Below are 72,089 nucleotides of genomic sequence, written 5' to 3' on the forward strand. Positions count from 1 at the left end.
GAGCATCTTTCCATATGTCTATTGGCTATCTGGATGCCTTCTTTGGAAATATCTCTATATTCATGTCTTCTGCCCATTTTTTTATTGGATTTTGGGGGGTGTTGAGTTTTATAAATTCTTTATATATTTTGTATACTAACCCTTTATCTGATATGTCATTTGCAAATATCTTCTCCGATTCCATAGGTTGTCTTTTAGTTCTGTTGATTATTTCCTTTGCTGTCCAGAAGGTTGCTTTTTTTTATTTTGATGAAGTCCCAATAGTTTATTTTTGTGTTTTTCCCCCTTGCCTTAGGAGACATATGTAGTCAATCATTGGTGGTGGGGGACAGGGGGTGGGTTTTGACAGGCAAACCAAGAAAAAGACTCAACTACAGAGAACAAATTAATGGTTAGTAGAGGGAAGTGGGGTGGGGGAATGGGTTAAGTAGGGGATGAGGATTAAGGAGTGTTACTTGCTGTGATGAGGACCGGGTGTTATACATCTGAAATTAACCTGTATCTAACTGATTGGATTTTAAATTAAAACGAAGAAAAAAAAAGTAATCTGTGTGTCTCCTAGAACAGGGTCAGCAAACTCTGACCAGGGGACCCAATCTGGCCTTCCACCTGTTTCTATAAAGTTTCATTGGAACACAGCCACACCCATTCATTTATGTGTCCTCTATGGTAGTTTTCATATGACTACAACAGAGTTGCTTAATAAAATACTTACTGTCTGGCATTTTACAGGAAATGTTTGCCAATCCCTGGTCTCGAAGATGAAACTTGCAAGGTGCTAAGTGACATTATGCATTGACTTAATTCTGTGTGTGCTACAGGTTTACACAAGGCAAGCACAAGAAAGGTGTGTGTTTTCAAGAAGTTTACGAGCAAATTTGAAAAGGCAATTATAGAGGAATACATCAGAGTCATCGATCCATCTAACAATGGCTTTAATTGAAAAACCTCTCCAATCTGCAAATATGGTATGAAGCATCTCATTAGCTTCACACACTACCTTACCCCCAAGTGCTGCAGCGTTGAAAAAGTCAGGTACTATTAGTGTTTCAATATAGCTTTCATCCAGGGGAAAAGAGGAAAACAAACACAAATAATTTACTTTTACATGGAGATAGGTCCATTGTAGGAAATATAAATGGAATAATCTGGGGGCCCTGCATGACTCGGTTGAGCACCAACTCCTGATTTTGGCTCAGGTCATGATTTCACATTCGTGAGATGGAACCCTGCATCAGGCTCTGTGCTGACAGCACGGAGCCTTCTTGGGATTCTGTCTCCCTCTCTCTCTGCCCCTCCTCTACTTTTGCTCTCTCTCTCTCTCTCTCCTAAGTAAATATATGAATAAACATTTTAAAAATAAATGTAATGATCTGAGGAGGGCTTTCCATTGGGTATATTGAACCCAACCCACCACTTGGGACTATGCCCACGAGCCCAGGTGAACCCTGACTGATCTTCAGATGTAGAATTGAAACATACACGCAATTTTTTTTCACAGCCCTGGTTTCATGGCTGGATTCATTACCCACAATCATTGCGGTAATACCTGAGTGATACACATCACATTTTTGCATGCCCTACAAAGCCTGATCTTATCTATTGTTAGTTATCTTTCCACCATCATCAAATATGACTCCACTTTTTGTTCACTATGCTCCAGTCACAGTGGTATGTTTGCTTCCCCTTGAACATGGGCCCCTTGTACTTTTCTGACACAAAGCCCTAATGAAGTCTGTGCGGGATAATTTTTCTCCATGTGGATTTCTGGCTCTTCCTCATTTCATTCATATATGAGAATACATCTCACTGCCTCAGAGAGAAGTATCCTTACCAAACCATCTAAAATAGGATACTACTTACTCTGTTTTTTTGTTTTAAATGTTGATCTTCATAGTTCTTTTCAAAAGCTATCTGATGTTATATTATGCATTTTATTAAGTGTTTATTCATTGTCTCTTCCATCAAAATTTTAACGCCATTAACGCAAGGGCTTTGTTTGTTTTATTCTTTTCTCTCCTTGTGGGCCATAGAATTGCTTAGAAATATCATGGTGGTTTGATAGCATTTGTTGAATGAAAAAATAACGAAATAAATTGTATTCAGTAGAATCACTGGTCGTCTTTGGGTACTGTCACTGCTGTCATTCTGTGTGTGTGTGTGTATGTGTGTGTATAAATAGATGATAGATGATAGAGAGATAGAGAGATAGAAAGATATATCACCTGCAAATATATTTCCTGTATGCATAAGTATATACATGCATACATACATACATATAATTTCTATATAAATTCATTCATTCTCTTCATAACTTGTAAAGTTTGATGTATGGTGAATTTATTTTCACTGTCTTGGATTTACAGGCAACAATTTATGGCTCTGCTTGAGATTGAAGGAAAGCAAAAAAATAATCCATGTAAATTATATTCAGAAATGTTTAGGGGAGGGGTGAGACCTTGAATCTCTGCAATTTTGCAAGGTGAGTTTATTTGTTATTAAAGAATGACTTTGAAACACTAGTAAGCACAAATATGCGTGTATATATAAAAGTCACCTGCAGTGAAAAATGTAAGAAATAATTTTGTTAGGAAACAATAGCATATGGTCTGAAAGAGGGTGGTCTTGTCAAACTCTTCCAGTCTCCATTCTGATATGCCAGAAAGGTATAACATGTTCGTGAATCCGATAGATGTTTTAAGAAGAGAGATACAGTAGAACACCTAAAGAAGCAATGGGCAAAAGTTATTTTAAAAGAAACGTAGAGACTTTGGAAATAGTCTAGGAAAAGAGTAGGAGTTATATTTTTTAAACCCCTAAGTGTCCCAGAGGAAGATTTTTTAAAGTAAATAATATAATTGAATTAAATGTACGAGTTTTACAGATCTCCAAACATGCTTTATTTATCAAGGAGATATATCACAGCATTTTAGGGGACTGTAATTAGACACACTGTTTTTTCCAATATTGGACCTGCCCGCTATTTTTGGGTAGTATAGTGTTTCACTCATAAATCATTAGCATTTAGTGTAGTTAAGATTTTAAGACAAATATTACAAGTTTGGAAAGAAAGGGTATGGATAGTAGAAAATGATGGTTAATAAGTCATTAAAACAATCAAGAAAATAAATCAATAAAAGCTCTTTCAAGATCAACTCCACTTTATACTTTCATACCTGTTCCAGCATTATGGCTTAATTCCTGCCTCAATGACTATTCCACAGGACCTGGATTTGAATGCTATCGGCATTCTAAATTAGGCAGCCTAGACCAATGAAACATATTGACCTTTCTGCCGTTTGTTCATCCATTTACTTCAGACATATAAACATAGTTCATGCCTGTATGACCCAAACACTGGATTGTAGCAGGATCGATTCACTGTTTTTGCTCATTGTAATGACTGATTTGGACTGTCACAAAGTCAATCTAATTGATTATGTAAGAGTTGGCCAACAAAACTCAAAGTTGCCTTTCCATAGCTTCTTTCATCATGGCATAAAAACATAATTGTTTTTTTCCTTAGAGCCACATTTGAAGGGGGTTTTGGATATCACTCTGTTCATTCAAATCCAGACATAATTACCAGATATTGCCCCTCAATCTACCTTCGTCACCTCCTGTCTGAGCCACCAGCCGGCACTACGGTGGTTTAGGACATTAAAATACGTGCAGCTGCTATAAATCTTTTTACATTAGTTTATGCCCAAGATTCACACAACTGACCACTCTCTCCAAGAAATGCTCTCTGGACTTTCGCCAACTTTTGGCTGTCTACTTGTCATGTTCCCACAATATGGTATGACCACGTTTGCAGATCAACATTAATTCGATAGTTTGCTATTATTGATTATTTATTTTCTCCATTAGTCGCAGTCTTCAAATTCTAGTTCAAGGCTCAAGAATATCTATTTTAAATACACAAAGAAAAAAATTCTTAATTATATCAAAGAATTATTAACCACAAGTGTCATTATAGGCAATGATTAATAGTGACTTAGCAAAGACTTTTAAAGAAAATATTCTCAGATTTTAAGATAGAAGGTCTCCTAGTTCTTTTATGACCAGGTCACTTTTGTTGGGAATTTGTAGATTCTATGGGATATTGCCAAAGAATTCTATTTTCTTTTTTGTTTTGTTTTATTTTATATTGATATAAGTATAAAGAATTCTATTTTGATCAGACTTGCTAGATCCCTTCTGATTGAAATGTGAAGCAGATTAAAACAGATTTGTACAAAAAGAAAGGATTATACACTCTTATTTTAATGATACAGCCTCAAGAAATTTTTGTCACTTTCATAAGGCAAAGATGAATAATGTAGGCCTCTGGGAGCAATCTATACACTTAAATAATTGTTAAAATTTCCTGTTTGTAATTTTTTTGACTTTACTTTTTTCAGAGCAGTTTTATATTTAGAATAAAACTGAAGAAGAGGCACAGAGACTTCTCATATATTCCTGCCCTTACACATGGATAGGCTTTCCCATTATCAACATGACTCACTATTTATTTTTGACCAAGGATGAATCTACAGTGACACATCATAATCACCCTAAGTTTATTATTTATCTCAGGATTCACTCTTGGGGTTGTACAGCCCATGGGTTTGGGCACTATATAATGATAGATATTCTGCATTGCAATATCATACAGAGTATTTTCACTGCCCTAAAAATACTCCATGCTTTGCCCATTCATCTCCTCTACCCTCCACACCTCCAACCCCTTTACATTTTATTATTCCCACCATTTTGCTTTTTCCAGAATGTCATATAATTAGAGTCATACAGTTTGTGGCCCTTCCAAATTGGCTTCTTTCGTTTAGTAATGTACATTTAAAGTTTATCAATGTCTTTTCATGCCTTGGTAGCTCATTAATTTCTTGCATTAAATAATATGCCATTCTCTGTATTTCCCACAGTTTATTTATCTGTTTACATTCTGAAGGACATCGTGGTTGCTACCAAGTGTTGGCAGTTATGAATAAAGCTGCTACAAACATATGTGTACAGATTTTTGTATGTACATAAGATTACAACTTTTTTGATTAAATAAGAAGTACAATCACTGGATCATACGATAAGGGTATATTAATTTTGTAAGAAAGTACCAAACTGTCTTCCAAAGAGACTGTACCGTTTTGTATTATGACCAGTGATGCATGAGAGCTCAGGCCGCTCTACTTCCTAGTTAACATTTAATGTTGTCAGTTTCTGAATTTTAGTCTCCATAATACGTGTGTGGTGGTATCTCATTCTTTTTTATTTGCATTTTTCTTATGTCATATAATGTGGCGTCTATTTTCATATTCTTATTTTCCATTTGTATATTTTTGGTAAGGTGTCTCTTAAGACGTTTGCACCATTTTCAATTGGGTTATTTGTTGTTGATTTTAAGAGTTCTTTGTATATTGTGGATGATAAGCTTTTATACAATGACGTTTCAGAAATACTTTCTCCCAGTCATTGACTTGTCTTCTCATTCTCTTGACATTGTCTTTCATAGAGAATATTTTTTAAAATTGTGTTGAAGTCTAATCAGTTATTTTTTTAATAGATCATGGCTTTGGTGTTATATTTAAAAAGACATTGCCAACTAGGTTTTTTATTATGTTATCTTGCAGGAGTTTTGTAGTTTTGTCTGTTACGTTTAGGTTGATATTCCATTTTGAGTTAAGTCTTGTGACAGGTGTCAAGACACCTGCCACAGATTTTTTTTTTCAGGTGCTTGTCCAGTTGTTCCATTACCATTTATTGAAAAGACTACCTTTGCTGCATTATGTTCCCTTTGTTTCTTTGTCAAAAACCAGTGGGTTACATTAATTAAGTAAATTTCTGAACTGCGTGTTCTGTTCCATTGGTCTGTTTGTAAATTCTTTCACCAATACTATACTGTTTGATTATATATATTGTCTAAGTTTATAACAAATTGTGAAGTCAGGTAGCATTAGTGTTCTAATTTTGTTCTTCTCTTTCAGTATTATGCTACCCATTGTGGGTCTTTTTCCTCTCCATACAAAGTTTTACTGTCACTTTGTCAATATTAATTAAAAAAAAAACTTGCTAGGATTTAACTGATAATGCCTTGAATCCATAATTCAAGTTAAGAAGAACTGGCATTTGACAATAGTAAGTTTTCCTGTCCAAGAACATGAATTATCTTTCCACTTTCTTACATCTTCTTTGATTTTGTTCTTAAGAATGTTGTAGCTTTGTGGAGTCCCTGGATGGCTCAGTTGGTTGAGTGTCCAAGTTTGGTTTAGGTCACGATCTCACAGTTCGTGGGTTCTAACCTCGCGTCTGGCTCTGTGCTGACAGCTCAGAGCCTGGAGCCTGTTTCAGATTCTGTCTCCCTCTCTCTCTGCCCCTCCTCTGTTCACATTCTGTCTCTCTCTCTCTCTCTCAAAAATAAATAAAAACTTAAAAAAAATAATTTTGTAGTTTTCCTTATATAGATCTTGTACATATTTTGTTACATTTTTTACTGCAAGTATTTAATTTAATTTTGAGGATGCCAATGTAAATAAGTATTGTGTGTTTAATTTCAAATTCCATGTATTCATAGTTGGAGTGTAGAAAAACAGTTGGCTTTTCTACATTAATCCTGTATCATGCAACCTCACTATAATCAGTTGTTAGTTTCAGAAGTGTTTTTGTCGGGGCGCCTGGGTGGCTCAGTCGGTTGAGCGTCGGACTTCGGTTCAGGTCATGATCTCGAGGTCCGTGAGTTCAAGCCCCGCGTCGGGCTCTGTGCTGACAGCTCAGAGCCTGGAGCCTGTTTCAGATTCTGTGTCTCCCTCTCTCTGACCCTCCCCCGTTCATGCTCTGTCTCTCTCTGTCTCAAAAATAAATAAACGTTAAAAAAAAAAAAAGAAGTGTTTTTGTCAATTTCTTTTTAGGTTTTCTGCATAGACATTCCGGTTATCTTTGAACAAAGACAATTTTATAACTTTCTTCCCAATGCATGCACTCTTTGTTGCCTTTTCTTGCTTTATTGTATTAGCAAATACTTCCAACATTGGCGGTAACAAGAAATTCAGTTTTTCCAAGATATTTACAAACACCTTAAGCAATTGTACCTTTAGCCAAGCTCATCAGTGTCCTTGAACTTTATTTCTAGCATTAGGATTACAAATAGAAAATATTTGGTCTACAAATAACTTAGCAATTTTTATGTAAAATTTTATGGAAGAAAAAATATAGCAATATTCAAACACATCTCTTTCTATTAAATGAATATATGTCTAGAAATACTGGCTATGCTGTTTACCTCTCCTCTGCTTAGCTCTTCTCTCAGTTCTGAGGTAAATCCTGCTGTTTTAGATACCTAAATTCCATAGCTAAAAGTGTATAAAATATGTTGAGAACTATTGTTTGATTAGTTATTTAGGATGTCCATTTCTGTTGAATTTCCGGATCATAATTTAATGTAAACAAATATGTGCCAAGAAAAAAATATGTTAGCTTGCCTCTTGGTTCAGCTGTCACATAGTAGCCTTGTGGGTTTTCATAATGACCAACTGAGGTTGGAAGACCATTATGTTCTCCGTATTGTTTTTATTATTTCAAACCTGGCAAAATTATTCAATGCAAATTCCACTTTTTCCCTACAGTATTAGCAATAGAATCTGCTCTGACTTTGTAACTGTGCATTTGGGATGGGTCAAAAATACTATTTGTTAAAATAGAACCTTCATTTATTTTGTAAAATTCTGAAATGTTTCTCACTTTGAGATTTTTCATGTTTATAGCTGTCTCTATTGACCTTGTTTAAAAAAAAAATTCTACCAAGTAAATTCGAAGATCCATGAGTTAAGTGATCCATGATTGGGGCGGCATCCTGTCTAGCAAATAGAGAGGCGCTCCTAAGAGTTGAACAAAATGGAAGGCTTTCATAGGAAGGAAGGTAAGGTAAGGGAGTTATTAGCAGAAGAAAATAATTTCTCCAAGGTCACCTTCACTTAGAGGGGATACTAGGGAGTCTCATCATGGAAATGACCTCATCTTCCTTTGGGGACTAGAGAGGGACAACATGACAGATTGCCTCATTGGCACTGTTGAGAAAATTTCTGGCTTGACAGGTTAAGACTTAGATTTCTGGGGGAAATTGAAACTGCAATTACATTAGGTATTAAGGGGCGGGTGCTTGGTGGCTCAGTGGGTTAAGCTTCCAACTTCGGCTCAGGTTATGATCTCATGGTTCGTGGGTTTGTGCCCCACATCAGGCTCTGTGCTGACAGCTCAGAGCCTGGAGCCTGCTTCAGATTCTGCGTCTCCCTCTCTCTTTGCCCTTCCCCTGCTCGTGTTCTGTCTCTCTCAGTCTCTCAAAAATAAATAAAGGTTAAAAAAAAAGATGAGTTATTAAGCCCTGATTTTGTAACTTGGCTTAAGTGATTTCCTTTTGGTCCTGTAGTTTTCTTTTAAACACCTTATAACAAGCAGACCTCAGTTTTTACTCTAAGCAAAATTGGGTGAAGTTGTAACTTTGGTGTGGTGTCATGGGTTAATTGAAAATTTAGGTAACATAAATTGTAAATTAAACTTTGACAATGATTTTAAAAGGTCTTCATTAACGTCTATTTAAGGATTCAATTTCCAAAAGGGTGAAAGGTCAATTAAAATAAAATAGACATTTTTGAGTGATAGCTGTTCACCTCGTGTGTGTGCTGAGATGAAACAAGAATAAATTATTTCCTTTCTACTATTCAGCAGTAAGAAAACCTTCCAGGTCATGATATACAGTAACTAATAAAAGATGATTATCACTTGAAAGAAATCGACAGTTGGTAAGAGAGAGGGAGTTGTTTAAATGGTCCTATATATAGACTATGATTAGATATTTATTTTGACATGTACGTATATTGTCTCCACAAATATTGTAGAATCTTTGAGGCCAGTTATATCTTTAAGCTCTTAATAGTCGACATGATTCTTTTAACATGGTATGATCAAAATAAGTAATTGTTGGCAACTGGTTAAATATTGAGATATATTTCAAGATACAACAGAAGGGTTTTTTTGTAACCAAGCTCCCCCCACCCTCTTTTTTTAGTGAGATAAGCAACTTTTTTGTTTTCCTCTTTTATAAAGACGTAGACCCGTTCACATTTCCTGAAACTAAATTTTTTTCCTAAGCAAAATTAGTAGTTCCAACCCTCATAGTTTTCACCTCTGAAGGACTCAATGATGTTCACCCTGAAAATCGTTCTACACAAGTCTTTAAAAATGGCTATTTCCTCAAATGCCTGTGTCTATGTTTGAGTTGGGGTTATAGACTAAAAAATAATATCTTTAATTTATACAGAATATTTCTTTCAAGAAAACTAAAAGAAAACACATATATAGGTATGCAACATGCAAACATCAGAACAATTATCAAAGCATAGCCAGGATATGTAAATTATTTACAACAATGTTTTAAACGTGAGAAATAAGCAATCCTTGCCATATATTTAGATTTGTCCACTCTTTCAAGAGAAAATTTTTTAAAAATCTTAAAGTAATAAGTTAGGGTTTAACCATTATTCTCAAACCAATAAGAAAAAAGTGAATACAAGGGGTGCCTGAGTGGCTCAGTTGGTTGAGAGTCTGACATGGGCTCAGGTCGTGCTCTCACAGTTTGTGAGTTCGAGTCCCGCATTAGGCTTGCTGCTGTCAGCACAGAGCCTGCTTCAGATCTTCTGCTCCCCTCTGTCTCTGTCCCTCCCCACCTTCCACTCGCCCTCTCTTTATTAAAAATATATAAAACATTTAAAAAAAATTTTAAAAAGGTAAAAGTGAATATATATCTCAATATATTTATATATATTTATTTATTCTGAGAGAGCACAAGTGGAGGAAGGACAGAGAAAGAGGGAGAGAGAGAGAGAATCCCAAGTCGGCTCCTCAAGGACAGTGCAAAGCCCTATGTGGGGATCAAACTCAGGAACCCATGAAATCATGACCTGAGCCGAGATCAAGAGTCAGATGCTTTCAGGTGCTCCACTGATTATTTTAAATAAACCAAAATGTAACCTAACCCAAAAGGTAAAAGGACCCTGGATTATATCCAGTACCGAAAACATTTTTTTTAATAAATCAGCACCACATATAGACAAAGAACACCCCATGCTAAAAAGAAAACATAAAGACTGTTAATAGGTCAGCAGCATATTGAAAAATTGTACTGCAGAGGGTTTTGTGGAGTCCCAAAAATATTATCAAGGTACAAATCATGCAATGAGGAGAGTAGAATATGGATGTATATATGCACCTAAACAAATATAAAACAAACAGAGGACAAAGCACACCATTGAAAACAAAGAAAAAAAGACAAGAGACAAATAACTGAGACAGCAACCACGTCCTCACCTCCACGTTACTATTTTAACACTAAATAGTAGTGGCTAATATTTTCAGTGCGCACTTTCACAATCAAGAAATGTTCTAGGTGCTTCCTTGAATTAATTCATTTAAACTACAAAACAAGTGTATGAAAGTTATATACCATGTGATACTATTATACTCAGTTTAAGGAAAGAAAGAAAGAAGAAAGAAAGAAAGAAAGAAAGAAAGAAAGAAAGAAAGAAAGAAAGAAAACTAAAGTCTAGAAAGGTTGAGTAATTTGCCCAAGGTTGTGGTTTGTAAATCTTACTTTCAGTAAAGAGAAATCCATTCATGTGATTAAAAAAAAAAAAAATAGGAATAATTCTAGCTCGTTGACTAGTTTTGCCAAAGGGGCTGTGGTAAAAAGAAAAAAAAAATGTATATACTGTAAGGATTCATGAGAAAGCCTCTGGAATCAGAAGTTTGTCCCCATTTTGCTAAAATCTACTCCCAACGCTTTTAGCTTCTATACCCCTATCAACTTTGAGGACAAGAGGACTTTTTCCAATGCACCTTTGAACTTTTTGTTTGTCAGGCAGAGCAAGAAGCCCTAATATGTCAGATCCACCAAGGGTTGTTGAATAATTTATCACTTAGGTTCAGTACATCTCATTTTTGCCCTACACAGTTGGAGGATGTCTCCCACCCCTTCCTATACAGTAGCTGCTCCCTTATTACTTGTTGAATAAATTCGAGAATAACAGGTTGAATAAATGAATGAGAAAGATGTATGATACAACTGTAAATTATGCATAAATTTAGGAACTTTTAATGTATGAAAACATAAAATATTCCTCTGATTCACATTCATGTTAAAAACGAAGTCAGGGGGTGCCTGGGTGGCTGAGTCGGTTGAATGTCCGACTTCAGCTCGGGTCATGATCTCATGGTTCGTGGATTTGAGCCCGGCGTTGGGCTCTGTGCTGACAGCTCAGAGCCTGGAGCCTGCCTCGGATTCTGTGTCTCCCTCTCTTTCTGCCCTCCCCCACTCATGCTCTGTCTCTCTCTGCCTCTCAAAAATTAAAAAAAAAAAGTAAAAAAAAAAAAAAAGTAATAAAAAATTTTAATAAAAAAAATAAACTGAGTCAGATATAAGTCAATGCATTAAACACTAATGATAATAATAATAGTAATAATATAAATAACAACAATTACAAAATGCCATTTCCACGTTATAGATTATTAAGGTATAGAGACAAAAAAAAGTGATCGAAGACCGAAGACCAAGTAAAGTATTCTGAGACAGAGTCTGAAGCAAACTCTCAAGTAAAAGTAATTGAAAACGTAATACTTACTAATTAATTTAACTGCTTCGAAGACAATGAATTCAAGTAACAATTATTTAAAATTTTTATTACCACTACTCTTATTATTGTTCACCATATGCAGCACTCTGACAGTGCTTTCAGAAAAAAGTCATGCAAAAATAACTCAAGATGAAATTAGTGTTGTTATTAAAACCTTCCTTAACCACATTTCATGCCTAAATTCCCTAATGAAAAACTGGGGCCCAAAGTAGAGTAAAAATTCACTGTAAGTCATTACATTACTTCACAACCACTGGCTGTGTGAGAAGTAACCATCAGTTGGCTTCATGTAACAGACTTCAGAGTCAAGTGCTGATTGCAAATTCTAGCCTTACTATGGAAAAAATTACAACTTGACAAGGTTTCATGATTATTGAATCCGATGATATAGATATAAGAATCTGCCAAATAATGAATATTCTTTTAATGCTGTCTCACTAAATTTATCCCAAAAAAGATTTCCTCCATTCAGATCATCTGGTTTTACTCTTCATAGCATCCTCTGGGATGGCAATTTCTCTCCCTGATGAGGGTGGTGATAATAATGGAAATCTGTGATTAGACCTTTCCAGCGATCATGACAAATGTGGGTAATGAAGTTTAAATTTGTTCTATCAACAATGGATTTTATTCCTCAGAGATTTTAAATAACCATTTTATTTTTTAATAATGGGTGGGTGAGAAATGAAAAACAAAATGGAACCTTCATACATAATAATTATCTTGAAAAATAATAGGGATGATGCTAAAATTAGTAAAGGCATTGTGGTATGTTAATATTTTTTTATGTTCTGCGGCATTAATTTGTCCTTAACTTTTATTCAGTGAGCCATTATACCTGTAATTACATATTAAAATTAATTTACAGTATTTGTACTCTATTATATAGTTGAGGTTTTATGATCGAAGATGAAGTGTTGAATTATAATCTGGTTATACAATGAAAATCATGGTCGACTATACAATACTGCTTTTTTACATTGAACACTAGAATGCTTTTCTGTGAAAAATACATTGCCTTTGGAAGCAATAACTAAGTTGAAAAGCAAAAGGAAAGAGATTGTTGACGAAGATGTTCTTAAAGAAAGGGAAATTACATTCATTATATTTCTATATTTGGATCAGTGATTTTGTTTTGATGTAACATTATCCTATTCACTCCTTGTTCCCTCAAATGAGGCTGCACATAATTTTAGCTTTAAAATTTTAGTTTGTCTATTTCTTTTTAGCTATGACTTTTAAAATAATATATTTCTAATAGGGAGGTGGGACCAGGAGTTTCCAATCTAACCAAGGGCTGCGTTTGTAGATTAGATACACAGTTTTCTAAATATAGCTAATGGTATGTGAGCGTAGTTAAGTTTTCTCTAACAAAAGAAGACTTTATGCATTACTGCAATACACAAATGATACACTGACATCCAAGAAATGATGATTGATTTTATATATTTATCTTCTCCTTTGCATAACAACCTTAATACATTTACATGCAACCCAAAAAATGATAAGTAGTTTATAAGAGTTTATAAGTTGCTCCTTTGCACACATGATAATACATAGATACTTTAACTTCAAATAAAATATCCTTTTAAAATTGCAGGTGTGGCTGAATAGCACATTTATTAAACTAAAAAAATTCTCAATTCACACACAAATTCATTGTACCTACTTATTATATTACGTTTCCAATTTTGTGAGACACTTGGTTCAAGGAAATATGCACCCAAAAGGATTATATGGAATACTATCCTGGCTTCCCACATGTAGTACGGTGCCTGTTCCCACCAATCAAAGTAGAAAACATCATGATCTACGAGGCTTTAGATAAAATAGTCAGGGAAGTCTTCCTTAAGTAGCAAGGATTAATTAGCCCTAGACCGAGCAATGCCAAAGTCTTGAATACAATATGTACGTATTATACATAGATACAAAATTTATATGTGTATATAAAGGATAAAATTTTGCTTCCTGGTAACTTTACTTATTACATAAGAAAGCTCAAGAATTTTCACTGGAATACAAAAGTATCTAACACTGAAAAATCTATAATGTCTGGCATCAGATTAAAATTACCAGTCAGTGGGGGTGCCTGGTTGGCTCAGTCGGTTAAGTGTCCGACTTCAGCTCAGGTCATGATCTCACAGTCCCTGAGTTCGGGCCTGCCGGGGGCCCCGCGTGGGGCTCTGGGCTCTGTGCTCTCAGTTCAGAGCCTGGAGCCGGCTTTGGATTCTGTGTCTCCCTCTCTCTCTGCCCCTCCCCTGCTCGTGCTCTGTCACTCTTTGTCTCAAAAATAAATAAAAAACATTTAAAAAATAATAAGAAAATTACCAGTCAGTGGGGGGCACCTAGGTGGCTCAGTCAGTTAAGCCTGTGACTCTTGATTTCGACTCAGGTCATAATCTCACAGTTCGTGGGTTCAAGACCCCCATCGGTCTAAGTGCTGACAGTGCAGAGCCTGCTTGGGATATTCTCTCCCTCTCTGTCTGCCCTCCGCCTGCTTGCGTTCTGTCTCTGCCTCTCAAAATAAATAAATAAATATAGAATTTTTTTTTAAATTACCAGTCACTCAAGCAGGCAAATAAAATCAACCATGATAATGTAAGTAAATTAAACCAGCTCCAAAATGACTCATGTTAGAATTAGGAGGTACATGCATAAAAACAGTTGTTATAACGAAATTCTAGGTACTTAAAACATTTAGAGTAATGAAAGCATAAAAAAATAAATAAATTTTAATAGAAGCAATTGTAATGTATAAGGTGAAAAATACAAATAAGGGATTTAGTGTAGGTTAGATATCGCAGGGTAAAAAATATTAGTGAAATTGAAAACAGTAATAGATGCTATAAAAATGAGACACAGAGCAAAAAGAATGGAAAAAAAAAATTAAGCAGCATTGAAATGTGGGATAATGTTAAACATCCTAGTGAATAGATAATTGGAATACCCAAAGAAGAAAATGGAGGGCAAAATTTTTTCACAAAATAATGTCTGAAAATTTTCCAAATTTACTGAAAACTATGTGCTTATAAACGAACCAAAAACATAACAAAATCTAAGCACATGAAACATAAAGAAAATTATACCAACACATCTCATAGTAATATTTCTCAAAACCAGTGATAAAGAAAAAAATCTTAAAAGGAGCCAAAAGTTAAAAAAAAGAAAAAAAAAACACACATTATGTACCTAAAAACAAAGATAAGAATGATAGATTTACACATAATTCAATCAACACAAGAAGTCAGTAGAACAATATCTTTAAAGTACAGAAAACAAAGAAAAGAGATGAAAGAAACTATCAAGCTAGAAGTGTATACTAAGAGAAAAATAACTTTCAAAAATTAAGGACGAAGGTTTTGAGAAATATAAAAGCTGAAGGGTTTCATCACAAGTATATTTTTATTTCAAGACATGTCAAAGTCCTTCAGAAGGTGGAATGACAGGTAGAAATATAAACAGAGCAACAGAAAGAAAATGTAACTATATGGACTTTTAATTTTCCCATCTCTTAAAAGATAATTGGCTCTTTGAACATAATAATAAAAATATAACATAATAATTAAAATAAAATAATGTATTATTTTCTAGTAGATCAATATGATAGAAATTCAGTTTGAGCTATTTAACTTATGTAAAAATGTTTGATGACAATAGAAGAAAAAACATAGGATAGAAAGAGAAGTATATTGCATATTTTTATACTATAAATGAAGTGATATGATATCACATGAAGGTAAATTATAATAAAGATAAGTACTATAAACTCCCAAGTTTAACCACTAAAATAAGGAAACTGAGAGTTATAACTAACAATCCAATGAAGGAAATAAAACAGATTTTTTAATGGAATAAAAATGACAATACAACATATTAAATTTTGTGGGACTCTATTAAAGCAGTACTTGTGGGGAAATTGCTCTAATAAAATTCTATATAAGAAAAGAAGCATGGACTCAATCAATTATCTCAGCTCTCAACTGCTTCCATCTGAAGAAACTAACAGTAAATTAAACCCAAACTAAGTTTAAAAGCAAAACAAAACAAACAAGCAAAAATGAAGAGTGGAAATCACAAAAACAGAAACAAAAAGAATATCAATAAAACTAAAAGAATCTCTATAAATTACATAGATAGTAATAAAATAATAAGAGAATGTTGCAAATGACTTCAGGCTAACAAATTTAGCAGTTTCAAAAAGATGGCCAAATTCCTCAAAAGACACATACTATAAAAACTCATGAAAGAAGAAATAGATATTCTAAGGGCACCTAGCTAACTGAGTCAGTTAAGCACCCCACTCGGTTTCCCTCACGGGTTATGATTTCACAGTTCATGGGTTTGGACTCCCCACTGACAATGCGGGGCCTGCTTGGGATTCTCTCTCTCCCTTGTTCTCTGCCCTAACTCTCAAAATAAATAAATTAACTTTAAAAAGTAAGAGTGGATATCCTAAAAAGACATATTAAAATGTAAATACTGAATTTGTACTTAAAACCTCCCTGCATAAACACGCTCACACACACACCTCAAAGTCTAGATGGCTTCCTTGATAGATTATGCAAAAAAGTTTTACAAAGAAAGGATACAAATATAACATACATCTTCCAGAAAAAGAAAAAAATATGATGCTATTTCCCAGCACCTTCAAAAAGACCAACACTATCCTTATATCAAAATTTCACAAACTATTATAGGATAATAATATCATAGATCAATATAGCTTATAAAGATAGGTAAAAAAAATTCTTTAAAAAGAAAAAAAAGATTAACAAATAGGATAACAATAATATGTAAAAATAATAAAGTTTCATTACAAAGTGAATTTTATCCCAGAAACTAAAGACTGATTTAACATTCAAAACACTAATCAATGCAATTCACCATATTAAACTAAAATAGAGAATCATACATAAAATCATCTCAATAGATGCAGAAAAACCATTGAGCAAAATTTAATAGCTGTTCCATGTGAAAATTGTCAGCAATGTAGACATGGAGAGAAACTTCCTACACCTAATAAAGGGTACCTATGAAAAAAAGTATATAGCTAATGTTCTAATTAATGGTTAATGACTGAAGGCTTTCTCTCCTATGACTAGGAAAAAGACATGTATGTCTTCTCTCATCACTTCTATTAAATGTCATCCTGAAAGAGGTAGACAGCACAATAAGGCAAGAAAAAGAAAAAAAACAAATTGTAAAGGAAGAAGTAAGACTGTCTTTAATTGCAGACAACATGGTCTATGTGAAACGTACAATTGTATCTTTTAAAATATTAGAAGTGGGGCGCCTGGGTGGCTCAGTCAGTTGAGCGCCGACTTCGGCTCAGGTCACAATCTCACGGTCCGTGAGTTCGAGCCCCGCATCGGGCCCCTGTGCTGACAGCTCAGAGCCCGGAGCCTGTTTCAGATACTGTGTCTCCCTCTCTCTGACCCTCCCCCATTCATGCTCTGTCTCTCTCTGTCTCAAAAATAAATAAACGTTAAAAAAAAATAAAAAAATAAATAAATAAAAATATTAGAAGTGATAAGGGAACTGCACACAGTTGCAGAGTACAAGATTGATATGCAAAAGTCAAGTGTATTTGCATATATTAGAATCAATGATAAATCTTTTAAAAGCACATTTAATGCATCATAGATACAAACACTTAGAGATAAAAGTGATAAAAGATATGCTATTGGAAAACTATAAACTTTGTTGGAAATCTTAAGTAAGACCTAAATGCTTGGCCATGTTCATAGTTCAGAAGACTTAATATTAGTAAGATTTTTATTCTTTCCAAATTGATCTATAGATTCAATACATCCTATTAAAAATCCTAGCACTTTTTTTTATATGGTAACAAACTGATTCTGAAATTCATATGCAATTGCAATAGTAATTGAATAGGCATTGAACAGTAAAAAAAATTGAAAACATGAAGAAAGTTGAAAGAGTAACATTACATAATTTACAAAGCTACAGAATGCAATAGAGTGTGATACTGGAATCAAGATAAAGAAACAGGTTTAATTCCTCAGAACAGAGTTGAAAACTGTACCTAGACATTTTTGAAACATAATGTATTTACAATATTTATGATAAAATTGCAAATGCCATCCAGTAAAGAAAACATAGTTTTCCAAACTGGTATGGCATAATAGGTATCCGTAGGCAAAAAAATGAAGTGTCACACATTGTGTCATATTTAAAAGTGACTTAAAGTGGGTTATATACTTAATACTAAAATCTATAACGACAAAACTTGTAGAAGATACAATTGAGGAAAAATTTTATGACCTTAAGTTAGATGGAGATTTCTTAGATATGACACCAAAAGCATAATCCATGAAAGAACAAATTGATAAATTGGATTTCATAAAGATTAAAACCAGAGTACATGGGTTGGCTTAGTTGCTCAAGTGTCCAACACTTGATTTTGACTCAGGTCATGACCTCACAGTTCGTGAGTTGGAGCCCCTTGCTGGGCTCTTTGATGACAGAGGGATCTTCTCTCTCTACCCCTCACTTGTTCTCTCTCTCTCTCTTAACAATAAATAAATAAACATTAAAAAATAAAGATTGAAACCTTCTGATCTTCAAAGGACATTAATAAAAGAATAAAAAGACAAGCCATAGCCCGGGAGAAATGACTTCCAACTCACTCATCTGCAAAATGACCTGCATTTGTATTATGGAAAGACCTTTCAAAATACAATGATAAAAATACAAACATGCCAGTGAAAAAGGAGCTCAAAATTTGAAAAGACACTTTGTGGGATAGATTATGTGAGTATGGCAAATAGGCACAAGAAAAAATGCAGGAGAATGCAGGAAAAGATACAATGGGATTCCTACTGAACGAACACCCATGAGAACTGCTGAAATTAAAAAGACTGATCCTACCAAGTGTAGGTGAGAATGCACAGAGACCGCAACACCCATTCACTGAGTGATGGAATTTAAATGATGGAATTTAATTTCCCTTTGGGGAAAAGTTTGGCAACTTCTTAAATGTTAAATGTATACTTTGTATATGACCTAACCATTCTACTCACAGGCATCAAATTATCAGAATTGAAAGCATTGCCTATACAAAAACTTGTGCCTAAATGTGCATTGTAGCTTTATTTGCACAGCCTATCACTGGAAATTATCTAAATGCCCATCAATAAAAGGAATGGATTAATGAACTGGTATATTCAAACAATAATACAGTATCCAGCAATAAAATGGAATAAGTAACTGATGCTCTCAACAATTATGAAAATCAAGAATAAGTAGGGTAAGTGGAAAAAAAACAGACATAAAAATACATAGTGTATGGTTCGTTTTATATAAAATTATAGAAAAACAAAATAATCTATAATGACAAAACTGATCAGTGATTGCCTAGGGAGGGAGTTGTAAGCAAGTGCTAGTGACGGGGATGTTAAAAGTGAAAGAGAAAAAAGTGTTTTTCGGTGATGGATGTATTCATTATCTTGAATGTGTTGATTATCTCATCGGTGTGTCCATATATCAAAACTGGAAAATCTGTATAATTTAATCATATGCAGTTTCAACTATACACAGTAAAGCTGTCAAGAAACAACACACAACAAAGCAGCCAATCACATGTCAAATTGTGGATAGTTCTATGAAAATAGATTTTTTGTTGTTTTTTTTTCATTTTTTCATCAATTGTCAACAAAGAGTAGAATTGTATGTGTTCATTCTTAATTTTATGTATGTGTATGTGGGAAGGGGGTGGGGAGGGTAATATAGCCGGTACTCATCATGGTAGCTACTTAGTATTTTTTAGGAAAGGGATATAGGTATATAAATTTATTGATTTGTAATAGGTAAAAGTGAATGGTATTTTGCAATCAAGGGCAAAGTTTCCCAAATTGTTATGTTATACACCACATAAGTTGAAAGGATGCAATTCATTTTCTCATGAAGGAAGTAGTTGATATATAAGTAGATAATCATTCAGCAAATATTTACTGAGTGTGAACTGTCCCATCAGGCAATGTTCTAGACATCGGAGATAGTGAAACAGAGAGAGCTCCAGAGGTAATCAAACTTTCAATCAATTGGGGGGACACAGATAATGTTAGGTATATGTTTAAATATGAGTGTGAATGGGTACCTTGGTGGCTCAGTTGGTTAAGCACCTGACTTCAGCTTCAGGTTATGATAGCAGTGTTAGGCTTTGTGCTGACAGTTCAGAGCCTGGAGCCTGCTTCAGATTCTGTGTCCCTCTCTCTCTACCCTTGCCCCACTCACATTCTGTCTCTTACTCTCTCTCTCAAAAAAAAAAAAAAACAAAAAAACAAAAAAAAAACTTTAAAAAAAGTTAAATAAGAGTGTGAATGAGAAAGGATTTGCATATCTAGGTGATGGTAAGAGCACTATGAAGGAAAATACACAGGATAGGACTATTGAATAGGGTGGCATATTTTAGTCAAGAAAGACTTCTTGACAAGGTGACATTTGAAGAGACCTCATTGGAAGGAAATGAGGTATTTAATCAGGCAACTCTCCAGGAAAGGGATTCAAGAGGGGGATAGATAGTGCAGAAGCTCTGAATTAAAAAGAGGCTTTGCCATGTTTGGTAACAGCTTCAATCTTATAATCTTGAACTCTACTTATCTCATGAAACTATCTTTTCTAGTGCAGGGTTTGTTTTGTTTTGTTTTGTTTTGTTTTGTTTTTTCCAATGGATATTTTACTTTTCCAATAGATATTTTACTTTTAAGCTTTCTGCACTATAAGAAGTCATGATAAATAATATGGATAATTTGGAAAAAACTCCAAAGGTTCTCAATGTTTTCCTATTAGATTTTAAGCTTTTATGGTGTCTAGAACACAGTTTGGCAAAGGACGTCATGATATTCTACCTGAATGGATAGAAGAATAATACTCTTCCTTGCCATAGATGCTTTCAGAATTGTTGACCCCCAAAGCATGAAGTCAAAAGTCTACTCCTGCAGAAAACACCAAAGAAGCAATGGAATTTGTGGGATTCTGAGAAAATACAGTCATCTCTCCCTTACCCATGGTGGATACATTCCAAGACCCCAGCTGATGCCCGAAACCATGGATAGTAGAGAACTCTATTGATGCTATGATTTTTCCTGTATATACATACCTATGACAAAGTTTAATTTATAAATGAGGCATAGAAAGAGATTAACAACAGCTAATGATAAAATGGAACAATTCACCACAATGTGCTACAATAAAAGTTATATGAATGTGGTTTCTCTCTGTCACTCTTTCTTTCAAAATATCCTGTACTGTAATCCCCCTTCTTGTTTTTGTGATGATGTGAGATGAAGAAATGTCTCCATGAAGAAATGAAGTGCAGGGGTTGACGTAGGCATTTGACGTACAGTTAGGCTATTGTTGACCTTCTGATGGTGTCGGAGAGAGGATCATCTGCTTCCAGAGAGCAAGTGGCCACAGGAAACCGAAATCATGGAAAGGAAAACTGTGGATAAGAGCGGACTACTGCATATCCCTTGTAGTATTTTTACCAATCTGATAAAACGTTGAAGGGCTCTTGTATATATTCTAAAATCCAATATACAAGGTAGCGGAATAGTATTCCCTGGACATTCCCAAATATTAGGGTTGAGCACAGTAGGGTACTGGGTGTTAAAGTAGTATCTGTTTTCTGCAGAATGCCATCCCTTTCTCTCTCATGTGTATTCTTACCGTAACTACTGCCACACATTGTTTCGGTGTCAGACTGGTCATCTTTATCTTAATCAGTGTTATTGCTCGCCACCTTGAGGCCTAACCGTAACTTTCACGTCATCCCTGGTATTGGAGTTTAGGCGTATTCAGAAGAACGAGGTTTGTGCCAAAAATTGTATACATAAAAGAAGGCAAGGGACTTTGAAATTGCCTTCAGATCACTGACTCCATACTCAAATACACAGTCTGTTTACATTGTCTTGAGACTTCAATCATCGCTTTTCCTCTTTTTGTCTTGTAGTCTCGGGCATCAGAAAATATGTCAATTTCTTAATAGAAAGTATATATATACTTGTTGTGAGTGTGTATATATATATATATATATATATATACACTTGTTGTGTAAATGATGCCTAAATAAAAGCGGTTTCTCTATTGTAAGCATTTGTGAAAATGAATTAAAGCCAAGGCTATTTTGCAACATTCTTGCAAGTGCAAACAAGGGGAAAAGTAAGTGAATAATGCTTTATGTTGTTATACCGAACTCCCTTCTCAGTATTGGCTTCATTAAAATAAACAGTACACCTGGCTTGCTTGATCCTCACACAAATGATGAATAGCTAAGCTTCTGCCAAAGTCCTTACATATAGATTTTCTACATTCTGTGCCTTTGGCTAAGGGGAAATAATAGTTAAGCAAAACCAATTGGCAGCCACAGTCAAGCAGACTACTATTTGAGGACCGCCTTAAGTAGCAGCTGGACAAGTATTGACATAGTAAACTTCTGGAAGATCCTTGTGTATCCTTTTCATTTCAAGTGTTAATTGGCAACAACATTCCAAAGCATTTGTATAAATAATGGCAGTCCTCTGAAAACCCCTGAAGTAAGCTATTTGCTATTAAAATTGCAATGGGCCTGTAGTTTTTTAGACAGAAGTAGAATATGTGCATTTGTTGATTAAATTAGACCATTTTCCCCCGTAAATGTGACTAAAAGCAATGCCAGTTTGATTGATGAACACTTTACCGTAAATCTAAGCATGGAATCAGAAAGAGCTCTAAAAGAATAAAATACAAAATGACTAATAGTTTGGATACCAACATGTAGATGGCAAATAATCACAGGATACATATGTTGGTACATTTCAAGTAATACACTGCAATAATAGACCACATTAGTTTTGCAACAAACAGAAAATGACCGTGTGTTTGTAATTGGGGCAGCTCAATTTATATTAGTAACAAAAGCAGTGCTCGCATTTTCTTGTCAGGTAAGGGTAAAAACAACTGTGTTCTGCTTTAACAAAATTATATTTCTGAAGTCAGTGGAGATTGTAACTCATAGAGAGACCAACTCATCATTACCGGTAGCAAATGAGATTTCTGTTTCAGCTCAAATCCCTCCTATGGGGACATGCCAAACACCACATTCTATGTAACTGGGCAATCTATCTAAATAACATAATCCAAAAACTCAAATATACCTGTTTTAGTCTTATTATGACTTTTCTATTTATTTTGACTTGGTTAGTATAAATACTTATAATTGTGGTTTATGCACGTATAAAAAGTTCAAGGCAAAATATTTCACATTTTTACTACAGTACTTGTTTTTTTGCGAATTATTTCGATAACCTAACAGTGATCAAAGTGATGTTTTGTTCCCAAATAACACACCCTGTGTTTATTGGTTGACAATAGAAACAACCCTTTGATTACTTTATTAGATGATTAAATTATTACTTTATTAGTAAAGTTTCTATAAATATTGTATCACTGAGTGATGTGTTCTAATCACTAGTAACTTATAAATATAACCACAAATATATTTTATTTTAATTTTTTTCAAATACTTAATTGATATAACATAAATACCAAATATTAAATATCATTAAAATGCTTCTTTGATTTTTTTCATGCAGATGCCCTTGATATGTTCTCCTTGTACATGAGGATCCAATTAGAAATAATCTATATGGTAAGAAGAAAAAGCACAAAATGAAAATATAGATGATTGAGATTAAAATTACACTTATTAGCATTTCCACTTAAACAATAACAAGAACTATATCCATTTCGTGGAAGGTATAACTTTGTTAATAAAAATTGTCAGGAATAAGTTATTTCTTTAGGGCATACCTTTAACATGGTTAAAGGGAAATCCCAATAACTTTTAAGTCCCTGCCTGTTACACTTTTAGAGGAAATGTTCCTGCCAGGTTAATTTTGCTTTATTAATGAACATATATTCAGTCCAATTCTTACTACGTAATTCCTATTTAAACATGCATGTGTTATTTGTCAATTCAAATAAAAATTATTTTTATCAGTGCATAGCTTTTCATATATTTCAGAGAAATGAGTCATAATGTTTAAGATCTGATAGCCCTGATTATTTAGTTATTTAAATAAGTATATTAATACACTGTATACATTGCTTAGAAAAAATGAAATCTAACGTTGGACTTTCCTAAACCTGTTGCCTGTGAACTTTATCTGCTAAATAGGTATCTAATAAATATATTTAGGTGTTTCAAGACTATATATTTTTTTAAGTCTGTATTGGTATTGTGATGTAACTTCTCTATATTTTTCCTATCTAAAATCTTAAGCTACTGTAAAATCTGTGTTTCAAATATACCGTTTTAAGAATACAGATACGGAGCCATGGAAAAGCAATCTTGTCACCAGGATCACTGTATTGTTTTATTACAAACACAAGATCAATGTGTATAACTTAAAATTTTGTTCATGACATCTTTACCTGCTGTTGTATTCATGATTTCATGGCATTTATTTTTCACCTCATGACATTCACCTTCCTTTCTTGTCTTACTCCTTTCCTCCTTCTTAAGCACTTTGATTCCTATAAAGCAAACAGATAACTTCTCTAGTTACATGCACAACCTCTTTAACTTTGTCTCCATTTTTCCCTCCCTTTATTTACTTTTCATCTCATAGGGATGCCGTGATCAGATTATTACCTGTCACCTCCAGATCATCCCTTTATTGCCTGCTCTGTGACAGTGCAGCTTGGCTCTGTTACTATTTGTCCTTTGCCAACTGGAATAAGGTTAGCCAGTGTGAAGCAGTAGAACGTTCCATCTCAGCTCTAGGATTAGTGGTGCCCTTTATATCCACTCTTCCTGTATCCTTTAGATTTCTCTTAACTTCTTACTAACCCACCTCTTATCCCCAATTTAGTGATTTTACAATAAACTTACTCTATTCAAATTACCATGCAGTTTCTCTTTCCTTATTGGACAGTGACTGATAGAATAATCAAACTTTCTGGGGGCACCCGGGTGGCTCAGTACATTAAGTGTCTTGACTTCGGCTCAGGTCTTGATCTCACAGCTGATGAAGTGAATGACTTCAAGCCCCACATCGGGCTCTGTGCTGACAGCTCAGAGCCTGGAGCCCGCTTCGGATTCTGTGTCCCCCTTCTCTCCCCCTGTCCCCCTGTCATGCTTTGTCTCTCACTCTCAAAAATAAATACACATTAATTTTTTTTAAAAAACTTCTGAATATGCAGTATATAGCTTGTACCTCTTATTTTTATTTCTTCAGCTGAATTTTAGGAAATTAGTCTCACAACTTAGCTTAAATGGATATTTAGTTCATTAATTCAATCAACTATTAATTTTTATTTTGTTCAATGTCTGGACTACAATGGGCAGTAGGCTGTCAGGTGTAAACCAGTTACATTTCACAAAAGACCAAAAGTTTCAGGAATGAATCACAGATAATTAAAGCATATAACATTGTTCAGAAACCTAACAGAAATATGTGTGGTATATTTGTACTACATGATATTTTACCTATTTGAAAAATCTTTCAAAAGGACCCATTCAAATGGGTAGACAAAAAAAAAAAAAAAAAAAAAGATAGGAAATACTGCTACCCATGAAATAATAGTAATGAAATCTCTGTTGTGTATCAAACTTTCATCACTTAATACTCCAGAATCCCTGTAGGGACCAAATGTGCCCCTCATTAAAAAGAGGAAAGCCATACGACAGCACACTGAGAGCAGGTGATAATATTAAAATATAAACATTTAAAATCTGGAGTAGGAGTACTATTTACTTCTTCCAGAATTAACAAGAAATAAAACATAATTCATGCAAAATAGCATGGGTGACTAAAACATATTCTACAAATAATAATTTTGCCTTGTTTCTGCTGTATTTGTTCAATATTTTATTTAAACATTAAATTCTCCAAAACTTGTCAAAGGAGAACCGTTAAAGTGGGAAACTGATAGGCATGCTATAGTCATTTTACCTCCAGGTAGGAAAAATATATATAAAACGAAGTACCCAACACAATGAAAAAATTCTGTAAACTCTTCTCAACTATACAGATGGTAGCAACCTTTCATGTCTTATTGTGCCCTTTTGACTTTTAGACATCTATTTTTTCATAAAAGTCATCCTTTTTCCATCAATCAATTCAGCCAACAAGTGTTTATTAAATGCTTATTTTGTATCTGGCAATTTATCATATTCTGAATTCTCAAAGATGGGTAATATAAGTCCTATCTGTTCTCTTTTCCTAGAGAATTTGTAGCCTAATGAATGACTCTAACTGTATTTAGGTGTCACTTCTCATACAGATATCTCCTAAATAGAAAAAAGTAATAAAAGACATTTCAGGTGTAACATATACAGAAAAGAGTGCATGCAAATATTTCAGGTCTTGAAAGGGAAAGAAAGAAAGAAAGAAAGAAAGAAAGAAAGAAAGAAAGAAAGAAAGAAAGAAAGAAAGAAAATAAATACAGCATGTTCTGCAGAGAGAGAATAGTTTAGTGATCGTCAAGGTTATGAGAGAGGGCCCATGGAAAATTCACTTGGAGAATTCAGTGGTAGCATATTTTGAAAGACTTTATATCATGCCATATTAAAATGTTGGGGCATTATCCTGTGACTATGAACTCTAATTTTTACAATAATTAAGCCAGTTTGGATAGTCCCATTATTCTGCAGTAATCCATTACAGGTGAAAACCCAATTAATAGAAAAAATAATTTTCTAATTGTTAAAACTTTTTTTAAGAATACAAGCAGTCTGAGTATGGTACAAACTGATAATCACCTTTTTGTTTGATTTGTGGCAAATGCCCATTGGTCTTAAATAACCAGGCTACTGTAGGTGCATATAATGCCTAAACATAGTAAAAACTCAAAGGAAAAAAATAGATATAAAATAGATACATGAGCTACTTCTTGCTTAAAATAGCTTTCAAAAGTGGGATGAAGGAATAAATAGTCCTTCTGTTACCCTGCAGATTATAAAGTAGTTCTTGAACACCATTTAATCTTCTCTCAATCCGTGCCTTAATTTTAGTAGAACAATTTGAGAAAGTTTAGGCCGGGACGTAACCTACATCTAATCACCTGGTCACCTTATCAAACGCCTTATAAATTACTTCAGTGCATATTTGAGACTCCACGTCTCAGTGCAGAATTGTCAAATACTAATTATGATTTTGTCCCTATCACACAGACAAGCACACATTCTTCAAAAAGAAAAGCTTTCCGGAAAGTAGATATGGTGCAGTTCTAAAACCATCGAGGAAGGTTGTTAGCATAGCGTTTATTTTTGTTGTTGGTGGTGGTGCTGTTATTGTTTAGACAATGGACAATACAGTTGTGCGCTCTTCACATCACGCAAATAAAGTATAGAATATTTGATCATAAATAAATCATACAATTTTTTCAATGTGAAAATAACTATATTTAGCAGTGGGAAAGAAACAAATATTAGATAGTGAATTGTCTGGGCTTATTGTTAGAGATACTAAAGGGTTAATTACAACAAAAGAGAATAGTATAATTATTATAAATTTTGTTTTGACTTTCACGGAAGACTTAACATACAAGGCATATCTTGAAGGATAGAAAAATAGATGAGAAATGTGGGCGCCTTGCCATGGATGAAGACAGTAGAGCTTTTTTTCTGAGCGGGTTTATTTCCACTGAAATGGAGAATGGTATTTAAAAAAAAAGACTAAAACTTTGAGATTGTACATAAATTTGTAAACCAAAAGAATATATTTTTACTTTGCTCAGTTAGACTAAGAAAAGAGAGTCAGCAAACGCCATTAGGAAAAAAAGTTAAAATAATCCAAACAGTGATTTATAAAGACCGATAGTCAGCCGTTTGAAGATATATAAGAACATGAAGAATCATTAAGGCAGGCCGGGTTATGTAGGTGAAAATTTCAGGAATGACTTATGATAGCCCCAAAGACTTTGGCTATGAGAAATATAGGCATGGACCTACATAACATATATCTTAAGAAAACCTTGATGACTTAATGACTGCCTATTTTCAGGGAAGAAGGAAATGTCAATAAAAACTGACAGTTTTTTTACTTTGAGTGTACAAAGGGTTAATAAATTGAGTATAGAAAAATGGAAAAGAGCTCCATTTTGGAATACCCCTTGAAAGCACGTTCAGAGAATTAGATGAATAAACTACGAAAAAATTTTAATCAGGAGGGTGAAATATTGCAAAACCCAAGGGAAAGATAGTCAATGGTGACCATTGTTTTGGAATGAATAGTTTCTCCAGTATATTTCAGAGGAACAAAACAAACAAACCGTGAACCTTACATTTTTTACTTTAAATGGCTATGTAACTTGAGTGTTGACTTGTTTTCTGTATATTAATGGTCTAGCAACCTCAGGTTCACTTGTCATCTTTATCTGATGTATCGCAGTCTGAGGTTTTTCTCCGTAATTATCCAATTATAAACTTTAAATGGCAAGTAGAAATGCTTTCAGAGCCACTTAAAACTGACTTCAGGGGCACCTGGGTGACTCAGTAGGTTGAGCATCCGACTCTTGATTTTGGCTCAGGTCATGCTCTCAGGGTCCTGTGATCCAGCCCTGCATAGGCTCTGCACTGTGCATGGAGCCTGCCTAAGATTCTCTCTCTCCCTCTCTCTCTCTCTCTCTCTGTCTCTGTCTGTCTCTCTCTCTCTCTCTCTCTCCACCTCTGCCCCTCTTTCCCCCTTGTGCTCTCTCTCTCTGTCTCTCTCTCAAAAATTAAAATAAAAATAAATATTAAAAAAAATGATTTTTAACATGGCATTGTGGAGGTATCTTCTCGGTGGAGGTGCCTCTTGAATGAAGTTTAGTTTTAGTAGAGGAGCGAAAGCAAATGCAGGGAAGTCCTTATGTCGTCTGACAATTAAAAATGTTAAGAATAGACAACTTGTTATTCAATTAAAAGGCAAATATACACATGAACCATTAAACTAAAGCTAGTGTTACTGGAAATTAAAATCAAATATAAAACGAAAATGATAATGTGTAAATTAGAATAGCCTAAGCTATTTGCTATAAGACAAACCCCTCAGACTCTAGTGGTTTCAGCTGAAGGCTTATTTTCCACTCAGGCAGACGCTAGTGTGGCTCTAGGTACTCTGGTGGTGATCCAGCCCACAGCAGGCTTTGTTTCTGTGGCTCCAGCCTTCGACTATAGTCTCCCCAGCAGTATCGTGGCAGGGGAGGACAATAGAGGATCTGACAATTAAATGCTCCCACAAGCAAACGGCTCATTTCTATTCACAGCCTATTGGAAGAACTTGTCAAATAGCTGTGCCTTATCACAAAATATAAGGAAAAGATTGTCCTTGTGACGGAAAGGGGAGGAGCACCCGACTTCACTGACTGTAATCAATGTTTGCCAAAAAATCGTACTGAAAAGTACTAAAGTAGCATTCCCACATTCACACGACTAGCACCTTGTGCCTCCATTTTCTTTTCATGAACGTTATTAATATAAAACCTATTTTTCCCCAAAGATTATCTGGGATATCGTATTCAGAGTTTCTGATCAGCATGAACCCCCTATAATGACAATTTCTGCCAAAGCAATGAAATGTAATGTGTAGAGTCTTCAACATCTTATTAAGTATTATTTTGTAAATATTAAAAATAGTTTACAAGCCTCTATTACCGCAATGCACAATTCTTAGATAGCTTTACGAGTATTTCCTCGGGAAAATATCTGTATATGTGAGGCATTAGTTTTATGTGTGTGTGTGTGTGTGTGTGTGTGTGTGTGTGTGTGTGTGTGTGCGCGCGCGCGCGTATGTCCCTGATCCTTTCACTTTCTTGCTTAGGTCACTTTAACATTTTTCTAGTGCTCTTAGGTTACAGTTCATAAAATTTAGCAATTCTTTTGATACCCATCATAATCTGGTTCCTACACACTTTTCATTCTTTGCCAATTCTCCCCACCTTCATTATGCTCCAATCACATTAGTCTTCTCTTACTTTGAATGTGCCAAGCACCTTTCATCTTAAGATCTCCATACTATTATTTTTTTTCTTTTTAGCGATTCCTTTCTCCATGAATTTTCTCAATCAACTCCTATTGAATCTTTATATCTTGGTTTCAATGATACAATATTACTTCATTCAGAAGGATTTTTTTAATCTTCACTCTGCCTACCTTACCTCAAAATGCCTTGATTTTTGTACAGGTTCCTATAACAATGGAGATTTTTCCACTGTAGCATATGAAATATGTGTTTCCCTGTTTCATATCTACCTTTCTCCTGTATTGAAACTCCGTGAAAGTAGAAATACAATGACCACTATATCTCTGGCATCTGTTGTGGTAACCACTCCAAAAAAATATGTCCATTTTATAAAAGAATAAATTAAATTACATTACTTAATAGTTTCTCTAATATATCACATAACCTTGGTTGTTTAAATGTGAGTCATTCAAAGATAATATCGACATAATATATATTACACAGTATGTACTAATATATTATTATACAGAATAATATACATTGTATAATATGATATTATATATGAGTGTATATATACATACAAGCACAAACACACAGACACACTCCTGTACCATACTCAGGGGATAAAGGGGAAAAGAGAAGGAGGCAGCAACAAGGAACATTCTGAAAATAAAAAAGAAGCAGCCATCACCAGCTGACATCATTATCTGTGGCCAATGAAAAGGCTATTCAAATCAAAATGGGCTCCATTTCATCAAGATTCAGGGAAGGAAGTAAGCTAACAATAGAATGTGCCCACTTACAATATGAGAGTATTCTGTCCGTTTCCTTTCATTGTGGCCACAATCCAGACTCCTTTTGGATATCTAGTGCTGGCTGGCCTCCCAGCATTGGCTCCCGGCCCAGGTCTATCTTGTTGTTCTGTGGAATGCTCTGGAGAGATTTTGTTTGGAAACGTGAGCACAATGGCAAGTATCAAAGCACTTAGAGTTTCAGGTATGGTCAACAGCGTATGCATTTATAAAACTGTACTTGCCCAAATCTTTCCAAGTGTGAGAAGGTGGCTGCCAGAATTTCAAGCATGTGGGATTTCCAGTTGGAGTGGAAATGTGAACACACATGAACCTACTTGGAGCCAGAGCAAAAAGAATCATAGAAAATAGTAAGAATGTAGAGTAAACCATTAGGTAAGAGACCTGGGGCCAGACTGAGTCAGACACGAAAGGTCATGATGGAGTAGTTTATTAAGTTGCTTATTAGTTTTCTATTGGTGCCATAAAAATTACCACTAATTTAGTGTCTTAAAACGAGATACATTTATTAGCTCACAGTTCTCTTGGTCAGATCTGGTAGGATCTCTCGGTTTCTCAGAGTCTCACAAGACCAAAATCAAGGTGCCCACAGACCTAGGTCTTTGTCTAGAGGTTCTGGAGGATAATGCACTTAATCAGATTATTCACTGAATAATCTTTAGAAATTCACTAAATCAGACTCATGCAACTGTAGGTCCTGTTCACTTTCTGCTTCAGGGCTCAGGGGTGATTTTCAGGTGCGGGGACTGCCTGCATTCCCTGGCCCATGACCTTCCTTGTCTCCAAAGCCAGCAAAAGTAGATGAGGTCCCTCTTACACTTCAAGTCACTCCTGCCACTTCTTCCACCATATCTCTCTGACTCTAGCTGGAGGAAACGTCTCTATTTTAACGGGTGCAAGTAATTAGATTTAGCCAATGTGGTTAATTAAAAAGAAATTTCCCATCTGAATCGCATCTGTAAAGTCCCTTTGCCATGTAACCAAAACATATTAACACCTGCCAGGGAGTAGGATGTGGCTCTCTTTGGGAGATCATTATTTAGCCTTTATTAATGTACATTGAGCTAATAGAATTGAACAACCATACATTCATTCTTTTGAAGTCTGGGATAAAAACAGAATCAGCAATGCGGTCAAAATAAACTGTAATTGAGTTGTGCTGAAAGTGAAATAGTCTTTCTTTTACCCCTGATGCCAAGATTAGATGTCCAGAGTCTTAGCAAGATGCTGTTGTTTCAAACACGCTGTTGAGAGATTCTTAAGAAATAAGATGTTTCTGAGAGACAAATGACTAGCCAGGAATCAATCTAATCGTCCCTATTTTTGTTTACTACAATTATTGTATATGGTACGATATGGTCAAAAGCTGGCCCTTACTCAAGACATGTGAAATGTATATTCTGGAACAACCTCGTCAATTTAAGGTTTATTAAGAACTAAGCTAGAATGAACTTGTGCAACCCATACAAAGATGCATTGAAGAAACAAGTTACAGAATTTCTTCTTTTACTTTTAGTTCTTGATTTCTGTTTTATCTCAGCAGAATGGCAATGGTAGTATCTTTACCTGATATATTTATGGACTTGAGAATTTTATGTCAATTTCACTCCAAGCTTCAAGTCAAAAGGTACCCTAAAGTTCCTCAAAGGAAACACTGACCTAATGGGTCTCTTCTTCTTCTTCTTTTTTTAAATTTTTTTTAACATTTATTTATTTTTGAGATGGAGACAGACAGAGCATGAACGGGGGAGGGTCAGAGAGAGAGGGAGACACAGAATCCGAAGCAGGCTCCAGGCTTTGAGCTGTCCGCACAGAGCACGACGCGGGGCTGGAACTCACGGACCCTGAGATCATGACCCGAGCGGAAGGCGACGCTTAACCGACTGAACCACCCAGGCGCCCCTAATGGGCCTCTTCTAATGACAGATAATGTGATGTGACAGATAAAGTCATGACTTGGCAAAGGCAGGGGCTGTCTTGCTTGGCTTTTTGTGGTACATCTGGTAGCCCTCGTTATAAAAGGGGCTAGTAAAGGAAGACTCCTTTGAGAGTGTGGGCAATGCCCAACTACCTGTAAATCTGCTTTGGCACACTGAGATACCGCTGCATTCTCCACTTGTCTATTTTAGTCAGTTCATAAACACAGCTTGGCTTGTTTATTAGGGTTCAGAAACCTGGCAAAATACATCACTACAGCTCTTTTTCATCCGCTGTGTTGACACGAAGATCAGTGACCCCTTTTGAATGATCGAGATTTTGACAGCTTAATTTCTGTGTCACGAGTTGCTAAGGTAACACTATTTTTGTGAATTCCACAGTTAATAAATCCTTAAGAAATGTCTTCCATTTTTAGTATTGAAAGTGATTTAATGTTAAAATTAAAAGATTTATTTTTTTCGTTCACTTTTCATTCACTGAATAAACTCAATCTCCTTGTTGGCTATTTTCCTCTTTCATGGAATACCCGATTCGACCTGAACAGAAAAAGAAATTTAAAACACGATGACATTAACTGGAAAGGAAATAAAATATCTCAAAGAAGAAACTAAGAAAACACCTTTTGGATGGCTGGATTATACTTTTGAGATGAGCAGACAAAAGTACAGTTTCAGGGCCAGCTTTAGATCTGAGGCTTTGCATAATATTCAAATGCCAGTAAAACTTTCAAACTATATTTGCATTTCCAGAGAAAAGTAGAGTACTCATTTTTTAGTGTCTTTTAACCGATTACCACAAACTTACCTACTTGCTACTTAAAACAATATCCCCTGATTATCTCACAATCTCTATAGATCGGAAATCTAAGCATGGCTGAATTGAGCTCTCTGCTCTGGAAATCACAAGGCTAAAACAAAAGTGTCATCTGAACTATTCTCTTTTCTGGAGCTTGAGGTCTTTCATTTTTTTTTTCTTTTTTTTTTTTTTTTTGGTGGAATTCTCTCTCTTGTATTTGTTTACAATCCAAGAAGACTAAGAACCTCATTCTCTGTTGCTATCTGTTGAGTAGGAACCACTTTCAGCTCCTAGAAGCTACCTGCAGTTCTGAGCCGCTTGGCCCCCAACATAGACCATCTCAACTTCCAATGTCTCTGAACTCAGAAAGGGCCCAGTCTCTTTTAAGGGCTCATTTGGTTAAAGCAAGCCCACCTTGAGAAGCTCTCTTGATTAAATCAAAGTTGTCTAATTAGCAAAAAAGATCACAATAGTGATAGCCCATCATACTCACAGATTCTATCAGAAGTCATTAGGATGGGCTTATAGTGGGTTTATACAACAAGGAATAGAAATTATGGGGACCATTTTAAATTCCTGTCTTCCAAAAGTAAAATACAAATCATTGTTTTGTACAAAACACAAAATAGTTTCAAGCCCCTTTGAGTGTTTGATTGAAACCATTTGAAAAGATAAAATCTTAGAATATTTGCATTTGCTAAAGTTCCTATTGTGACTTCTTATTGTGAGTCCTTACAATTATAAAGTAGAAAAACATATTGTGGGACATATTCCTGCCTATTAGTTACTAATATAGATAATTAAACTGTCAGAATTGCACATTTTAATATTTAAATAACAATAATAACATTTTTACAACTATATACTCTCAATGCAAAATAATTTTTGTACATTTAAAAAAATTACCCTATATTATTCTGGATTTTAGAATATGAACATTTCTAATAAAATTTTCAATTCCTGGGAAAATATTTCAATTTCTAGAAAGCATATATCATGTGAAACCAAAATGTAAAGTGAACACATAGCCTCAGAAATATCCCCTAGGAACAAGGACAGGCCATTTCAAGAATTTTGTAGAAACTAGATGACTTGCTAAAGAAAAAAAAAAAAAAAGTAATTGGTTAGACATGTAAATCCAAGGAGATTTATGAGATGACAGTAAACATCATATAAGAAATTAATCAGCTGTTACTGGCAGTAAGCAGCATTATCCTGAGGATTCACAATGGAATCATGTCATTGGATATCAAATCTGGAAGTCAGTTACCTGTCAACACAAAGTACTCAAATGGATTATGAACGCAGTCATAAAAATATTAAAATAGACAACAAAAAAGTCTCTCCTGTAAAGGAAAGTAAAAAAAAAAATTTTTGATCAAAGTATTACAGAAACTATAATATCACATCAATAAAACCAGTAATGTGTAAGATACATAGATAGATGATAGATAGATAGATGATAGATAGATAGATAGATAGATAGATAGATAGATAGATGATAGATATAGATTTATACATACACTTTTAAAACTGTATGAAACTGTAACTGTGTAAATGTGCTTGGATAGTGTGGACTCCATGAAGAATTAAACAAATTTATAACTTATTATATATTTAAAACTGAATTTCTTCTCCACTGTTTCAAAGATTTTTCTGTTCCTGTGCTCTAATATTTTCAAATGCCATCACTACCTATTTAGGCATAGTTAATACATTATACTACAACCATCAGAATACATCATCCAAGTATTTTGATTCTGTGAGAAATAAAGGAGATGATTCATCTTCAGAAATACCAAATAAAAGCTGTGCTGTCTAGTTAACAATAGGTTTACAACATATTGGAAATATGTACGAACCCCGCCCCACAACAATGGAGTCCCCGACCCTTAGACACTTCACTTCCTGGTTCTTCTTCCCCCTCCAAGCTTTGCAATGAGTATGCCCCAAAGAACAAAGGAGGGACTGAAAGTCTCTGTGTCACCTCAGGAAATGTATACATCCCTCCTTTGATTGGTCAGTGGGTTTCTTTCTCACAGATTCCAATTCAGCAAGATGTCTTGACTCTATTTCTGTCTTCTGTGTTCATTGCAATTTTCCATTGGTTCTTTACAGATCATAGACATTTCATAAACCTATGGAGGTTTTTAATATATATATATATATAAACAGGCCTCTCCTAAAGTTCCAATTCATAAAGGCTGGACTGGAGTCCAAACATTTATCTTTTCTAAAAGCTTCACATGTTATGCTAATGAGGGCTTTTGGTGAAAACTCGTATTGGTTTTCTGGCTTTCACTGGTGATATATACTCCTAAGTGGCTTTCTTTTTACTAATTTATTTATTCATTATGATATATCATCTACAAGGTTCTCAGAATGCCCAACCTCAAAAATCATTGTTGTATTAATTCTTCATTTGCATATGTCTATATTATCTTATCCTTGGATGATAAAGTTAAAACTCTTAAGCATGATACCTGAGATTTATCAAAATGTACTTTTACCAGCCTTGCACCAAATACAGCCTTTCTTCCAGCAATACTGAATTTTCTGCATTCACTAGCATGGTATATATTTTCACGCTCATGTGACTTTCTTATACTCCTATGTAAGTTGTTTCCATTCTCCAAATTTTATCTGCCACTTTTTCTGTCTATGAAAATTTCTACTCATTCATTAAGAGGTGGCTTATGGATTATCTCCTCAATTACATCTTATCCAAACAAAATTCATTTTCACCCCTCTGTGACCCACCAAAATTCCCTCATGCTTTAATAAAGTGAGTTCTTTCTAGCAAATTTTCTTAGATCTGTTTCAGTAGCGTTTAAATGATGGTGACAAAATTATGAAAATTTGATTAAGTATAGAAAATAATATTTATCCCCAAATTAGTTGCGGAAGTATATTTGTGGACCTTTATCAATTTGTCTTAAGTGAGAAATATTAAAAGCCCCAGTGTTAAGTAAGAGAGTGTCCTGGCCAAATGCTTTGACTTGAAGCTATCATTTTAATTCATCACTACATTTTGTCAGAAGCCCTGCTGAGCTGCCAAATATCAGAATATTCCATTAAAGCAACAGGCCAAAAAGTGGAAGAGAGAAGGCTTTAATCACTTACTGCAATACTATAAGCAAGAGGCTAAAACCTGAGAAGACACCCACTCCCACTCTTTTATTTTCCCCAGTAGTATGGAACACCAGTGGAGGGTCAGGTAGATCAACAAAGACAGATGTGGGAATCATCTCACTATTGAGATGGTCCCAAACAGAAGGCTGGGGCAGATGTATAGATCCTGAGGATGGGGTGAGAATAAGACTTACTGGCTGGGAATGGAAACTACTGAATCAGAGGGGGAGATGTGTCTTCCATGTTTTCCTTCCTCCCTTTTCCTAATAAAGAGGCTCTTGAAGAAGAGTCTGGACAAGGGCTCAGATAAAGGAATTAAATTAATGGACCTAGGAATTAACATCCAGGGAGTAGGACTGCAAATATGTACAACAGCATGACTGGCCAGAGGTCCTGCGTTCTTAACTGTTCCTCCCTTCAAAGACTACAATATGTTGATTGCCTCTGCACTAAGTCTGGTGTGAGAAGGCAGCCCATGATGCCTGCCTGGTAAAGCATTTGTAATTTCCTAGGGCAGGACCTGAAAGTCACATAGCATTTTGGCCTGGAGCTGTACTCTTCACATTTGACAGGAAATCAAGTAACCGATACCAATAAAGCCTTGGTTTGCGAGCATCATTCATTTGGGAAACATGCTTGTCCAGGCACTCCTGTCTCAAAGTGAATTTTAAGAACCATTGGCTCAGTTGTGATCATGTGATGTTCAGTATCATGTACTACTCATATTGAAAGACACTGTTTATCAAGTTAAAATGTATTAGAAAGGTCTGCTTGTGTTGCAGAACACTCATGAAACAAGTTACAACCCAAGGTTTTACTGTATTGGGTAGTATAAACAGGAAAGCAGCAAAAAGTCTGTAGCAACAATGCTACTGATATTGAGATAGGGATTGCATTAAATGTGTAATTGCTTTGGACAGTATAAACTTTTTTTCAAATTTTTTTAACCTTTATTTATTTTTGAGAGAGCACGAACAGGGGAGGGACAGAGAGAGAGGAAGACACAGAATCGGAAACAGGCTCCAGGTTCTGAGCTGTCAACACAGAGCTTGGCACAGGGCTCAAACTCACGGACAGTGAGATCATGACCTGAGTCAAAGTCAGACGCTTAACTGACAGAGCCACCCAGACGCCCCTGAATGGTATAAACATTTTAACAGTGTTTGTTCTTCCACTCGAGGGGCATAGAATGTCTTCCCATTTCTTTGCATCATCTTGAATTTCTTTCATCAATGGTTTATAATTTTTACAGTACAGTTCTTTCACCCCGTTGGTTATGTTATTTTATTGTTTTTGGTGCAATTGTAAATGAGATTGTTTTCTTAATTTCAATTTCTGCTGCTTCATTATTAGTTTATAGGAAGGCAACAGATTTCTGTACATTGATTTTGTATCCTGTGACTTTACTGAATGCTTGCATCATCTGTGGTAGGTTTTTGGTGGAGTCTGTACGATTTTCTATATAGAGTATGATGTCGTCTGTAAATAGTGAAAGTTTTCCTTCTTCCTCCCCAATTTGGATGCCTTTTGTTTCTTTTCATTGCCTGATTGCTGTGGTGAGGACTTCCCGTACTATGTTCAAAAAAAGTGGTGAGAGTTGACACCCTTCTCTTGTTTCAGACCTTAGGGGGAAAGCTCTATTTTTTTTTTAAATTTTTAATGTTTATTTATTTTTAAGAGACAGAGAGAAACAGATCACAAGTGGATGAAGGACAGAGAGAGAAGGAGACACAGAATGCCAAGTAGGCTCCAGGCTCTGAGCTGTCAACACCGAGCCCGATGCAGAGCTTGAACTCATGAAGAGCAAGATCATGACCTGAGCTGAAGTTGGACACTTAATGGAATGAGCCACCCAGGCATCTGAAAAGCTCTGTTTTTTACCATTGACTATGATGTTAGGTATGGGCTTTTCTTTTCTTTAATTTTTTTTTAAGTTTTATTTATATATTTTAGAGAAAGAAAGCACAAGCAGAGGAGGAGCAGAGAGGAGAGAGAGAGAGAGAGAGGGAGAGAATATCTCAGGCAGGCTCCACGCCATGAGCACAGAGCCCAGTGAGGGACTGGAACTCACAAAATCACGACCTGAATGGAAATCAAGAGGCAGACGCCTAACCAACTGAACCACCTAGGCCTCCAGTGGGTTTTTCATATAAAGCCTTTATTAGGTTGAGATATAGTCCCTCCAGACCTACTTTGTTGAAGGTTGTTATCATAAATGGATGTTATACTTTGTCAAATGCTTTTTTCTGAATCTATTGAAATCATAATATGGTTTTCCTCCTTTCTTATTGATGTGATGTACCATGTTGATTGATTTGCAAATATTGAACCATTCTGGAATCCCAAGAATATATCCCACTTGATTGTGTGTTGTAGACTCTGGGTTTAAAGTTCTCTCTTTTCTAGCAAGAGAGTGGGACACAGGATGAAAAGCAAGAGAAGGCTAATGTCCTGGAAAAGACAAGAGCCCCAAATAAGGGTCTGTGCCCCATTTTTATTAGGATCAGAAGGCTTACAAACATGGCAATGGACGTGCACAAAGAGATGTTTGTGGACATGAGGAAAGGGGGTCTTGAAGATATTTGGGGTTAGGGGTTTGGGTTAATACAAAGCAAAATCCTGATGCTGGGCAGTCTGGAGGAGGGTTGTTTACAGGGGGCATGAGGCAGTACCTCTGTTTATCTTAGCTAGCCTAGGGGAGGAGATAGGTAGGACCTGTGACCTCAGGGTTAACAAAGCACCTTTTGTTTTGTTAATTACCTCAGCTCTGGGCTGCTTCACCTGCCACTCAGGAGTCTATAGCCCAATTTACCTGTTTACCTAGCTTGGTCCTTCCCTCCTGTGAAAGCAGCTTTCTTCTGTAGTACTAAATTGGGGGGAGCTTCTGCCCTGAATACCTAATCTTGGTTATTTCATAGACCTATGTTCTATATTGGGGTGCCCTTTGCCATGCCCTATCTACACTGGGGCTTCTGCCCCACCTTCTCTATACTCATTAACTAATCTTGTTTATCCAAACTTGGGTGTGAGCACCCTATGGCTTTGTAATTCTTTATGCCTTATTAACCCATTGTTGTAAACCCAGGATATTTCTAAGCATATTCCCTACAATTGTGGTGTATGATTCTTTTAATGTATTATTGGATTCGGTTTGCTAGTGTTTTGTTGCAGATTTCTGCATCTTATGTTCTTCAGAAATATTGACCTATAGTTCTCTTTTTTGTGTGATGTCTTTATCTGGTTTTGGTATCAGGGTGATAGTGGTGTCATAGAAAGAATTTAGAAATTTTCCTTCCTTTTCTATTTTTTTGAATAGCTTGAAAAGAATAACTACTAACTGTTCTTTAAATATTTGGTAGAATTTGGGGCGCCTGGGTGGCTCAGTCGGTTAAGCGTCCGACTTCAGCTCAGGTCATGATATCACAGTTTGTGAGTATGAGCCCCGTATCGGGCTCTGTGTTGACAGCTCAGAGCCTGGAGCCTGCTTCAGATTCTAGGCCTCCCCCAATCTCTGCCCCTCTCCTGCTCGCACTCTGTCTCTGTCTCTCTCAAAAATAAAAAAAAAAACGTTAAAAAACATTTAAATTGTTTGATAGAATTTGCCTGTAAAGCCCTCTGGTCCTGGACTTTTGTTTGTCGATAGGTTTGTTTTTTTTGTTTTTTTTTTGGTTCTTTTTTAAACTGATTCAATTTCATTGCTAGTAATTGATTGGTTCAAATTCTCTATTTCTTCCTGCTTCAGTTTTGGTAGTTTATATGTTTCTAGTAATTTATGTATTCTTCTAGGTTGTTCAGTTTTCTGGCATATAATTTCTTATAATATTCTCTTACAGTTGTTTGTATTTCTGGATTGTTGATTGTTATTTCTCATTTTTCATTTGTGATTTTATTTATTTTGGTTCTCTCTCTCTCTCTCCCTTTCTCTTTTTCTTCTTTGTTGAATCTGCTTAGAGGTTTTTTAATCTGGTATATATTTTCAGAGAACCAGCTCCTAGTTTCATTGTTCTTTCTATTGTGTGTGTTTGTTTTTGTTTTCTTTTGTTGTTGTTATTGGGGTTTTTTTGGTGTTTTTTTTTTTTTTTTTTTTTAGTCTATATCATTTATTTCTGTTATAATCTTTATTTCCTGCCTTCTGCTGGAAGGAGAAACATTTGGCCCAAAAATAAATAAACAAAATAAAATAAAAGGGAGGCAAAAAAAATATGTAGGTTTTGACAAAAAAAAAAAAAAAACAAAACAAAAAAACAAATAATCCAATTTAAAAATGGGCAGAAGGGATGCCTGGATGGCTCAGTTGGTTAAGCATCTGACTCTTGGTTTGGGCTCAGGTCATAATCTCATGGTTGATGAGTTCAAGCTCTGCATCAGCTTCTGCAGTGAATGCATGGAGCCTATTTGGGATTCTCTCTCTCCCACTCTCTCTCTCTCTCTCTGTCCCTCCCCTGCTCATTCTCTCTCTCTCGCTCTCTCTCCACCTCTCTCTCTGTCTCAAAATGAATAAACTTGGGGCGCCTGGGTGGCTCAGTCGGTTAAGCGGCCAACTTCGGCTCAGGTCATGATCTCACGGTCCATGAGTTCAAGCCCCGCGTCGGGCTCTGTGCTGACAGCTCAGAGCCTGGAGCCTGTTTCAGATTCTGTGTCTCCCTCTCTCTGACCCTCCCCCGTTCATGCTCTGTCTCTCTCTGTCTCAAAAATAAATAAACGTTAAAAAAAATTTTTAAAAAAATGAATAAACTTAAAATAAGTTAAAAAATAAATATAGATGGGCAGAATACATAAATAGACATTTCTCCAAAGAAGACCTACAGATGACCAAACAAACACATAAAAAGATGGTCAACATCACTCATGATTGAGGAAATGCAAATCAAAACTACAATGAGATATCACCTTACACTTCTCAGAATGGCTAAAATCAAAAACCAGAAATCACAAGAGTTGACAAAGATGTGGAAAAAAGGGAACCCTCTAACACTGTTAGTGGGAATGCAAACTGATACAGCCACTCTGGAAAACAGTGTGGAGTTTCCACAAAAAAGTTAAAAATCACCCTACCCTAATTTCACTAGTGGGTATTTACCCCCAAAATACAATTACATGAATTTACAGGGATATATACACCCCAATTTCTGTAGCAGAATTATTTACAATACCCAAATTATGGAAGCAGCTCAAGTGTCTATCCATTGATAAATGGATTAAAAAAGCGATATATATATACACACACACACACACACACACACACATACATACATACAGCACAGTGTGATATTATTCATCCATAAAAAAGAATGGAATCATGCCATTTTTAATGACATGGATGGAAGTAGTATAATGTTAAGTGAAATAAGTCCGAGAAATACAAATATCATTTTCCTGGTATGTTCAATTTAAGAAACAAAATAAACAAGTAAAGAATGAGACAGAGTGAGAATGAGAGAAGAAGCAGACCCTTAAATATAGAGAACATATTGACTGTTACCAGGAGAGGGAAGCTGGGTTGGGGGGAAGGATGAGATAAGCAATGAGGGTTCAAAAAAGTATGTAGCAACAAAGTAATGTTTAAAATAGTAAATGTGTTATTTCATCAATTATTAATTATGGCCATTTGCCATAACTTAGGTAACTTAGAGAAATCTCTAGCTGATGCGTATCTAGAGGAGACTGAGAAGTGAGGCAGAATCCTTGTATCAGAGAAATTCTTTCCAGTAGAATTCTTGACTAAAGCCAGAGATCAGCGCTGTGATCAAATACAAACTATTTGGAATAAGTTTCTGAATCGTTGTATTGGTTCCTAACTTCATTTAAGAAATATTAAAAGGTGATTTTCCATGTATCAAAGACATCATCTGTGATGTCATAGACTGCAAATGAAAGTCCATGAGTACAAAGTATTCCATAGTTGGGGAACACTATAAAAGTGAATTGAATTCTTGGTGGCAAAAAGCTGTAGTACAGAGGACAGAATCTAGACATTTGAATATTTGTACGTTTTTTTATTTATATATAGATAAGTAGTTAAAAATAGGAGACAAATAAGATAATCAGTTCTACCATATGGGCATTCAAAGAATTTTATTGAAATATACAACTAAGTGTTATAATATTAAGATATTGCCTTATAGAGAATGTGGGGCACCAGACTAGATTTCAGATACTTAAAATACCACATATGATGGTTAATTTTGTGTGTCAACTCGATTAGGTTTTGGTACCCAGACATTTGATCCAGAACTAGTCTAGATGACATTGTGAAGGTATTTTTTAGATGCGATTAACTTTAAAACGGTAAGCTTGGAGCAAAGTGAACTACCCTCCAGAGTATGGAGGTCCTTGTCCAATTAGTTGAAGGTCTGAAGAGAGAAAGTAAGATCCCCTGAGGAAGAAGGAATTCTGCCTCTGCAATGCCTTCAAACTCTAGTTGAACGCATTAACTCTTCCTTGGATCTCTAGCCTGCTGAAGTGCCCTGCAAAATTCAGACCTGCCAGCCCTCACTACCACAAACCCAATTCCTTAAAACCTCTTTCTCTTTCTCACCCTCCGTCATGTTATTGGTTCTGTTCCTCTCAAGAAACCTGACTGATATTCTATCTTTTTAAAAGTTTATTTTTTCCCCTAAAAAATGACTGGTCACACTTTCTTCTTCCATTCAATCAACTTATTTGCTCTGCTTATGACATTTAAATATATGCAGCTTGGACCTTTCTTGAACTATTACTTAAATGAATGTTAACTTCTTACCGAATCTTCTAACCTCTTTTTATTTACTCATTTCTCAAAAAAAGATAAATGCCTCTTCTAAGTGGGTATTATAACTTATAATGTTCCTTGCAATGCCCCACAGATAGTTTTATACATAAAAAGCATTCAATAAGTGGATTATAATTCAATTTGATAGCTGTTTAGACGTAAATTTGCCTCTATTTATTTTCCTGATCAACCTTGCTATTCCATTTGGCTGCCACATTGCAGCTGTATAGAATTTCATTTGTTCCCCTTACATAGTGGCCCTTGTAAACAGAAACACCGTTAATAAATTTAAAAGTAGTATATGAATATGCTCATAATCCGTCCACTCAACCAACAAATTAATAAATTAATATATATGTTAATATAACAACATTATATAGTATACGGACAGAGAAAGAGAGGCAGAGGAAAAGACTTTAAGTGAACCCAAGTGCATTCAGACATAATGTTTGCTAACGGAATCCCAGGTTTAGTTTTAACAAAACTAGCTTTTATAAAAGAGCAATGTATCCGACTGCTTGTTTTGAATTACAATTGCCTCAATTTTAATAGAAGGAAAATAATCATAAAGATTTTTCTTTTTCTCCCTATATCTTGATGGGAAACATTTCATTATATATTTTCATAGCTATATAATCAATTAATGGGACCACTGGTTCTCTATGAGTTACATACTTAAATCACAACAAAAATCAAGCTTAGTAGTTACTGATTCAAATATTGTTTAAACCTGAATATTGACTTTGGAAAAGTTTCTAAGTTTCTAGAAAATAAAATAACAGCTCACACACTTTCTATTAACACTTTTAAACAACTCTTATTAGATTTTGCTTCTTTTATATTGTTTTTAATATTTTCATAGGCAACTAGACTTTCAAGCACTTGTTTACCATGTAAAAATCCCAATGGAACAAAGGAAGTTTTTGACCAATACCATATTTACATTATTTTAAACTCAACTCACTTACAAAAGAATAATACAGATTTATTTTTATTCAGTGCCTGTTAAAATACAACCTAAAACCCAATTCATGTCTTATTCTACTATATATTAATGCAATTTAAAAATTTAAATTATAGTTTAAAAGATATCATCTTGATTACTTTTATATGCTGTAGTTTTTCAAGAGTACTTACAATATTAAATACATTTATATATACATATGACTAATCATGGCCTGAAAAATATGTAAGCCTTATAGTAAAACTCAAATTTGGCTTCTATCATAATGACTTTAATGTAAAGTAGGTTTTCTTACATATTTATCTGAAGATGAGAGGAATAACTCTCTTTACTGAATTAGGTCAATCCCATTTCCGTTGACATCCTAGTCTTGCCAAAAACAACTTATATGATTTTAAAGACAGAAAAATAGAGTTTTCCATACACACTTATGAAAAATGCATATTTGAGAGTACTGTTTTGAACATAATATGTATTACTTAAAAACGTGTATACCATGTGTTATCAAATATGTTTTATTTATATAAATTTTGCTTTCTTTGATTCACATATACTTTTCTCTAAAGTAAATGTCAGACAGATGTACATTTGAAATAATTTTTATTTACATCGTAGGGAAGAAAAAAAATTTCCTCTACCCTTCTAGGCTCTTTTGAATAGTCTGTTAATTATATTGTCATAAGAGAGATTAATAGGAGAAAAATAAATGGAATTATATATGTATGAAGCCCCAAATGACAATAAGATGCCCCCCCCCAACAGTCAGACAATTGTGATTTATATACTCTCCTGAGCTAAGAATAAGAGGGTGGGGGACTTGGGCTTCCAAGGGAAGGAAGATGGTTCACAGAAAGTTGGGAAAAGCAAATATTTGGTAAACACATGTTTGTCATGCAAGGAAAAGACAATGGGAAACGGAGAGGACTTTGAACAAACAAACCCTGCTGAGCTCCCCCAGTTTACCACACCTACCCCCTACTCTTTGTGTTTGTCTCTGGTGATAGCTCTATTCCTGGACCTGTCCCTCTATCTAAATTCTTAGAAGCTGAGGAGAAAGGAAAAAGCTTTAATTGTCTTCAGCTCAAAATTGTACACTACTGTGACACAACTGGGGAAACTTGTTCTTAACCCTTTCAACATCTTCAAAGTCCTCTCTTTCATTTTCTTGATGCTGTGATTTTAAAAGTACTCAAAGTGATTTGTGATTTAATGTGATTTGAAGAGCACTCAAGGGAAGCTTCCACTAACTGACCTCGGCCTGGCATCATATGTAACTGGACTGAAAAAGGCCTTACAGATCAATGATTGTAAGTCCAGCCAGCAGACTTACATTTCATGGAATCATAAGAGAATCCTGAAGTAGTTTCAAAGTTGTGTAAGCAGAAACTGTGCCTACAGCACATTCTTAGCCATGGCAAGTATTTCCCAAACCTCTTCTCTAACAAAAAAGAAAAACACACAGATTGAAGAGTGGAAAAGAATATTTTATAGCAGAAAGTTTGAAAAGAACTGAGGAAGAAAAAAAAAAGACACCAGACACATTTTCACAAAAATCACTCACACAGAAACGGTGGAATTTTTTTTTAATTTAGTGTATCTTTATTTCCTTTAATATTTCCCTTTCTAACATAACCTCTCTGCCATAGTCAAATCTTTGGTTTTAGAACTATTGCCCTAGTTTTTCTAATTCCGACAAAAATACCTTTTTAGTCACATACAGAATATAATCAACTAGATCCACACTTAGATTCTAAAGCACACAACACAACTTAATGAAACATTCCTTGTTTTTTTTTGTTTGTTTGTTTGTTTGTTTTTAAAATTCTGGTATCCTTCATTATTATCCTTTACTAACAACGAACATATTTCTAATTGTTTATAAGTCTGCATTTGCTTATTTTACGATAAGCTGCTCAAAATAAACAACTATGTCTTATTTGTATTTATATCTCCAGTGCAGAGTATGATCCCATCCAAACACCAGCAGGCTCAGACCTAGGAGGAATTGATGTTTCAGTCCCAGTCTGAAGGCAGAAAAAAGCTGATGATATCTTAGTTCAAGGCAGTCAAGCAAGAGGGATTTCTTTCATTTGGGGGAAAATCAGACATTTTGTTCTATTCACATCTTAATTTAATTGGATGATGCCCACTCACAGTGAGGGGGACAATCTACTTTCCTAAATCTACCAATTTAAATGTTAATCTCATCCAAAAACACCCTCCCGGCCACACCCAGAATAGTATTGGACCAAATATCTAGGACCTTATGGGCCAGTAAAATTGGCACATAAAATTAACCATCACAGTAATGAATGGTTACTTTATCTGCTGTGTAGATTAAAATCATAAACTAGGAATAGGCTTTATGAAAAAGCAGCTCAATATGATACGGTGATCCAAATGTTATGGTACTAAAGTTTTGAATGGTTGACATGTTTGACAGAAAAGCAATCTTTCTTGCTTGCTTCCTTAAATGCTTGCTTGCTTTCATAAAATCCAGTGAGAACATTCTTATGTAAGTTTTACATTGAGTTATAATTGTGTCAAAAATATTTATTTTTCCTACTAAAGGTACATGGTTTTTATATGTACATTAGTTGCAGTATATATTCACAAGATAGATAGTAACTGCTAAATAAATATTAGTTGAAAGAAGCAGTTTCTTTTTTATTAGGAAAGGATATACACACCTAAGACACATAAGGATTGATTTGGTATGAATTCGTCTTGAGCCTCCTTCCCCCCAAATCAAATAGTATATATAAGTAAAGAGAAAACATTCACACACTTAAAAAAACACACATGAAATTTAATAATAGTGGTTAAGATATCATCAAACACACATGTGTATGTATGCATATACATAAGAAATGAATGAAAGAGAGAGGACAGATAATATACTCAGGAGAAGGAGAAGGAGACATCAGGAAACAAAATGGCACAGGTCATCTCAAAAACACCAATGGGAGTTAGAAGACATTAACACAAGGGTCTTGAAAATTCTTAAATATTGATTTCCAGTAAAAGATTTAGAAAGTATTTTTATTTTCTCCAAAATAGCATTTATGTTAGGGAGGGAAATAGAGATATTATAAGGCATATAAAATCTCAAAACTTCACTTCCCACTCATTTATTCCATAAATGCTACTGAAGGATTTGATCCACCAAAAAGAATATTAAGGAGAAGGGTGTGGCATATTTGTGACATAGGAAATAGAAAATCTAACACAGAAATGCGATTCTATTTCTGCACTAAATTAGAGCATCAGGATTAAAATTAAAGGTATATGCTTTTGAATACTAAACTAATTAGCAACTAAAGATGAAAGTATTTGTTCTGTAATCTTTTAAAAGTATATGTTTCGCTATATGACGTAATTTTAAAAAGTAATTGAAGAATATTTATACAATGACCTTTAAAGTTTTCACACTTTCAGCAATATGAAAAATGGCAAAACAACTTTCATGAAGAATTCATTGAAATTCATGTATGCTATTCAAATTACAAAGAGCACTATTCTAAGTCTGAGACTTGACTACATTATATGTATTACTTTAAATTAATACTAGAGTATTAAAGTTTACATAAAGAAAATACTATAGCTGATCATGGATGTTAATTAAATATCAAAGACTGTACTAAAATGATAGATATTAAAATTGGCATTATTTTAGTAAAAAACATGTATATACGTAGTTATAAATCAAGCAGAAATATAAAGAATATATCCAAATTCACAGGGTGCCCTTCATCTCTCACCATCGCATTCCTAGTAATCCAACAACCTTCTTACTTAACCATTTCTCATTTCTCCTTATGGTTTTTAAAATGCATGTTTTTAAATAACATGGTGTATATGCTATCTTGTTAATTTTAGATTCTATGATTTGTTTTCTTTTATGGAAAATAAGGTTTTTAGTTTTCTTTTTCCTCAACCATCTTGGTATTTCATCAAAACTTATTGCAATTTTGGGGCTCCTGGGTGGCTCAGTTGGTTAAGCATCTGACTTCATCTCAGGTCATGATCTCTCAGTTCACAAGTTCGAGACCTGCATCCGGCTCTGTGCTGACAGCTCAGAGCCTGGAGCCTGCTTTGGATTCTGTGTGTGTGTGTCTCTCTCTGCCCCTCCCCTGCTCATGATCTGTCTCTCTCTCTTTCTTTTTCAAAACTAAGTAAACATTGGGGTGCCTGGGTGGCTCAGTCGGTTAAGTGCCCCACTTTGGCTCAGGTCATGATCTTGCGGTTCCAGAGTCAGAGCCTCGCGTCAGGCTCTGTGCTGACACCTCGGAGCCCGGAGCCTGCTTCAGAGTCTATGTCTCCCTCTCTGCCCCTCCCCTGCTCACGCTCTGTGTCTCTCTCTCTGAAAAATAAACATTAAAACAATTTTTTTTAAACGGATTGCATTTTAAGAATACATGCAATGCTTAATTACTCTACATGAAAATATTGAACAAGACATATATTGTATCACTTGTTACCTATAGGTTTTATTTTCTTTCTAGAGTTGTTCATTTGCCATTTTTCCTCCTAATTGTGTCCATATCTCCTAGATCCTTTACGTGCCTGGCAATGTATGCTGCAATAAACCCTAGTTCTGATGTAAACTGAAACTGGAGATTCATTGATGGAAGGTAATCAGGCAGTGAGTGATCTTTCAATTTTGTTCCCATTAGTATATCCCACTTAGTAACCTGTGGGAGTCTTTGTCTCTGTGACCTCGCCTCAGAATCCGTGAGTGCGTGATGTTATACACCTGGTAAAATGAATTCTCCGCTGAGCTAGGGGAAGGGAAGTGGTTATCTCAAAGTTCAATATGCAAACTTCTAGTAAAAACTTATTTCCAGCACAGTGCCCGTCTGTGTTGCCTAATTTTCTCGATTCTAGAGACTTTCTGATGCCCTGTCTCCAGAAATAAAGCTTCTCTTTACCCTGAAAGATGTTCAAGAAAGGGGGCTGGTGTAGGAAAGATGTGGGGACAGCTGTTGTATGACCATGATTTCTCATTTCTTTCCTGTGCTTTAATTCCTATTTTCTGGGGCACTTAGTGTTAGAGAAGAGCTTAGAAAAATTTATTTGTGTAATGATTTCTCTTTCTGCCCTTCGTTCTCCTTTAAATAATTGAGGAAATAACACACTTCTCTTTTGCTTTGAGTGTTACAATGATAGAATATTGAAAATTAATCTCTTAGGGAGAAGATTTTGTTTTGACATTCCATAATATTTTATTTAACAGTTAGGATATTTTAAGAGATAAGTATTATTGCTTACATGAGGCAAACGAAGAAACAAAAATACCGGATAAAACTTGACAATATACGTAATGAAGCGACTTTATATAAAAGCCAAATGTGTTTGTTAATATTGTTTAACAGGCTTTTCTTAAAGATGCTTAATAGCTTTAAAGAATGTTCTTGTTGAAAATAATGTTTTTTCATCTTTTATTTTTATTTTATTTTTTATTTCTTTAAACTTACATCCAAATTAGCATATAGTGCAACAATGATTTCAGGAGTAGATTCCTTAGTGCCCCTTACCCATTTAGCCCATCACCCCTCCACAACCCCTCCAGCAACCTTCTGTTTGTTCTCCATATTTATGAGTCTCTTCTGTTTTGTCCCCTCCCTGATTTTACATTATTTTTGTTTCCCTTCCCTTATGTTCAACTGTTTTGTCTCTTAAAGTCCTCATATGAGTGAAGTCATATGATTTTTGTCTTTCTCTGACTCACTAATTTCACTTAGCATAATACCCTCCAGTTCCATCCACGTAGTTGCAAATGGCAAGATTTCATTCTTTTTGATTGCCGAGTAATATTCCATTGTATATATATACCACATCTTCTTTATCCATTCATCCATCTATGGACACTTGGGCTCTTTCCATACTTTGGCTATTGTTGATAGTGCTGCTGTAAACACGGGGGTGCATGTGTCCCTTCAGAACAGCACACCTGTATCCCTTGAATAAATGCCTAATAGTGCAATTGCTGGGTTGTAGGGTAGTTCTCTTTTTAATTTTTTGAGGAACCTCCATACTGTTTTTCAGAATGACTGCACCAGGTTGCATTCCCACCAACAATGCAAAAGAGATCCTCTTCGGGAGAAGATATTTTTAATTGTTTGTTTGTTTATTTGTTTGTTTGTTCGCTACAATAATGGGCTCTGTCCACTAGTTATCTAATTTACATTATGGCAAGATCATTTCTTTTGAGACACTTGGGTTTGAGGAGTAAAGATAAAATAGTTTCCATGCAAATAATTATTAAATGTCTACTATGTTCCAGATACTGAGCCAGATGCACAGTAACTCCATTGCTATCTCCCTTAGGAGACTTATAGTCAAATTCATGGAAGATCAAATAATAAAATGCAATTAATACACACGTTATTTTGGTAGATATTGGTGGGAATCAGAGTTACCGTAGTGGCTTTACTGAACTGGAATAAAGATTTTGGTGAAGAGAAAGGAGCAAGAATATGAATATATATATATTACAGGCAGGTTAAATTATTATCGGATGATCGAAACAAATTTTAAAAATTCATGTAAATATCTTTATTTTGCTTTCCTTCTCTACTATCTAAAATGACATTTTTATAAAGTTTTTTTTAATGTTTATTTTTGAGAGACAAACAGATGGCAAGCAGGACAGAGGGAGGCACAGAATCTGAAGCAGGCTCCAGGCTCTGAGCTGTCAGCACAGAGCCCAACGCAGGTCTTGAACTCACAAACCGTGAGATCATGACCTGAGCCAAATTCAGATGCTTAGCTGACTGAGCCACCCAGGAACCCCTAAATGGTAGTTTTAATATAACCCATACTATACCTAAATTTGTCTATTTATATGCTATTATATATTTTTCAAAATACATATTTCTATAAATAATATATTTTCAGAACCATATTTCCAATATTATTTATACATAGTAAATTCATGTTTTCTTACATATATGTGTGTGTATATGTGTGCATGTTTAAATATATAGTTGTAGATGTAAAGCACCTATAAACCCTAACTTTTTTCTCATTAAATGTCAACACAATCTTATCATTGAAGTTCTACTCTTATTCTCATTTTTCAGATGCAGAAACTAACATGTCCAAGGTTACACAGTTAATTAGTTAATGCAAGAGGAGGGAGTCACACCCCACTGGTTCAACATGAGTCAAATAATAAACTAGAGTGCTCACCACAATTGCTTCTCATCCCAATTAACCTTATTAAATAAATACATAATTTGAATACTTTATACCCTAAAGAGTCAGAGTGACTTGCATTTTGGGGAACTAGGAAAATTGAGTTTTCTATCAATTCAGAGCTAAGGTGAGGAAGTAAAGCATTTTTTTTAAGAATTTTTGAGCAGGCGGAGAAGTATGTACTCCAAAACGCAATTACTTGGGGAGCAGCCAAATTAAAAAGGATAAACCTGAATGAGTCATAAATCGAAAGCGGTGGTAAAGAAGGAGAATCTGGGCAGGAGCCAATGAAACAGAGAGTAGCAGAGAATAGGAACAGTCTTGTACTCTCAGGCAAAGACAGGGATGGACAAATCCCCTAGGGACTGTGGTCAGGGAAAAAATCTGGAGATTATCTGGAAATTATTCCTTTTAAATAATTGAAAAAGCATATCATATAGTCTTTATTCCTATGAACTTATTTCAAATCTATATAATTATATAAATTTTCTGATTGTACAATAAATCAATACCATTAATGTTACCCAGAAAAAAACTGAAATCTGAGATATTGAATGCCTGTTAAGATCTTACAGCAAGATTGTTATTAACTCTCCCCCCATTTTTTTAAAATTTTATCCGTCAAATGCTAATTAAAATGAAGAAATATGACAGAACTTTTATTTCTGGCAATATAACACACTGACTATTCCAAAACCTACCTCAAAATACTGGATTTTTTAAAAAATCTTTAAGTGTATAACTTAGCCAGAAAGTTTTAAAAAATTAAAATAAGGTTAAATAAAAAAAAAAAATAGTTATCTGGAAGAAACCAAAAATTCAAAGAGAAAAGCTCACAAAAAAGCTACCCTTGCTCTGAAGAAACATGCAGATTATAGGAGGTTTTAGTTATGGGTTTTAATCCAACAAGTGTAAAGAAAAACAAAACAAAACAAAAATCCTAGGAATGACAAGGTAAAAACCAGACCAAGAGCCTTTCAATATAAGGCCATGACTCCAAAATATGAATTCTCAATAAAATACCTAACTGGGAGAAAACACTCCCCAATAAAAGGAGACAATAATTAAACTTGACAATGAGGAGGCAGGGTACAGAAAGTTTTCCTTGATGAAATCTTTAGTCTGACCTGAAGCAGATTTGAGACCAAGAATATATTACCTACAGAACCTAAAACCTAAATCACAAAATTTGTGTAGAACTTCTGAGTATTGTCAATACTCCAGATGCCTTGTAAAAATGAACATGGCCCTCATTATAGCAACAGATGTTAATCATATCCCATCAACGTTTCCTGAGGAACAAAGTACAAAAGGCATGGGCTATCTCTGAGAAAATTAAAAAAAATAAAATATAAAAAGCAAAAGAACAAGCTATTCCGTACAAGAGTTAACAGAATATATACAAACAATCAGAGTGAGATGTAGAGTGTTAAAAAGTGTGAATGATCTGCATAATAATAAAAGGGGATGTTCAAATAGATGAAAGAAAAGAGGTTATCAAAAGGCTGAATCTGATTTGAAAAATAACAAAATGAAAATTTTGGAATGGAAAAACAGCACCTCAGATGAGGTAGCTAGAACAGACACAGCGAGAAGAAGGAATGAAATGGAACAGAGATATGGATAGAATTGGTCAGAATTCACTACGGAGAAATGGATGTAGAAAAATAAGAGAGAATTTGAGAGATTGGGGAGTAAAATGAGAGATTTTAGCTTTATCTACTGTGATAAAGAAGCTAGATATGAAGACATACTGGATAAGGGCATTTCAGAATTGATTTAAGTAAAACTGTTTAGATTCTGGAAACTATATGAATCTTACACAGGACAAATGAATATAGTTCCACACCTGGAGTCATCATAACATAACTACAAAATACTGACAACAAAGAAAAGATCTTAAGTAAATTAGCAAACACATACACATGATCTTCAAAAGGAACAAACATAGGTCTGGGCACTTCCTTCAATACTATTAGTGAATATCAAAGGAATAATATCTCAAAGTATTAACTTCAAATAACTTTTATCTAGATTTGCATAAAAATCCAATATCACCAATGTCGAGAAACAAAGGCACTGCAGACAAACAAAACTTGATAAATTTGTTGCAACACATCTATCTCAGTAATAACGAGCCAAACAACTCATTGGAAAGTGAACCAAAAATATGAATATATAGGGTTGCTTAACTGAGTGGTTAAGCAACCGACTCTCGGTTTCAGCTCAGGTCATGATCTCACAGTTTGTGGGTTTGAGCCCCGTGTTGGGTTCTGGGCTGCCAGTGTGGAGCCTGCTTGGGATTCTCTCTCTCCCTCTCTCTCTGTCCTTCCCCTACTTGCATGCTCTCTCTCTCTCTGTCTCTCTCTCTCTCTCTCTCTCTCTCTCTCTCAAAACAAATAAATAAACTTAAAAAATATATACGAATATATAAATATATATGGTCCAAAGCATAGGCAAAGATAAAGGGGATATGCAAATGACTGCTTAATGGATATAGAGTTTCTTTTGGGGATGACGAAATGTTCTGAAACAGATAGCGGTGATGGTTGGACAACGTTGTGAATATACGAAATTCCATTCAATTGTACACGTTAAAATGGCTAGAACGGTCAATTTTATTTTATATTTTTTACCATAGTAAAAATAATATTTACAAAGATGCATTTCCAGAACAGTGGTAGTATATAATTGCTTAATGTTTACCTCATAAACTATAGTATTCCACGAGTTTTTGAATTCAAATCCTGGCTTCACAACTTATTATCTGCGTATTTTTGTGCAGTTGGTGAGCCCTTCTTTGTTTCAGTCTTCCTATATGGCAAAATGGAGATGATTATAACAGTAACTGAGCAGGATTTTCGCACAGAGAGTCGTGAACACCAAGGCTTTTCTTTCCAGGAAGCAACTTTATTTGTGACAGCACTGGCTCAGTTGCGTTCGTTCCCAAAGAACTGAGCCCTGAACGCCACGTGGTGTGTTTTTTTTTACATATTTTTTTACTTCTTTATTTTCCATGTATGGTAACACACAAACATGCAGTCTGATTAAGTGGTTTCATACTACGAGGTCATGAGGGATATTACATACACATATAGCCAGATTGCCTTGAGGGTTTTTTTGTTTTGTTTTGTTTTGTTTTGTTTTTTCCTTAAGGAGGGGACCCTACCACATAACTACACTGTGAAGATTAACAGTGTAATAAGGCATAAAGAATCCTAATATAATAAGTTCTCAATTAGGTTTATGTACTGCTAATTATAATTTATTACGGTCATTAGCTCCATCATTGTTAATGCTAAGATCTTGCTTCTACTCTTTTCTTAGCTTAAAGTATTCGTACCCAATTTTCATGCCATCCTTCACTATTCAGGGTTTGGACCAACTCTTCCAGAATGCCTTATCTGAATCCTCAGGTTACATTTACGGTTGCTCTTTCCATCTCCCTGGGTTGCTGTATATAACTCCTCAAGACTCCTATAACATTGCAATTATTGGTGAATTTATCTATTTGCCCCACTAAAGAGTCAATTTCACAAAAGCAATGAATGCCTCATTCTATTTGCTCTCTTGAGCACATACTGCAGCACAACATACACACACGCACACACACACACACACACACACGAGTCCTGAACTCCTATTTGCTCAATTGAACAATGCAAGCTATATGATTGACACATACTTTATTTTGTTTCTTTCATAACATATTTTTTTCCATTTAATGTATACCAAATTTACAGCGCTAAGCACATATGAATCTCTCAGGGTTTCCCATATTAAGGTGAAGGAAGAACTTAATAATGTACTCATTTAGCAAATATTTAGTAGCACTAATTGTATGCATAGCACTAAGGGTACGGTAAGTATTTCAAATATTAAATATTTCAATATTTCAAGTATTTCAAATATTAAATATTTCAAATATTAAATCTCCAACTATTTTTATAGTTCTCTGGTTTGTATCTAAGTTTAGATTTAAGTACTTTATGAGCCAAAGTAAAACTTCAGACACAGACTAAAGTTGCATGTTGGCTGGGAGTTGTACTGATTCTCACCCAGGTTTTTGGTTTTGTTTTTTTTGTTTGTTTGTTTTTTGTGTTTTTTGGAAAAAATAATATTTTCCCCCAAATGACAAGAAAAATGGAAAATTAGAAGATTAGGCACACACACTTAGCTTTTTGCAAAGGGCTTTTTTCTCTAACCACATGCTTGTCTTGTACTTAGAATATGACTCAAGAAGCAAATGGCATGATTAGACATGAGAAGAGCTATATTCCAGTCAACCCGAATATCCATAATATTATCAGTTTGGCACAAAAGACCACGGAAATGCTGAGTTACCTCAGCATGCCATTCATCTATTAAAAAAGAAAAAGCTGAAAAAAGAAACCACAAGAAGCCATCATCCATACCCTTGTTAATTCTGAGGATGAAAATACACATATATTAGCAATTGCTTTTTATCCAGATACTGAAAATTATAATGACATATAATACTATGTCTGACTGATTTCATTTTCATTTCTATTTTGAATAGTGCTCAACAATTTCAGTGGATACCAACTAAATTGTTGTCAACACATTTTAATTATTATATACATGCACAGCAGTCATTTCACACAGCTTTAGGGGGTAAAGATGCACCAATTAGTGATCCTGGTTTGACTTTATTTAAACAAATGATTTTCCATTTTGAGATGCATATAATGCATAATTTGTACTCTCCTGCATTTGCTTTTAGGAGTTTCTTAACTGGGGTGCAAAATATTTTGTCTTAACCATTTATGATAAAAATCAAAGCAATAAGGAATACTGTGATAAAGAGGAATCCCGCAAGTTCTTTTAAAACCAACATACATTTGTAGAAATCTCCATCAAGCTAGTCAATAAGGAAAGTGATGTATGTATGGCTTTAGCCTCAGGCATTTGAAAATTTTCTACACAACAGAGAAACCATTTTTATTTGGCAAGCTTGAATTAGAGCTTCACAATCTGGCAGAATTTATATTTTGGGAATGGTTTACAGGTGTACCAAGATGTCAGCTAGATTAGGAAATGCTTTGGGCATCGCAAGGTTGCCTAGATGGCCATGTCGCATCTCAGGAGACATGTCATGTCTCAATTATAGAGTCTTGTAAAAATAAAATCATTTCCTCTGTGAGATATTATCCTACCACCTGTGGGAGTTACCAGACCTGCTTGCTGTCTTCCGTACAAAAGAACAAGTAAAATGGACAAGAAGGGACTAAAATCCAATCTTAGTTCTGTAGCATCCACCAAGAAAAATAGGTCTTTCAGTAATTTCTGTGTATGCTTCCCTTCTCAGTATCCACACAGAGTACATCTGTCATGCTATGAAAATAAAGAGAAGTGCAAATTTTAGGAAAACAGTAACCAATATAAACTATAATAACAATAGCCATAAATTGAAGGCTCTCTTTCCTAGGCACTGATGTATATTTACGTATTTAATTTTTATTACTGTTCCAAGAAACAATTACAATTATTTATTTCTATCAATAAACATCATGAGCATTACTTGTGAACTGTATGCTCTGCAAGTTGAAGCAGAATGGAAGCAAAAAAGGCCTAGTTTCTCTTCAAAGAGCTTTTGGTCTAGTAGCGGAGGAAAATAACACAGTGCCAAGTCAATGGGAAGATTTTAGAAACGCAGTAGTGGGAGGAAAAACAGCATACTGTGAAATAACAACAAAAATATGTACTAAATGATCTTGAGTCGTGATGGAGGAACATCATTATAACTAAAAAAAAATACTCGTCGTTTAAGAACATGTGAAATATATTACGCAGCATGGAACAGACTAGAAGTAAGGTGGCTATGTTTAGAGTGCAGAAAGGAAACGTGGTCTTCTTGGAGGGGTGAAATGAGAAGTGAAGTTATTTGGAAGGGTCAGATTATATTAAAACCAACAGTCAAATTGTAAATTGTTTTTATCATCACTTCATTCTGTTTTTGACGTCAACTTCACTCAACAAACTGGTTTTCAAAGTAAATGTCATAAAACAGAGATTACGGAATATATGTGTCAAGATCCTAAATAACACATAATTTCCTTCCTTCCCTTGAATTCATTTTTCTTTCCCTACACATAGGAATAATTCCCAAAGTGAATTTAGTTTCATTATTATCCTCATATTCTTTAAATAAATCCTTGGGTCATAACCCTTTTTTAACTGCCGAATTAACTTTGTTTTGGTTTATTTGAGACTTCTGCATATAGGTTCATAAGTGATACTTTTACATTTCTAAATATTTTCATTTGGTTTGGTACTATATTAGTTCTCTATTGATGCCTGACAAATTACCATAAATTCAGTAGCTTGAAAGAATGCCATTTATTATGTTGTAGTTTGATAGGTCATATGTCTGGACTGATTCAACTGGATTCTCTGCCCAAGACATGATACTAAAATCAAGATTTTGAGGAGGCTGGAGTTTTATCTTGAGGATCTGGGGCAGAAGCATTTCCAAATTCATTCCGGTTGTTAGCTGAATATAGTTTATTGGGTTGGATAACTGAGGTCCCTATTTCTTTGCTGGTTTTTCAATTTGGGGGCAGCCCTCAATTTCTAGAAGCTTCCTGCATTTCTCATCATGTGTTTTCCTCATCTTGGAGCCAAAAGTTCTGCTTAGAATCCTTCTAGTGCTTCAAATCTCTGATTTACAGTGCTTTTTAAAAAGAAAAATTTTAATGTTTTGTTTTTTTTTGAGACAGAGAGAGAGCATGAGCAGAGGAGGGGCAGAGAGAGAGGGAGACAGAATCCGAAGCAGGTTCCAGGCTCTGAGCTGTCAGCACAGGGCCTAATGTGGGGCTTGAACTCATGAACCTCGAGATCATGACCTGAGCTGAAGTCAGACGCTTAACCAACTGAGCCACCCAGGAGCCCCTGATTCATAGTGCTTTTAAAGAACACATGTGATTAGGTTATGTCCACCCACATAATCCCCATCATTTTAAAGCCAACTGATTAGGACCTTACATCTGCAAAATCTCTTCAGAGCACTCAGGTTAGTATTTGATAAAAGTATAGAGATTACGTAAAAATAAAATCTTATGAAAAAAATTGTGTGTATTTTGGCCCTTTTGGGTGTAAAGTTCAATAAATTCCATAAGTATGCACTACATTCAGCTTGTTGTCTTCTGCTTGGTTCTATTCTTACTATTATTTTTTTTATCACTAGATTTCTTAATGGCTTTTATTAAATCCTATACCAAAGTTTTGCAGTTCAGTAAATAAATAGATTAAATTATTTAATCATGACCACTTCCATCAAACATGCAGACTATGAGTCACCTACAGAGGATGATGTTTTGTGAAAACCTCACTTTGTTACGGTGAATTTTGACAATTTCTCTTTGAAATTATGTTAATTATTCATTTCCATACTTTCAGTTGGGAGCTATTTTTTTTTCTTTTTGGTGACATTTTAGTATTTTGTTATTATTGAGGGGCCAGTCTTTTGCCCTAATTTTTTTCTCACAGACATAGATTTACTGATATCAATACACTTGTACTTATTTTTAATTATTTTGACCTTGCTGGGTATAGCCTTATAACTGTTTTTTAAAGCCTTATGTTCCCTGTGTTTTAGATATTTCTTCTGTAAGCAGCATATAACTGAATTGCTCACTCAGTTTTAAAACTTTTATCAGAACTTCATCCATTTGCATTTATTGTTTTACTGGTAACTTTTGGATCACTCTCCCCACCATAGCCTATGCTTTCTGTTTAACCTCTTTTTACTATGCTGAAAAATCCCACCAGTTTTCATGTTAGCTTGGTTATGTATTTCCATTTATGATCGTAATATTTTGCTATAACTTCCAGAGGTACTGAATGGTTTGTTAGTATATTTAATACTTATATCTTGAGCTGTGAATCCTTGCTACTGGATTTTCATTCATAAAGTTTTATGGCATTTTATCTCAACTAAAAATTCCAATAAATATAATTAAATAATGTGGCTATCTCATATAAAATAGTAATGTCTTTTTTTTGTAAAAAAAAACCTATCAATTTTATTAATGCACTATAAGTTGGTCACCATGACTCCAAAAATGAAATAAGGTATATAAATAAAATGCTTCAATTAGTATGCAGCTTTATAACATTTAATTAAATAAACTACAAACATACAAATCTAAAATCTATCTGTTAAGTTGCAAAACAGTAAAACAGGTATTTTTCTATATTTTGCTAATGAAGCCAAGGAAGAAGTCATTCTATTGTCTAAAATAAAAATATACTTCCTCTAAAAAAAGTATCCATTACATTTAAATATGTGAGTTATAATGCTTAACTTTTCATTTTTATATGATTTTTCATATACAGTTGAGCCTTAAACAACCTAAGTTTGAACTGAGCAGGGACAATTACATGCACATGTTTTAAAATAAATATGTATAGTGCTGTAAATGTGTTTCTTTTTTGTTATGATTTTCTTAATAACATTTTGTTTTCTTCAGCTTACTTTCTGTAAGAATACAAATATAATACATATAACATACAAAATATGTGTTAATAATCTATGTTATTGGTAAGGCTTCTACCCAAAAGTAGGCTATTCATAGTTAAGTTTTTGGAGAGTCAAAATTTATATGTGGAATTTTGACTGCATGGGAGGTAAGCACCCCTAACCCCTGCATTGTTTAAGGACCAACTTTAATATATTTACAGCTGTTAAAATTGCTTGTGAGAACACTTAATGTTAGGAGAAATACAATATAATATTAACTAGAAAAAAAAGGAGGACAATATTAATATATCAAATTATCACCAGTAATTAATTATCTTTGAGATACAAGTGGGTCTTTTTTATAGATGTGTGATATTGAAATTTTCCTAAAATTTATTTCACCATACCAGTGTTGAAGAGAACCTAACTTCTAGGTTACTTTCTGTATACAACTGAAACCTCTGTAGGCTTCCCTTGAATCACTCCAGGCTGAAAAGGGAATCTCTTTTTTATATATACTGAAAGTTATCAATGGAATATGTAATATTTTGGAGTCATAAACCTGATAATTTAACCTTAGTTTTAACATTTACTGTTAACAAACTTTCTCCAAGATATTTTGTCACTTTTGGCCACTCTCTTAGATGATTGTTTTAATGCTGATACAGCTATGATTAATTTAAAATAATATAATTGAATATGCCTTACAATATATACATTGTTTATTCACTTTCTATATCTTGGTATCAACAATATCTGAATTAAGTTATTTTTAGACACAACTCTTCAAAATTTGATAGTAGCTATTGTACCTAATGATTGTATTTCCATAGTCTCTGACAATGAACAATTGGCCCATCAAGAATAAATTACAATTTTTTTCCTGTCTCACTCTCTTCCTCTCTCTATGATATAAGGTCTGGCCTCGAAAAAGATTAACAAACAAATACATGTAAATATTCTATGTTGTACTAAGTTTACAAAACACAACGGACATGCCCAAAGGTACTTCTACAAGATAAGTCTTAATAGGAGAATTATTTGTCACTAGTCTTAGGAGAGTTTTGAGTGAAGCAATGATTTCTCTTTGTCTCTTTCATTTTCCATTACGTAGAAATATATAAGAAAGTCACACTGTTCATATGAGAACAATTCTCTTTCAGTATAACAATGAGTTCACCACTTGTCACTTTTGAGGGTAAGGAGGTTATGATGCTGTTGAATAAAGCAAATATTTCTACTGCCAACTCTGACGAGACATATTCTGTAAGTCATGACCAATCTAGCTTTTTTCTCAGTTTTTTATATTGTTTTAACATAACAGCTGCCAGTGGTTATACACTTAAAAGTTTGTTACCTGATTGATTCAAATTGTATCATAAGAGATCGGAAGAACAAGTACTGTGAAAATGTCTATACTACCTAAAGCAATCTACACATTTAATGCATCAAAATATCAACAGCATTTTTCACAGAGCTAGAACAAATAATCCTGAATTTGTATAGAACACAAAAGACCCCCAAATTACTAAAACAGCCTTGAAAAAGAAAAGCAAAGCTGGAGGCATCACAATTCCAGACTTCAAGTTATGAGTCAAAACAGCATGGCACTGGCACAAAATGGAACGTAATAGAAAACCCAGAAAGGAACCAACAACTATGTGGTCAACTCTTCTTTGACAAGGCAAGAAAGAATATCCAGCGGAAGAAGGACAAAGTCTCTTCAACAAAGTGTGTTGAGAAACCTCGACAGCAACAGGCAAAAGAATGGAACTGGATCACTTTCTTACACCATACACAAAAGTAAATAAATTCAAAATGGATTAAAGGCTTAAACATGAGACAGAAAACCATCAAAATCCTAAAGGAGAACACAGATAGCAACCTCTTTGACATCAGCCATAGTAACTCCTTATTAGACACATCTCTGGAGGCAAGGGAAACAAAAGCAAAAATGAACTATTGGGGCCTCGTCCTTCTGCACAGTGAAGGAAATGATCAACAAATGGGAGGATATTTGCAAGTTACATATCTGATAAAGGGTTAGTATCCAAAACCTATTAAAGAACTTATCAGACTCAACACCCAAAAAAGAAATAATCTAGTTAAGAAATGAGCCGAAGACATGAATAGACATTTTACAAAGGAAGGCATCTAGATGGCTAACAGACACATGAAAAGGTGCTCGACATCACTCATCATCAGAAAAATACAAATGAAAATCACAATAAGATCCCACCTCATACCCGTGAGAACATCTAAAATTAACAACACAAGAAACAACATGTTTTGACAAGGATGCAGAGAAAGGGGAAGCCTCTTGCACTGTTGCTGGGATTTCAAACTAGTGCAGCCACTTTAGTAAAGAGTATGAAGTTTCCTTGAAAAGTTAAAAATACAAGTACCCTATAGTCCAGCAATTGCACTCCTAGGTTACCCAATGAATACAAAAATACTAATTCAAAAGGATGTTTATAGCAGAATTATTTACCCTGATGTTTGTAGCAGAATTATTTACCCTGATGTTTATAGCAGAATTATTTACAATAGCCAAATTATGGAAATAGCCCAAGTGTCCATCAACTGAAGACTGAAGACTGGATAAAGAAGATGGAATATATATATATATATATATATATATATATATATATATATATATACACACACACACACATATATATATTTCAATATATTCCAATACATTCCATTATATATTGTATTTATATATATTATATATATGTATTTGTACATACATATATATGCACATATATGTATGTATCCATTATATAATGTATTTATAAACATTATATATACATATATATATAATGGAATATTACTCAGCCATCAAAAAGAATGAAATCTTGCCATTTGCAATCACATGGATGGAGCTAGAGAGTATTGTGCTAAGCAAAATTTGTCAGAGAAAGACAAATACCATATGATTTCATTCATAGGTGAAATTTAAGAAACAAAACAAACGAGCAAATGGAAAAAGAGACAGCCAAAACAAGAAACAGACTCTTAACAATAGAGAACAAACTGATGGTTACCAGAAGGAAGATGAGTGGGGGGATGGGTTAAAATGGATGATGGGGACTAGGAGTTCACTTGTGATGAGTACTATGAGCACTGGGTGATGTGTAGAAGTGTGGAATCACGATATTGTGCACCCAAAACTAATATTACACTTTAAAGAGTGGAACTTTAAAAAAAAAACAACTTAAAAAGTGTTACAATACACTAAACAAATATGATTCTTATATAGACATTTGTAATTATACTTATTCATTTAATGCACATAATCAAAAATGGCTGACCGGATGGATATATTGTACCAGATATCGTGTTTGCCACTTAGAAGACAGTGTTTCTCCCCTCTTCCCTACAACCACAGGTTTTTCCCCAAAAGAAAAAAAAACTAATGTAACTGATGATGAAATTTTACAGATGATGTAGATCATGTGTATATCTTGCTAAAATGGCAATAGCACTTAGGGAATATGATTATAAAACAAGTCATGAAGCATATCCTATTTTACGATTTTAAATGTATTTATATGCTTTAAGAATAAGTCATTTTTGTGTCTTCAAGTGATCATGGGTTCAAGTAGTCTATTAAAGAAAACACTTTTACTTTTTTATGCATAGAAAAAAAATATATGTGTATATTATATATATGTATATATATTCAGTATAAATATTTCATTTAGTTACAAATATTTTCACAGAAAGAAACTTTAACCAAAGTGAAAATGCAATTTTTCTATGACCCAAAGACCCCAAAAATACAGAATAAGTTTTTTATTTTATAAATTGGGAACACAGGCTTGAGAGATTCAGGGAAAGAAACATAAATTAGAGAAGTCAATTGTGTTGGAAGGCAGTGCCTTTGACAGATTCATGACAAGATGGAAGAATAATTTTTGTTTTGAACAGTAGGTTGAAAGATTAATAGTAAGAAATAGAAAAATCATTTTTATTGGGAGATGCAGGAGTACTAGATTTGTGATTTAAGAATCTTATTTTTCTTTGTTTTAGAAAACAGAAGGTCTAAGAGTTCTCTTTAAAAAAAGTATATACTTAATTGTCCACATTTTTTCTCAAAAACCTCAGCTAATGAATTTGTGAAAGCGAAAGTCAAATTTGCTGATACTTTTCTCTTGAACTAAATGTATGTTAAATATATCATAAGAAAGTTAGTTACAAATATGTCCTTCTGTTTATGTCAAGAAAAGTGTGCAAATATTGTGGAGACTTAAGTCATCAAAAGATCAGTCTTCGTCAATATCATATTAAAGTCTATACTTTTCAAACTCTGGTGCCTCATATGAAGAAAAAGGTGTCTGATGATAAGTAATAAACAATAAATTGTGCTGTGGATTTTTTGGAAATAATTTTTTTCAGTAAATAAATGTATAAATATTCATCATCAACATTGTCTGGTGTTAATTCTTTAATTTCTAGAGAGTCATTTTTTTTCAAACAGAAATGATTTTTCAGCCCTGCATAATTGAAAGATATCAGAATCCGAGTTCATTGGATCATAGCCATTTAGAGTTAAAAAAGGTTACGGGGGCGCCTGGGTAGCTCAGTTGGTTAAGTGTCCAACTTCGGCTCAGGTCATGATCTCACAGTTTGTGAGTTCGAGCCCCGCATCGGGCTCTGTGCTTAGAGCCTGGAGCCTGCTCCAAATTCTGTGTCTCCCTCTCTCTCTGCTCCTCCCCTGCTCATGCTCTGTCTCTCTCTTTCTCTCCTTCAAAACTAAATAAAAAAAAACATTTTTAAAAATTTAGAATTAAAATTGGTTATATTATATTATTCGTATGTTTCCTATTTACAGTGACGGTCCAGAAAAAACAAGCGCTAATAATAGTGAGTGTGTTCATAATACACCTTAATCACTATCTTCAGACTCAGCACAACTGGACTTGAATCCTGACTCTTTCAAGGTCTTCCGGTGGGAATTTCACCAGATTATTGGAACTTTTTAAGTCTTTTCTCTCATGTGTAAATGAAAATGCTAGTATCTCATAACTCATCCTCTTGTTATGAGCTTTAAGTCAGACTTTTCTTTGAAAGTGAATGTTGCAGTGTCTAGCACGGTGTAAGAACTCAAGAAGAGAATAAAATTATTTACTGTTAACTGTTGTCAGTGGTCCTGTAGCAATGAAAGGCAGTTGATAAACTTTGGAAAAGAACCCATATTTCCTGTTTCCCCATACAACTCACTTATAGATATATCATGCAGGTAGATCTTTCAAAGGACATTTTGAATATATTAGTTCTAACTAATATTCTGGAAAGAGGAAACTAATTCAGGATAGTTCTCCATATGGCAAGATTTTTAGTGGTTTTTTTTTTCAATCATCTTTGACAAATTTGCTTATATGGAAAAATATACTGGAAGTAGAATTTACTTGACTTTGAAATACATACTATTTATATAGTTAACAAAATAGTTGTAAATCATCTATAGTCTGAAATGGACTTTTATACCTGTTGTCTACCTACTTTGGGCTTGTATTTTTAAATCCACAAGAATATCATTGAAAAATGAATTGCAATGTGCCAAATCTTATTCTGTGGAATTGGTATGTATGTTATTGAATCATTATAACAATAATATAAGATAAACTATGATCCCTATGTCAGTTTTCTAGACCTGCGATAACAAAGTACCATAGATTGGGTAGATTAAACGGCAGAATGTATTTCTTTATAGTTCTGGAGATTAGAAGTCTATGATCATAGTGTTGGCAAGTTTGATTTCTTTCCAAAGCCTCTGTGCTTCTCTCTGTGTCTTCAGATGTCTTTCTTCTCTGCCTGTCTTCTAATCTCCTCTTACATGGGAAAGCAGTTATATTGGAGTAAATCCCACCCTAATGACCTCATTCAACTTTAATTACCTGTTTAAAGACCCTATCTCCTAATAGGGTCACACTAACCTACTGTAACTGGCAGTTAAGATTTCAACATATGAATTTTGGGAAGACATAATTCATCCTCTAACAATTCCTGTTTTTAATAGACGAAGCAAGGAAAAGATAAGAGAAATTAATTTGCCTGAAGTTGCATAGCTAGCTCTTTGCATGCTTGGGATTTTAAGTCTGGTAATCTGACAACAGAGATCAAATTCATAGTGACAGTTATACCACCTCTGCTAGAAATAGGTCAGAAAATAGTTATGTCTGTGAAGCATCTAATTGTTTTTGTTATGATAAAAACACAACTTTTTTCTTCCATTTAGCTTCCTAATTTTCTAGCCTTTTGATACACTGTTTTGAAAGATGGCAGTTTCCCACAATATTACAGACTGCAGGCCAGAAATAGAGAAAATGGATCAATGAAATATATATGAATTAAGTATAACAGGAAAGAAAACTGGAAATGCACAACAAGATATTTAAAATGGTCTCACTGGTTGACCTTACAGTCTTCTGGAAATGTATCATGGTAAAATAGCTTTAAATAGTGCATCAGGGGCACTTGGGTGTATCAGTCGGGTAAGTGTCTGACTTTGACTCTGGTCATGATCTCACAGTTCATGAGTTAGAGCCCTGCATCGGGCTCTGTGCTGACTGCTCAGAGTCTGGAGCCTGCTTCGGATTCTGTGTCTCCCTCTCTCTGCCCCTCCCCTGCTCATTCTCTCTCTCTCTCTCTCTCTCTCTCTCTCTCTCTCTCTCAAAAATAAGTAAACATTAAAAAAAAATTAGGGGGGTGCCTGAGTGGCTCAGTTGGTTAAGTGGCCGACTTCAGCTCAGGTCATGATCTCGTGGTTCATGAGTTCATGCATTAGGCACACAGAGCCTAAAGTCTACTTCGGATTCCCTCTCTCTCTGCTCCCCCCACCCCACCCCACCAGGGTCTGTCTCTCTATCTCTCAAAAAATGAATAAAAACATTAAAAAAAATTTTAATTAAAAAATAGTGTATCAAAATTGCATAAACATGTTAATTTTAATATTAGTTAAAATTAATTGGAAATAATTTCCATGACAAAGAAAGGAAATTATTTACTAACATTTTCACATCCGTGTGATTAATTTATCATGTGACATATTTGGTTAAAAACAAGGCCGCATGAATGTTGTAAGGTAGAAATAGAAAGGAAAACTAAAGAAAGCACTCAAAATGTAAACACCTATCTCTTCTCTATGGAAAATATTAATAACTTTGACATTTATTCTTATAAAGGTTAATAGCAATTTGATAGCTTAGGAATGTGATATTTTCAATGAAACAATATAAACAATTAGAACATGAATTTTAAATGATCCAAACAAAAGTATTGTTTAACTTTTTCAAAACATTTAAGAGTGCAGTGAATAATTTCTTCTATCCCTAAATTATGATAGAAGTAAAAATAAATACTTATTTTAGGATATAGCAAAAAGGAGGGAGAATTTTCATTTATGGGAGAATTGTACTGGTTTTACTGTATAGGATCAAGCTAGTAGATGGGAGTGAGCCAACTAGTAAGTAGAAAAAAGTGTTTTAAGGACTTTTTTTTTTTTTAATTCAGAAATATTTATGTAAGACCTACTTTGTAATGGGCACCGGGGTATATTAGCAAATAAGACAGGGAAGAATTCTGTCCTTTAGGGACCTAATTCTTCTGCAGACATGAAGAGAAACAATAAAAATAGTAAGTATTAATATTATAAGTTAGAAGGTAATGAGTACTCTGTAGTAAACTGAAGAAGGGAAGATGAGATAGAAAGTGCTGGATGAAGTTGAGATTTTAAATTTAACTTTAAGTAAGGTATTCAAAGAAGGCTTCCGTGAGAAGTCTGCCAAGACTGGTAGCTGGTAAGCAGCGAGTCACATGGTTATCTGGGGAGAGGCATTCAAGAAAAAATGGCAAGTTGCAAAAACCTGGAGAAGGAAAGTGCCTGGCCTGTTCAAACAATGAGGAAGGATAATGTGGCTGAAATTTGGTGAGCAAAAGAGAAACTTGAGACTTAATAAATATTAATTAGATCATTTGGCTAAAAGTTCTTCTAAGCCGACTGATAATCGTATTTATGTACTCATAAATATATGTATATATAAATCACAAATATATATATAGTATATTTATATACAAATATATATACAAATTTATATACAAATATACAAATTTATATACAATTATACAAATTTATATACAAATATATATATATAGTATGTATATATATATATATGTACGTACATATATATATATGTATATATATATGTACGTACATATATATATATGTATATATATAGTATATTTCGGCTCCATAATAATTAGTAATGAAAAAAATAAGTCTCGGGGCACCTGCGTGGCTTAGTTGTTTAAGCGGCTGACTTCAGCTCAGGTCATGATCTCATGGTTTGTGAATTCGAGCCCTGAGTCAGGCTCTGTCCTGCCAGCTCAGAGCCTGGAACCTGCTTCAGATTCTGTCTTGCTCTCTCTCTGTTCCTCCCCCTCTCATATTCTCTCTCTCTCTCTCTTTATGTCTCTCTCTCAAAAATGAACAAACATTAAATTATTTTTTTTAAACTAAGTTCTATGGGGGGTGCCTGGGTGGCTCAGTCGGTTAAGTGTCAGACTTCAGCTCAGGTCATGATCTCACAGTCCGTGAGTTCGAGCCCCACATTGGGCTCTGTGCTGACAGCTCAAAGCCTGGAGCCTGCTTCAGATTCTGTGTCTCCTCCTCTCTCTGCCCCTCCCCTGCTCATGCTCTGTCTCTCTCTGTCTCAAAAATAAATAAAAACATTAAAAAAAATTTTTAAGTAAATCTTACGAAGTACCCTTTATTATTTATTTCACATTAAAGTAGTTGCTCTCTTTATTTAAAAACATGTATGTTGAGGGACACCGGGGTGGCTAAGTTGGTTAAATGTCAGACTTCGGATCAGGCCATGATCTCGCAGTTCATAAGTTAGAGCCCTGCATCGGGTTCTGTGCTGACAGCTCAGAGCCTGGAGCCTGCTTCAGATTCTGTCTCTCTCTCTCTCTCTCTCTCTCTCTGCACCCCCTGCCCTGCTCCCTTTTTGTCTATCTCTCTGAAAACTAAATAAACACTAAAAAAATACAAAAAACACATGTCAAAATGCATCTTGCCTGATGCAAATACATCTGTGGTTTCTCTTCAGTTTGAAAGTGTAAATATTAACAGTAATAAATAGCTATCCATTTAGACTTTTGAAAGAATAAATTGTATTATTAAGTTGTCCATCATATTTTAATAATTTATAGCACTCACATACCATACCTTCTTTAACAAAGTTAAAATAATAAAAACCATACAATGTCTGTTCTCAGTCTATGTTGGAATAAAAATAGAAACCAACAAGAAGACAACTAAAAAAACCCAATATGTTAAGATTAAACAACACATGTCTAAATAACACGTGGGTCAAAGAAGTAATCTCAATAAAATTTAAAAATGTTTTAACCTAAATGAAAAAAAAAATGGAACAAAACAAACTCAACACTCAAAATTTGGGGGATGCAGCAAAAGAAGTGTTTGAGGGAATTTTTTAAAAAAGGAAAGTTTTAAAATCAACCATCCTAAGCTTCCGTCTTAGGAAACTAGAGAAAACAAGAGAAAATTGAAAAAAAAAAAATAATTGAGCTCTAAGTTCAAGGAACATGATTATTTTATGTAAGTTTATTTAATTACAGACTTAACTATGGTATATACGTAACTTGTAAGTGTGGCAGCACATGAAGCTGAAAGTTTTTGTGCAAAAATTAAATTCTAAAAGAAGAGAGGAAAACATTTGTATGACTTGCATAGAAAATTAATAATTACCATTTATTAATAAGTACATGAAGAAACACTAAGATAGAGGCAAGATAGACTTTATTGGTAAAAACAAACACAGTTAACTAGTTAACTAAATAGTTAAAATGAAGTAATGACCCACCAACTTTAATTGAGTGTTGATAAATATATATAAAAGCAAACACACACACACACACACACACACACACACACACACACACGGAGAAATATATTTACCAGTTGGCCCATTACCCCCAAAGGGCCATTTATCAAAGCTAACCTTCAAGGTTCCTACTGTCTACAAAAGGAAAGGGATAAAGCGGCATTATCTTTGCCACTTATTTTCTGAAGAATTGGTCTAACTTTATACATAGTACTGCTTGAGTCAAACTGTTATTATTGATATAACATTCTACTAATTCTGCATGTTATACTTGTTAATGTCACCAAAGTTTTATTATTGTTGTTGTTGCTTACTGAGAGTATTTCTATGATTCCTTTCCCTTCTTCTCCCATGGAAGTAAGGTTATTTATCTTTGGGGGTCTCCATTAGTTCTAACCTTTTCATTTATGTTTCACTGGACCTTTAGTTTATATTAATCCACACACCTGTACAGTTGTGTAGAAAACTTCATGTATTGTCCAATCACTTGGTGCGTCATCTATCTCTCATCTTGAAGGATAAAAACTGGTAATTTGTTTAGTATAAGTGCTTCTCTTTCAACTCGATTTGAAATTTTCAAAGCTCCTAAACCTTAATTTGAATAGGTTAACCTGGATGTTAGCTGAATGAGGCAGATTTACAACTTCGATAGTTGTAGATAGTTGTAAATAGTTTATAGACCGGGGTATAGGATTTGTTCATTTACATTCTTGTTAGACAATATATACTTGTTAGAGAATCCATTAATCTACTTTAAAAGGGAATAGTTACACATTACAGTTACGGTTTACATTTCAGAGATGCAACAGAAACCAGGCCTGGAAAAGTATCTGTCCTCATGACGCTTATGTCTAAGTGGAAACATAGGCAATATGTCTGTGGTAAAAAATAAATTTAATGATTGCATATGGTGATTTGTGTGATGGAAAGAAAAGAAAGAAAAGAAAAAAGAAACATAAAAGAGAAAAAGTAAAAGGAAAGGAAAGGAAAGAAAGAAAGAAAAGAAAAGAAGGCAAGAAGAAAAGAAGAAAGAAAAGGAAAAAAGAATAAAGTTCTGTGAAAGACAGTGATTCTTTTCGTGGGATAGAGCTGTCAAAAAAAGAGAGGGACTCTTTATCCCTGGGAGCCAAGTGAAAAGGTACTCCTTAAGAGCACCAGTCTTTTTCCCCCTAATACTCAGTCTCTATCCTTTTTGAAAATGATCAAATGAATGGAAGATCCAAGAGAATATTTAGAAGGGACAACAATGTCACTGCTTTGGACATACCAAACTACGAAATTAAAAAAAAAAAAATAGATGATATCTTTTATCTTTCCACATGGTCTGTTTACAGTGAGTTACAGAAACCATATACCAAACAAAGTTAGACAAGGTATATGGATTACTATAAATGAGAATTTTGAATTGTAGAAATCAAAGACTCTAACAAGTTGGTGGAAACTGCAATGTTATAAGTTCCATAGGCTATGATTATTACTGAATTTACATTACTATTATATTCTAAATTACAATGGCTCTAGCCATTCATTTAACAGCATCACTCCTGAGATTAAGTTTTCTTGGAAAAAGCTGAGACCAACATCTCATTCCTGAGAACTTGATAAACTGGAAACATCACTTCCACCTTGGCATCACTCCTTAAAATCTGTTGAGAAGTTGGTAAGAGAGTTTGACCTGCGCTCCTTGGAATTCTTTGCATATGAGAAAATAGAGACTGATAATTTTTTGTTTTGTTTTTTCCTCTTCTGTTCTGATATCAGGAGTTTGTAGAGGCATCTTTGCCATCGGGGTAAATAAGAACCATGGGGTTGGGAGGCTGGGAAGAAATGGAGAAGGCTAGTGGTTTTCATTCTTCTGAGAATATAGAATTTGACTCGCTGATTCCTGTAAGTCACATAAAGAAGCGTCAAGAATAGAGAAGAAAGAAACATCTGCTCAGGTGTCCACTCTCTTGTCTAGTCAAGAGATGAAAGGATATTTGAGGGCCTGAATATTTTGAGGATATAAAGGGTGACAGGGTTATGTACTCTACAGAGTCATCAGTGAAAGAGAGACTTGAAGTGAGACCATCTAATATTTCCCAAGCAATCTGCATTCCATGCTGTCTTTGTGCAGTCAAGTCCTTGAAACCAGCATAAAAAAATGAAAGCAGGATAATCGAGAAAGCGATAAAGAGATGTGGGGACACTGACAGACAACACATCAAATGGTTCAAAACTCAGACATTGCACCATGAAATAATCAGGTGTTTGGGATTTTTAGAGAGTGACTGAGGACAGTCAAGCCCACTGGCAGGACAGGATTCACAACGGGTCGAGAACCACCGTAAACAACATTAAGCTCTGATCCACTCCCCAAAGAACTTCCGAGGCTGCACACGTCTTCCACAAAAGTATTCACTGAAGAAAAACTGAAAAGGATGAAACCCTGTCCATAGATTATTGCAGCTCATTACCGTTCAGGAAAACAATCCA

This window comes from Panthera pardus, unplaced genomic scaffold (assembly GCF_024362965.1).
Source record: "Panthera pardus isolate Hobbes unplaced genomic scaffold, ASM2436296v1 HiC_scaffold_13, whole genome shotgun sequence".
In the NCBI taxonomy this organism is placed as follows: domain Eukaryota; kingdom Metazoa; phylum Chordata; class Mammalia; order Carnivora; family Felidae; genus Panthera; species Panthera pardus.